The sequence below is a fragment of the Ranitomeya imitator genome, chromosome 5 (genome assembly GCF_032444005.1).
Source record: "Ranitomeya imitator isolate aRanImi1 chromosome 5, aRanImi1.pri, whole genome shotgun sequence".
Classification (NCBI taxonomy): domain Eukaryota; kingdom Metazoa; phylum Chordata; class Amphibia; order Anura; family Dendrobatidae; genus Ranitomeya; species Ranitomeya imitator.
Window position 1 is genome coordinate 496551085 of NC_091286.1, and position 71621 is coordinate 496622705.

The 71621-nt window shown below is 46.7% G+C and overlaps 2 protein-coding genes and 1 long non-coding RNA gene across 3 annotated transcripts; 1 reads left to right on the forward strand and 2 right to left on the reverse strand.

Moving 5' to 3' along the window:
- Positions 1–21196: 21196 nt before the first annotated feature.
- On the forward strand, positions 21197–25106 carry LOC138638256 (uncharacterized). The gene is made up of 3 exons (XM_069727427.1): positions 21197–21647; positions 23604–24023; positions 24498–25106. The coding sequence occupies exons 2-3, from the start codon at positions 23604–23606 to the stop codon at positions 25023–25025; spliced, it is 948 nt and encodes a 315-aa protein (XP_069583528.1). The 5' UTR covers positions 21197–21647; the 3' UTR covers positions 25026–25106.
- A 142-nt stretch (positions 25107–25248) lies between these two features.
- On the reverse strand, positions 25249–26158 carry LOC138638258 (uncharacterized). The gene is made up of 3 exons (XR_011312473.1): positions 25803–26158; positions 25591–25677; positions 25249–25401 (listed from the first exon to the last, which is right to left on the reverse strand). It is a non-coding gene; the product is annotated as an uncharacterized lncRNA (long non-coding RNA).
- A 4291-nt stretch (positions 26159–30449) lies between these two features.
- Positions 30450–33034, reverse strand: LOC138638259 (uncharacterized). The gene is made up of 2 exons (XM_069727428.1): positions 31861–33034; positions 30450–31378 (listed from the first exon to the last, which is right to left on the reverse strand). Exons 1-2 carry the CDS (start codon positions 32302–32304, stop codon positions 30578–30580), a joined length of 1245 nt encoding a protein of 414 aa, XP_069583529.1. The 5' UTR covers positions 32305–33034; the 3' UTR covers positions 30450–30577.
- Between the last annotated feature and the right edge of the window lie 38587 nt (positions 33035–71621).

The following is a 71621-nucleotide window of genomic DNA, read 5'->3' on the forward strand; positions in this document are numbered from 1 at the left end:
CTTGTCTGGTGCACTGGCTGGCAAGGATTTTAGCCTCACCACTGCAAATGGTATAAACACAGGGGGTAGTGACAAGCATGAGACAGACAAGGAAAGTAACAACAAAAACTTAACTCAAGCCTCTGCTGCAAAGCTCCACAGCAGAGGATTTGGAACCAGGACCACCAACTACACGAAAGCAGCTGATACACTGCTGGCACCAGAGAGGTCCCAACTCCTAGGCTGATCTTCAGAGACAAACTCTATTACCAACAGTCAGCTAATGTGTCATGTGACTATTTAAAGGATGGTGGGAGTGGTCACCACCCACATCAGCTGACCAGCAACACAGGAGCTGCCATCAAGGAAACTGAAATTAACCCTTGCTGGTCCAAAAGAAAAAACCATGTTTAAATTAAAGCAGAACCAGAGCTGTCACAACTCCGAAAATGAGTCACTTTAAGTCACTATGTACTGAGCAGTGACTCTGATTTAAAGCCCAAAGTTACTGGGAAGAATAAAGTTACTTTCCTCCCAGCTTAATCAACCAAGTGATCACTATTGTATCATCGTGTTTAATCTACAACACTCAAATCCAATTGAAGTCTCAGATTGCCACGAAGCGCCGCAGACCCCAATATACACAATGAACTATGATAAAAATCAGTAATGTTTATTAATAATTCAAATAACAAATAACAATGATAGTAAGCCAGAGAAAACCTCCAATGCTGTGGAGCGAACTATGCACATAACATCACAATAAAGCACACCTGAGCACACAATAGCAAAATGCCCTACTAAAAGTAAACAAGTCTGCCTATATCTCCAGAATCACACTAGCCGGGCGGTGACATCATCCTGCAGACAACGGCTCAGTGGAAGAAGGTAAAGCAACTCGTGGGGCTTAATTACTTTCTCACTGCCATACGGCATGTATTCAGTAGCGCTACCCACTGTAATGATGCTGCTTTGCAAAACGGAGATCTTGGGTATATAGAAGGGCAAGCTATTGATATACTTACATGGTGTGTGATGTCCGTGGGTCCGTTCCTTTACCCCGACGCGCATTTCGTAACACTTCCTCATTGGGGTCTGCGGCGCTTCGCGGCAATCTGAGACTTCAATTGGATTTGAGTTTCCTCCCAGCTGCCAGGTTTTCTGTGCGGGTGCAAAGCATCTTCAGAATGCTATTAACCTGCAGATTAACCCCATATCTGCAGATTAAGAGTTTTTTCACATCACACGTTCCCTTTAAGCCTAAATTAAGATGAGTGCTGAACTTATCTGATCAATCACATCCACAGATTACCGATGTTCAGCCTCAGCAGTGAATTCAGCTTTCCAGGGAGTTTAGTCCCTTTGTATGTAAAGCAGTTTATGCATTGTAGAGTCTGTATCTGAATCCTATCTAATTTAAATTGTTTGGTAACAGCATCATCTGCTGGTGATTTAATACATTTGCTCTAGTTTAGTTATGCATTATGGGAAAGCTCCTGTTGCATTGTGGTTTCAGAAGAGGCAGTGGCCATTTCTTTCCTCTTTACTTCTCATGGAGAAACCATCTTGTCACTTCTTTGTACCTTGGGCTATATGTAACAGCCTGCTCCCAGCATAGTCAGTAAGAGCACTATCTGTGTTACAATGCTGTGTTTCATAGTATGTTTGCTGTATTAGTTAGATAATCGTCAATTTGCATTATTACCTTATATTATAATATGTATTGCAGACTATCTGGATCTTATACACTGGACAGTTATATATTCTGAAATACTGCTGCTATTGCATCTTACAGTTTCACCTTTCCTGTCACAATCTATATCAATAAAAAGGTTACAACTTCACAGCTTTTTTTTAAGAAGACAGAGGGTTTAGCTACATGTCTCTAATTGCACACCATGCTAACATGCATGAGAATAGTATAGCGGACATGACTGGCTCTGACTGCAGCTGCCTATTGTTTATATGCACTAGTCTATAGAATAATGGAATCATAGTATGTTAGAGTTGGATGCGACCTCCAGGGTCATTGTGTCCAACTCCCTGCTCAGTGCAGGATTCACTAAACCATCTCAGACAGATGTCTGTCCAGCCTGTTTGAAGACTTCCATTGAAGGAGAACTCACCACCTCTCAATGATCACCCTCACTGTTAAAACTTTTTTCTAGTATCTAATCTGTATCTTCTCACTTTCAGTTTCAATCCATTGCTTCCCTTTGTTTCCATGTGCAAATGACAATAAGGATGATCCCGCTACACTGTGACATCCCTTCAGATATTTGTAGACAGCTATTAAGTCTCCTCTTTGCCTTCTTTTTTGCAAGCTAACCATTCTCAGATCCTTATCCGTTCCTCGTAGGACATACTTTGCAATCCGCTCACCATCCTGGTAGCTCTTCTATGAACTTGCTCCTGTTTTTCAATGTCTTTTTAAAATGTGGTACCCAGAACTGGACACAGGATTCCAGATGAGGCCTGACCAAACCAAGGCTTGCGGATGCTGCAATTTCTCTCACTTAGAGTTGAGGTCCATTGGAAAATTGTCCTTGTGCCATATTGCAAAGGATTTAAAAGTCTATTCGTGCAAACGCGATATCGAGAAGAAGGAGACCAAAGTCCTTTTTACAGCTTGCACAATTGAATCATTCTTCATAGAGATAAACGAGACTTTCGCAAACAAAAATTCGTGGAAGAGTTTATGAAGTTCTGTGAGCCAGTTTGCTTCGGTAAAAAGAATCGCAATTGTTGGAGAAGCCACACTGGTGCAAATATGTTATAACATTTAAAAATTTGAGTTGCAACTTCTATTTTTAAAAAACCTAGGTTGGGAATAGCTGGATTGGACTGACTTCCTGTCATTTATGTCAGAAGTTGCAGAAAGATTTCAGCTTGTGGCATATTGACAGCCCAAAGATGTCTGTCTGCATATCTCCCATAGTAGCAGTTCTGTATATCAGGCATTGAATTGATGAACAAAAAGGTACAAAATAATACAGCAATATGATAACTGCATCAGTGGCTGCCCTTTGATTTTGGATTGGATATTTGTTAAAGATGAAGAGATGGTTTAATGGCAAAAGTGTGTTAGAGAGGGCACGGAGCCTAATAATGAGATTTTAAAGCTTTACATATAAATCAAATGTTTAGTTTCCTAATATCATGAAAACAATGTTGTTATTTTTGCTTTGAGGATAAGTAATTTTAGGAACATCCGCAGGTTTAGATGAAAGGATTGGCTATTAGAAGAAATGTGATTACATGTAAGTGCTGTCATCACATATGAGTATATACAAGCACTGCCCTACATAAATCACAGCAATAAAACAGCCACACTAAGCCAGTTAAACTAAGATTTTATAGGCTCACATAAAGTAGCTGCCCCCACTTTCACATTAGCATGATTTCATTTTATTAGGCAATGGTTACTTTAAGGCCTTTAGAGCAATAGCAAATAAACCAAAAGGTTGCACTTCATGCCTAATATATGGCTGAAGAGTATTTATAGGCCAAACTGCATTTATACAGTGTTATAAAGACATCATGCCAAGGCAGAATCCGAAAAATATATTCCTTAAAAGAAAGAAGAATTACAGTAAATATACAGCGTAATAAAAGAAACAGCAATTATTTAAAATGTCAAAGTGATTGCATCAACCAGTAAATTACTTAATGTCTCTAGAAATGTATGACAAAGGTAAACAAATTCATTAACTGACACAGGCACTTATTAGCAGAGGAAATCTGGAAAACACAATCTGCATGTTCTGGGGTATTGTTGGCCTTTAATTTTATTTAAAAAATTCACGTTTGTGTTATAATTTGTGTAATTAAATCAATTTACAAGTATATGACAGATTTACACTACAAGTTTCTATTCTGTTTTGTTAGAAAATACGAGAGATTATTATTATCTTATTACAAATTGAAACATGCGGAAAAAAAACCCAAGACAACATCTAAACAAAAAAGCTGTGAACAATATGTATATTATATATGTGCATTATTTATTTTTCCGCAGGTGCTTCTATGGTTCAGCTTCATTTTCATAATTGTACAGTGGCTATTTTGTTACATTACAACCTGTGTTTAAATATTTTTGTAATCCGCTTTGTGTGGGATGCATCAGCACTAAATAGTCTAAGGTGGTGAAATAAAGTGAAAATATATGGGCATAAATAAATCTTATAGGATCAAATAACTAAAAATAGGCATTTTTGTGATGAAGCCTCCCAAAAAAATCTGATACCAGCAATAACCTTCATAAGTCACATGCTTAGTGAAAGGAAGTCCACATGTGTGCAATCTAAGTGTCACATTGTCTGTCAGTATATACACACCTTTTATGAAAGACCACAAAGGCTGCAAGACCATTAAGCAAGAGGCACCATTAGCCAAACTAGTCAGGGTTGGGTTATAAAAAAAAAAATCCCAATCTTTGATGATCCCCAGGAGCACCATAAAATCCATCATCATCAAATGGATTTCTAGTACCACAAAAAAAACCTGCCAAGAGAGGGCCGCCCACCAAAACTTTCAGCCAGGCAAGGAGGGCATTAGTCAGAGAGACCAAACAGAGACCAAAGGTAACCCTGAAGGGGCTGTAGAGTTCCAAAGCAGAGACATGAGTATCTGTCCATACAACCACAATAAGCCGTTCACTCCATAGAGGTGATCTTTATGGAAGAGTGGGCAGAAGAAAAAGCCTTTGCTTGCACACAAAAATTGTAATTCTCATTTTGAGTTTGCCAAAAAGACATGTGGAAGACTCCCCAAATGAATGCAGGAAGGTGCTGTGGCCAGATAAAAAAAAACTAAAAATTGAATATTTTAGCCAGTAAGTTAAATGTATGGCACTAAACCAACGCAGAACTCTAGAACACCATCCCCACAGTGAAACATGGTTGTGGCAGCCTCATGCTGTGGAGATGTTTTTCAGCAGTAGGGACAGGGAAAATTATCCGAGTAGAGAGGGAAAATGGATAGGGCAAAATACAGGGATAATCTTGAGCAAAACCTTTTTCAGTTTGACAGTGATTTGAGACTGGGATGGAGGGTCACCTTCCAACAAGACAATGACCCAAAGAATACTGCTAAAGCAACACTTGAGTGGTTTAAGGGGAAACTTGTAAATGTTTTGGAGTGGCCTAGTCAAAGCCCAGATCTTAATCCAAGTGAGAATCTGGGGTCAGAGTTGAAGATTGCTGTTCACCAGAGGAAACTCTTACTCTAGGGTATAGGAAAAAGCTTAGGCGCAAAAAGCGGAATTACTCACCCTTTAAATCTGTGTATTACACAACAAGGATCAAGCTTAGATTTGTCAGCTGCTGCAGTCCTACATGTTAAAAATAAGTTGAAATGCCAGAAGAGAAACAATAGGTGGGTCATCTGTGCTGCTAATAGAAATCTGAAAGAAATTTGGATGTGGTTTAATCCTGATGAATAAGTCTGAAGACTTCGAAACACTTTGATAATAATATAATGATCAATTATAGTTTTTATTCTGGATCATTCTTTTGGATTTCCATCAGCAGTGCAGATGACCCCTCTATTGTTTCTCTCCCGGCATCCTCCTTTTCTAGATACAGTTTTATGGCTTCTTCTAATGCAAAGAAAACTAATCACAAACCCAATCTTGGTCCATCGTCTAAAATTATGGGACTCTTTAAAATATTAGTTTATTATCTCCTCTCTCTTGCCCCTTGCCCTTACAGTGAAGTGAATAATTATTTGATCCCTTGATGATTTTGGAAGTTTAACCACTGACAAAGACATGAACAGTCTATAATTTTAAGGGTAGGTTAATTTTGACATTGAGAGATAAAATATCAAAATTTATATAAATTTATTCACATTTTGACGTTAGAAATAAGACATCAACATAATTTCTATCTGCTCCTCACGTGTAAACCTCTGCGACATGTCAATGGCTGTAAACAAAGGGAAACTTGCAAATAACTTATGAAAGAATAAAGTTAACACCATTGTTTCTCTTGTGAAATTCTCAATAAGTTTGATATATCACATGACCCTCTTCCCATTGAAAACAATAAAGTTGGATCCAAAATGGTCGACTTCAAAATGGCCACCATGGTCACCACCCATCTTGAAAAGTTTCCCCCTCCCATATACTAATGTGCCACAAACAGGAAGTTGATGTCACCAACCATTCCCGTTTTATAACATCAGAATGCCAGGAACCCACATAATGACTAAGTCCCGTGTAAATTACACAAGAAGATACCTCTCCAACGAGAGCCACATGTTAACCCACTCCATAAATACATGAAAATAGGAGGAAAACCGAGTATAACGGGTTAAAAACAAAATACTTTATTATAACATCTGTCACATAACAAACAGTACAAAAATCTATATATAAAACCAGAAAAGGATGTATGGACGATCCCTGGTGCCCCTAGCCCCCCATATCTGTAAGAAATAACTCAGTGGCAAAGCACCAACTCTCCATATAATATACAGATGCAGCGACCAAGTGGTTTACATAAACACAATATACTAGAGCAGCGCTTACCAGGAGAATATATAATGAAGTAACAGAGCTGGGTGGCTGGTGGGACCGGGTTGGATCTTGTAGACGCCCCAACATACGTTTCGCCTCTTTAGTACGTAGCTTTTTCAAGGGGATACCGCCATAGATCAAGAAGGACCTTTTATGAGTCATGTAGCATGACATGGGGCCAGTCACGTGTTGTGAAGCGGCCAATCCCATTTTATTTAGATGCATCCATATAAATGGCCCAACCTGTATTATAAACTTACATAATAAACTTTCTTTTCGGGACCAGCCCAGCAATAACCTTCCAGAATTTCTCCAAGTCTTTTGTTTACAAGAGATCAATGGTAACAAAAGTCAAGTGCCATACTACTGGCAACATACCTACCCTACATGTCACTGATATACTTTAACGGTCATACTTGCAAATGAATCATGATATCAAGGCTTTACCACAAGGGAAAGAATAGCAGATTATTGCTTAATCTGTCAATGTATAAGATTTGCATATGTCTTTAAAATATTTTTAGAAGTTGTATAATTGCTTTAAACTTTGTGGGTTGTATTGGCTTCTTCACTTTTGTTTACTTTAAATGAATTATTATTATGATAGGAGCATATAAGGATCTAGTACAACTTTTGTTAAAGGGCAGATGGAGCCTTGTTTTTAACTTCACGTACATCCTATCCGTCTACAGCAAAATGTGTGAAAACAGTGTGTTGTCATAGAAAAGAACACTGGTTGGAAATCTTTCAGATTTCTATAGAGATAAACGGTCAGCAGGTTTTCTACTCTATTGTTATTGCTTTTTTTGGAAGGCGCGGTGTGTCTTGTACAAGCTATTAATAAGAAAGAGTTTTTCTATAACCCTATGCTCTTAGAAACCTTTGCTTCTTGGAGGTCTGCAGACAATAGGTCTATGAGTAGAAAGAGGCATAAAGAACCTGTACTTTTTTCGTTTGTTAAGCACAAGCATTTATGACTCGGTAAGTAATAAATGAATTAAAGAAAACAGATGACAAGCTTAAAATTAGGTCATTTACTAATATATTAAAAGCAATGATAAAAATACAATAGTCAAATATCAGATTTAATTAATTCATCAGACAATAAATGCCCAGGTGTGTACAATAGAGATTTAGTTAGACAGCCTCTTACCACTGAATAAAAAAATAATTAAAAAGAAATTAACTATTTTGGAACAGTAAACAGTTTTGTAGTTATCAGAAAGGAAGGAGGACATTTGTAGATTGTAAGCTCTCACGAGCAGGGTCGTTTTATTTTGCTTTAATTATTGTATTGTTAACTTTGTTACTTATGTCTGTTGTGTTTGATACTGTTAAACTGTAAAGCGCTGCGGAATATGTTGGCGCTATATAAAGATTATTATTATCAGTCCATGATTCAGACCATGATTAAGACACTCCATCGAAACCCGTAGGTCTGTGCCCTCCTTTTTTGTTCTAATAGTCTACTGGTTCTTAAATTGAGCTTTTTATATGGCTTAATTAAGACCTTAGTGACAGAGCCAATTTGGTACTTAATGACCAGGCCAATTTTTGCAATTCTGACCACTGTCACTTTATGAGGTTATAACTCTGGAACGCTTCAACAGATCCCGCTGATTCTGAGATTGTTTTTTCGTGACATATTGTACTTCATGTTAGTGGTAACATTTCTTCGATATTACTTGCGATTATTTATGAAAAAAACGGAAATATGGCGAAAATTTTTAAAATTTTGCAATTTTCAAACTTTGTATTTTTATGCCCTTAAATCAGAGAGATATGTCATAAAAAATAGTTAATAAATAACATTTCCCACATGTCTACTTTACATCAGCACAATTTTGGAAACAAAATTTTTTTTTGTTAGGGAGTTATAAGGGTTAAAATTGACCAGCAATTTCTCATTTTTACAACACCATTTTTTTTTAGGGACCACATCACATTTGAAGTCATTTTGAGGGGTCTATATGATAGAAAATAATGAAGTGTGACACCATTCTAAAAACTACACCCCTCAAGGTTCTCAAAACCACATTCAAGAAGTTTATTAACCCTTTACGTGCTTCACAGGAACTGAAACAATGTGGAAGGAAAAAATGAACATTTAACTTTTTTTTGCAAACATCTTAATTCAGAACCATTTTTTTTATTTTCACAAGTGTAAAAACAGAAATGTAACCATAAATTTTGTTATGCAATTTCTCCTGAATACGCCAATACCCCATATGTGGGGGTAAACCACTGTTAGGGCGCACCGCAGAACTTAGAAGTGAAGGAGCGCCGTTTTACTTTTTCAATGTAGAATTGGCTGGAATTGAGATCGGACGCCATGTCGCGTTTGGAGAGCCCCTGATGTGCCTAAACAGTAGAAATCCCCCACAAGTGACCCCATTTTGGAAACTAGACCCCCCATGGAACTTATCTAGATGTGTGGTGAGAACCTTGAATGCCCAAGTGCTTCACAGAAGTTTATAATGCAGAGCTGTGAAAATAAAAAATATTTTTTTTTTTCCACAAAAAAGATTTTTTAGCCACCAAATTTTTATTTTCACAAGGGTAACAAGAGAAACTGGACCCCAAAAGTTGTTGTCCAATTTGTCCTGAGTATGCTGGTACCCCATATGTGGCGGTAAACCACTGTTTGGGCGCACGGCAGAGCTCGGAAGGAAGGAGCGCCGTTTTGGAATGCAGACTTTGATAGAATGGTCTGCGGGTATTATGTTGCGTTTGCAGAGCCCCTGATGTACCTAAACTGTAGTAACCCCCCACAAGTGACCCCATTTTGGAAACTAGACCCCCCAAGGAACTTATCTAGATGTGTGGTGAGAACTTTGAATGCCCAAGTGCTTCACAGAAGTTTAGAATGCAGAGTCGTGAAAATAAAAAATATTTTTTTTTCCACAAAAAAGATTTTGTAGCCCCCAAGTTTTTATTTTCACAAGGGTAACAGGAGAAATTGGACCCCAGAAGTTGTTGTCCAATTTATCCCGAGTACGCTGATGCCCCATATGTGGGGGTAACCCACTGTTTGGGCGCACGGCAGAGCTCAGAAGGGAGGGAGCACCATTTGACTTTTTGAGCGCAAAATTGGCTGTCGTGTTTGGAGACCCCCTGATGTACCTAAACAGTGGAAACCCCCCAATTCTAGCTCCAACCCTAACCCCAACACACCCCTAACCCTAATCCCAACCTCATCCATAATCCGGCGATCGCAAAACAGGGGTCGGTAATACCGACCCCGATCGTGCTCTTTGGGGTCTCGGCTACCCCCGGCAGCCGAGACCCCAAAGATTCTCCCGGTGCCGGCCGGCGGGCGCACTGCGCATGCGCCCGCCATTTTGAAGATGGCGGCGCCCATCGGGAGACACGAGGAGCATCGGGGGAGCTAGGTGAGTATTGGGGGGCCACCTGGGACCCCTTTTCTCTGTCCTCCGATGTGCGATCACATCGGAGGACAGAGAAATTAAAAAGAGATCGCTTTTTTTTTTTTTTTTGCGATCGCCGGTAAACGGTTAATTACCGGCGATCGCAAATGCGGGGTGGGTTAAAAACCCCCCGAATCATGTTCTCTGGGGTCTCGGCTACCCTCGGCAGCCGAGACCCCGGAGAAAATCGGCCTCTGGGGGGCGCTATGGACTTTTTCCACAGCGCCGTTAATTAACGGCGCTGTGGTTTAAGTACCCTTAGCGGCCGCCGTTAAAAGGCGTATCGGCGGTCGCTAAGGGGTTAAAAGCTAAGTTTTAAAAATATTTACAAGTTTCCTTGTTCAAATCCTCCTTCCTTTCTGATGTTTATGCTGCAGCTGCTCTGACTTTATTCATGTGAGGAACTCCATGCTCCACTTCCTGTCAGGTGACCTGACTAACCTTGGTGTTTTTTAGTTTTGTAGTTATGTTCATTACTGAGTTCCATGTGTTAATTTACTGTTATCAAACCCAGCAATGCAGATTTGCCATTTTGGTGCCAAAGCAGTTAGTAATGATTCCAGTGGATACCAATGCACTACAAGTGTAGACACTGCATCCAAAAAGGCCCTTCATGTGATGACTTTCACACAGGACAAGTTCTTTGATAAGCACCTAGACCAGATCATCAATGATGCAAGAATGCTACAGTGTACAAGAGTATTCTGCTTCCCCAGAGCTGTAAATGCTTTCAGTCATCTAGGCAATCGCTGAGTTTTCACTCCTTCCATGACTACTCATCCCACAAAGGGAAAAAATCCTCCTAACACTCCAACTCCAGGCAGACCTCTTTCAAAGAAGGAATATAAACCAGCTCATCCATGATGCATAAGCCGAGTTTTGGGAGCACGGACCCACTGTGTCCAGGCGTGCAGAATCCAAAAGAAGAAAATGTCCAACTTCACCAAATCCGTGAAAAGAAGTTTTCTTTATTCACAAACTTAAACATGGAGGATACAAACTTCAGCACAAACCATATGGGTAAGAACCTCAAAAAGATAATGATAAGTCACTCCCTGTGACTGTATAGCAAAAGACCTGTCAATCTAGCTGAGCGGGCAGGGAGAAGCCAGCATTTGTCTTTTGTGGCTCCAGTAAATTCAAATTAGAAAAATTTGGATTTTTGTCGTACTGTAAAATTATTTTCTTAAATATAATCGGGAACACAGGAATGTGGACATTTGCACTGCCATTAAGATCCTATACAGCTATATAGCTACTAGCTATTGAACCCGTTCTACGCCCGGGTGGCGAGCATTTATATTGGTATATGGTCTCCATCCTGGTATGTGCTGCTCCATCCTGCGCCCCCATCCTGTCATGTGCTGCTCCCATCCTGCGCCCCCGTTCTGTCATGTGCTGCTCCCATCCTGCGCCCCCGTTCTGTCATGTGCTGCTCCCATCCTGCGCCTCCATTCTGTCATTTGCTGCTCCCATCCTGTCATTTGCTGCTCCCATCCTGCGCCTGTTCTGTCATTTGCTGCTCCCATCCTGCGTCCCCGTTCTGTCATTTGCTGCTGCCATCCTGCGCCCGTTCTGTCATGTGCTGCTGCCATCCTGCGCCCGTTCTGTCATGTGCTGCTGCCATCCTGCGCCCGTTCTGTCATGTGCTGCTGCCATCCTGCGCCCGTTCTGTCATGTGCTGCTGCCATCCTGCGCCCGTTCTGTCATGTGCTGCTGCCATCCTGCGCCCGTTCTGTCATGTGCTGCTGCCATCCTGCGCCCGTTCTGTCATGTGCTGCTGCCATCCTGCGCCCATTCTGTCATGTGCTGCTCCCATCCTGCGCCCGTTCTGTCATGTGCTGCTGCCATCCTGCGCCCGTTCTGTCATGTGCTGCTGCCATCCTGCGCCCGTTCTGACATGTGCTGCTGCCATCCTGCGCCCGTTCTGTCATGTGCTGCTGCCATCCTGCGCCCGTTCTGTCATGTGCTGCGGCCATCCTGCGCCCGTTCTGACATGTGCTGCTGCCATCCTGCGCCCGTTCTGTCATGTGCTGTGGCCATCCTGCACCCGTTCTGTCTTGTGCTGCGGCTATCCTGCGCCCGTTCTGTCATGTGCTGCGGCCATCCTGCTCCCGTTCTGTCATGTGCTGCGGCCATCCTGCGGCCGTTCTGTCATGTGCTGCGGCCATCCTGAGCCCGTTCTGTCATGTGCTGCTGCCATCCTGCGCCCGTTCTGTCATGTGCTGCTGCCATCCTGCGCCCGTTCTGTCATGTGCTGCGGCCATCCTGCGCCCGTTCTGTCATGTGCTGCTGCCATCCTGCGCCCGTTCTGTCATGTGCTGCGGCCATCCTGCGCCCGTTCTGTCATGTGCTGCTGCCATCCTGCGCCCGTTCTGTCATGTGCTGCGGCCATCCTGCGCCCGTTCTGTCATGTGCTGCGGCCATCCTGCGCCCGTTCTGTCATGTGCTGCTGCCATCCTGCGCCCGTTCTGTCATGTGCTGCTCCCATCCTGCGCCACCATTGTATTATATGCCCCCCGCTCCAGTGTGTATGCCCCCGAATGCTGCTGCCATATAAAAAAAAAAAAAATACCATACTCACCTATCGTCCGGCTCCACTGCAGGTATGTCTTCAAGAAAATGGCGCCGGAAAGCGGGGACTGCGCAGGCGCCGATTCCGGCAGCAGGAATCGGCGCCTGCGCAGTCCGCGCCCTCCGGAGCCGGGAGCAGAGGAGCCGGGAGACGGAGCCGCAAGCAGCGCTGGAACCGGGAAAGGTGAGTATACTTACCCTCCCTCCTGGCGGTCCCTGACTCTCCGGTGGAGATCGCGGTATGCGTTCAGTGCTTACGCATACTGCGATCTCCCGGGAGCGTCGCTCTGTGAGGCCCAGACTGCGCCGGCGCTTGCGCTTGCGCAGTCTATAGAGGCTTCGGACAGAGTGACGCTCCCAGCGTTATATTATAGATACAGACAGGGGGGAACTGGTTAGGACAGTTACCTAGCTGTCTTATCCTCATTTGCATTTTCAAGAATGCTTTTATTGGAACACCACAATCACACATAGAGTTTTGTAATGGAGGAGCCAATCTATAATTCCTGCTGCCCAGGTTTCATACAATGTGGGGGTTCATTCCATGTAAAGGGGCTATGTTGGGGCTCATATTGTATGCACTGTGACAATGCTACTCACTTGGGTGCGGGATGAGTTTTTACAGGAACCGTTTCTATTTACAAGTCCGGCTGGTTTATTTCCCTCCACATAAACCACATCACTGGAAAACTTAAATGCAGCCCTTCCCAGCATAAAGGTACAAAACACAGGATATAATAAGTCTGCCTAGCTGCAGTTTCCCCTGCTTGGTTTGAGACCCTTCTCTGTACTTGTAAGTGTCTCCCTTGGAGGTGAAGCAACATCCACACACACATGTTAGGGCACACGGGATGCGTGTGTTCTCATCTTAGTTGTCTGCTGCCAAATTGGATGTGAGGTATTACGGCCGGAGAAATCAGGACACAAATGCAAGCAATTGTCTCTCAAAGACTTCTGGTTCTTTATTCGTGGGACCGCTCTTTTTATGGAAAAATTGGGCGGTCTCAGCACATTACATCATGGGTTTTCCCAACTTAACACTTATCAGAAAACTCTTTGATCTTACATGTTCTTATGTTATTATCTTTATTACTATAGTACCATAATTCTAATGATTATTACTTTTAGTCTATGTCTGTACCGCTATCGCCCTAATGGCGCCTTTGGGTCAAGCTGACATCTGTCTATGCACGCATTCTACTTATCTTTGGTTTATTGGGGATCAATTCACCTTCGTGCAGATACATTTACTCTCGATAAGACTAGGGGATTTACACGGATCTTGGTACATCCTGGTACAGAGAAATCAACAGAATTTAGTCTTGTGACAGTGAATCAGAGAACCTTAAAGCTACACAAGTCTAATGTTAAGCAAAGCGTCCATATTGGTTTGATTTAAGTATATCTTCATATGCCATACATTCTCCCCTTAACAGTCCCCCCTTTGGAGATATGCAAAATCAAAACTCTGATCTCGTCGAGCCTATCGATCTGCTCCATTGCGCCTAAATCTGACTAACTAATTTTCACCGTATAAACGAGACGGTCCATCTCTAGTAGATGGACCCCCTCCTAACGGACTTTGCACAGGAGGAGTCAGATCCTAGTCCCTCCCTCATCGGTGTGCTTCAGGCAGATGTATTCCAGGGGATGTGGATCCTCTCATGGTTTTCACAGCAGCTTCTTTCATCTAGGGGATCTTTGAAATCAGCATGTATGGTCATCATCACTTTGGTTTCCATGGTCCTCATCATCATTTTCTTAAGACATGTAGCTATGCAGGTAGAGAATTAAGGCTTAATATAGTTAAAACAGATAGAATAGCTATTGCAAACTTAATGGGTCAATAAGTGCCTTTATGGTATCCCTAGTGTATGTTATAAACCGTTGTTGATTATAGTATAGGTAGTTTATCCACTGTATGTTCTTATTTATGGGAATGATGGGGTTAAGCCCAACTGCTGTCTTGTTCCTGGCTTTGAATCTATCAGGTACCCCCGTGTGCCCCCACTGGTATCTATGCTTCTTAGCCAAAATTTACCTTTTGTGCATTGTGTGTTTAGCCAGATGTCAAACTGTGCCATGGGGCCTGGGCATTCTACTATGAGGCAGTAGTCAAATTGATATGTTACTCTTGGGGTGGAGATATTACACCAAAATGTCACTATACCCTCCTCATGAGTGACTACCCCTTGGTGACTGGCTACCCCTTGGACTAGGTGAAGGATAAGTGTCAGACGGATGAAGAGTGGCAGCCGCCACTGGATCCTGGGTCTGGCATCTCCTTGCAGTGGGAAGCGTGGACCCATGGACTGCTGTGGTAGTAGACAGGACTTGGAACGGGCTGTCATCTCTAGGTTTGAACCTCTTGGTGATGAGGAGTCAGTCATCGGGCAGGATCTGGTGGGCACCTTCTAGGTCCTCAGGATCTGGGATGGATGGAACTTGAGAACAAATTTAGTCACATGCCTTATTTAACAATAAACTTAGTCTGCATATAGACAACTGTAGTTAGAAAAGGTATAATCCTAAACTGGGAATATTAGTAGGGTCCTATAGTGCTGAGTTTGTAGGACCTGCTAGTGTGTGTGTGTGCACATGCGTATGTGAGACCTAAGGGAAAAACTAAAACTCCTTATGCTATAGCTCCACTGTTTCCTGTCTAGCATTTAAGTATGTAGGGTCATTTGTTCGAGGCCTTCAATTTCCCTTGTTCATCCTTAGGCGTGTTTCATCGGTGTGGCTCCATCTTGGTCCCTTTTCTTCTTCTCTTCTTTGGATGCTTGCTTCTGGAATGTTAGGACATCTTTTTCCAGGGATAGCCTTTTTTTCATCCATTTTTGGATCCATATTAGAGTACAGATGAGATGTTCCTGTGTCAAGTAGTATCATTGCTGCTTCTTTTGCTGTTGCTTCAGTTAGTCTGCTGCCCACTGCTTCCCTTGAGGTGTCTCCAGTGTGTGTGCGTCTTCACCTTTTACCACCGCAACTCTTCCTGGCATCAACAAGGACTCCATTCGTTCTTGTATGGCTTTGGCTGTCTCTGACCGGCGTTCCATTAGCCATGATGAAGTCTCTTTCCCTCCAGATTTGTCGTGGCTGTGTGTTGAATGGACCTGTTGCATGCTTCTATCAAGGCCCGCAGTCCTGCCTTTGGGTGGAGGCAGCGGTTTTGCTGGCAGCAGGTATCTTCTGTAACTACTGCCATACCAGTGTGCGAACAGCCTTCTTGGTCTGCATACCTTGGTCAAACCACAAAGAGCGTCAGGTCAGGATCTTCCAGAGGTCTTCTTGTCTCATGACAGCGAGACAATCGCGTTGAGCCATTTCAGAGTCGACTACCTCTTCCACTGATGTGTCAGAGATGTGATCTTCACCTTCTCCCCCCTTGGCAGAGGTAGGAGAGTAGCTGGGTTATGAACAGCACATCTGGAGACAGTGACGTTTGAGCAGAGTAGGGCATTGCAGATGTAGCAGGTGCTATGGCAAACAGGTGCTATGGGCCAGGATCTTCAACTGGTGACCCATAATGATGTCGGAAGCCTTGTCCAGTACAGGTGGGTTGCAACGTGGTTCTCATGCAGGTTGGGACTCCACGGGCCACTGGGTTAAGAGTAGTACCCAGGAGGGCGTTGTCTCCTTCCGGGAAGCTGTGTCAGGACTCCAGTTGCATGGCTTGCTTCTCCATGACAAAACAGGCAGAACAGTTTGTTATAGTCTGGCAGTCCTAGAGCAAGAGAGGATGTGAGTGCAGATTAGCATGTCAACCCCGTCGATGGCTTCCTTGGTTGAACTGAAGAGTGTCCTTGAGGCATCAAGGCTCCAGGGATGGCAGGAAACTAGTCCAATGAAGGACTGTAGCTGTGTTGGCTTGGCTGCCAGAGGTATGTGCTGGACAGCTCCTTTCCTGTCTTCAGTGGGATGTGTCATCTTCCAGGGCTTCAGTTATATTTCCAGTTGTTGTATAATGGTGGCAGATTACGAAATGGAAGGTGGGCATTGCAGTTTCCATGGCAGCAGGGCTCCTGACTCCAGTTCCATCTTCATAGGCTGGACTTTGAGCCTGCCAATTTCTTCCAGGCCTCGTGTCCACAGTTAGTCTGGGATCAATGCCATCAGTTCAATGTCCACATGATCTACAGGTGTGTCCTGTAAAGAGAAGAGACCATACACTTCTGCAGACTGCTCCTGTGAAAGTGACAGTTCGTCCTTATGAAACAGAATGCTGGCTTGGATTTTTGGTAGTAGATCTGATCCTAGTAAAACTGACAGGGTAGGTGGATGAGACAACCAATTGAGACAGCATACTCTGCAGGTTGTAGGCCTTTGTGTAGGGGTCTGATTCTTGGAGTGTACCGTGTGTTACCATCCACCCCCACAAAAGGCACTACTGCATCCGTGAGAAAGTCTGGGTCTGGTAAGTCAATGTTCCTGATTATGCTTCTCTCGGGTATTTTTGTGGACTGTAAGGGTATACGTACTTTCATAGATTGCGGATTCAGTATGCCAATACCCTATCAGGGTCTGGAGCTTGGTAGTGGTGGGTATCACAGTTCCTTTTAATTGATTAACTTGCATTTCAAATCTGAGATCCTGAAACTTTTGATTACATCGATGGAAGAAACTATCAACAGGTTCTCCTTTCCCCTGCATGACATCCTGGAGAGTGGGGGTCTGGGCTGGCAGGCGGTTCTTAACCCAGACGTAAAGCTTACGGAGGAAATATTCTCCGGATATAGGTGACTCAAGCCATTCTACATGGAGGTTGTCAGGCTCAAGGGCTAGTCGCATCCTTGGCCAAAGGGAACATCCTGCTGCAATTTGAGTGAGCCTTTCTAAATATGTCCATGAGGCAGAGTGTGCCTTTTGTATTTGATGCATCCTTTTATAAAATGGCATGGGATGTTGCACTGGGTCTGGCAAGCTGCTCACTAGGGTGTCTGTATCCTGGTATTTCCAGGGGTCCTTGTGTGGAGTAGGTAGTGTGCGAGAGTGTAAGCTTTGAGGTTTAGAAGATGATGATGATGTACTCCCACCATATAGTGGTGGATGCTGTGGATTATCAGTCTGAGCTGTTGATTCCTGTTTTTCCTCTTCTGCTTGATCATGTACCTCCATGTCATGTTCATCTTCTCCTTCATTATTCTTTTTATAGACTGCATTAATTAATGGAGCTATAGTGGATGCTGGACAGGATGTAGCATAAGGTATTCCGTCTACATATATAGTTGGATAGAAAGTAGGGCTATTTGGGTTGGTCATCTGACAAGTCAGAACAAGTCTCACGATATTCTGCATTCTGCGTTTGACAGCTGGTACATGTCCAGTCGTCGGGAATGTATATGGGCGCTATCAATGACTGTAATGCAGATGTTGCAACTGGCACATTTTCTGTAGGCGCCTGTTTGGCATAAAATTCAGTATCCTTGTCATATTCCTCTCTCCATGCCTGTCTTCTGACTTTCTTTACCATCTTATAAAATTCTTCAGGGTCCTGTAGGATTTCATAATATCTAAGCCTAGGACCCTGCTCTCTACTCAATAACACATTCTTCCATACCTTCTTATCTAATCCTCCCCCCTTTGGGGTCGGAGGGTTCTTCTTAGCATGCGTTTTCTTTCCTTGCTCCCCTATGGGTCGTGTCTGTCTTATGTGTGTTGACTGACTACTCCCTCCCATTCTATCATCTGAATTCTGAGTGCGTCTGAGGGACATGTGGGTCTATCTCTTGAGACAAAGGGTCTTCAGTGATATTGTGATGTCTAGTATTTTGAACACAGTGATATAGGAAGTTGGCTAACAATTACCGCCAGGGTATTTAACAATTCTTCTATGCCAAGAAAAATGCGTAGTCTAAAAATGCCAGATAAATTGCTAGAATATCCGCTTCCACAACACTTTCACTTTAACAAAAATCATTTCAAAAACCATTTCACAGAAAAATGCAGTGACGTTAGTCAAACATTAACTAAAGAGTAACAATGGACTTTGGATCTCACACTACCAGAGATATCTGTACAAGTAAAAGCAATTACCATTCAAGGAATTTTCTTCCTACATGAACACATTTAACAACTAACTTTACAATTCTAAAGTATGCAAAACAAAACCGGTTAACTAATTCTCTAATCTCACAACATATATATATATATATATATATATATATATATATATATATATATATATACAGAATGAATTCAAAACTTTAACCATATGTTAGTACGCCTCCTGCCGGCAAACCATATACCATACAAACAGACAAAAGACAGCTTAAACTAGCACTGATGTCAGATACTGTGAATCCCTGACAACAAAACACTTCACAATTTATCAATCTATATGCCAGCCTGATCTGTAGAGATAAAAAGTCTATACCTGGGCAGAACACAATTTAGGTAGACAGGGAGAGAGCAATCACTCAGTCACATCAATACGGTAATTGTAATTACCCTTCCACCCTTATAGAATAAAACCTATGAACTTACGCTGCAGCCAAAACATCATCACCATAGCCAGGTGATCTCCGGTGGGCATCCGCAAGAAGTCACCAACCACTTAGAGGTTGTAAAATCACTCAGAGTAATCAAGCCGTCACTCCCTCTTGCCCACTGGGACAGACACAGTTCAGACTTCTGCGACCATCGGTCAAGCTGAGAGCAGGACCGGAACCAGAGTGACAGTGAAATTGCTCAGTACATCTCCCTATCTTTGTCAGGCTGGCTGAGGTAGTACCACATATGCAAACCAACAAAACAGCAAAGCAGAGAGGCAAAAGCAAAAACAGATAAGGCAGACAATTAAGGAAATCGTGACCAGGGTGGGTTATTGGTGCTAGGACTTGTCAGATCGGTCACTATGTCCGAGTCTGACAGCCGACTGACCTTTATCTCGGCACGGAAACACTGGAGGGTTATAGGTAAGATGAATGATTTTCTTACCTAGTAGGAGGTGCACTTCTCCACCCTCAAGTGGTCCGGTCCAAGATTGGAGGTCGTCTTCGCGGCTGGTCAGGTTCGAACTTTCGTCCTAGCCCCACGTTGGGCGCCAAATGTTAGGGCACACGGGATGCGTGTGTTCTCATCTTAGTTGTCTGCTGCCAAATTGGATGTGAGGTATTACGGCCGGAGAAATCAGGACACAAATGCAAGCAATTGTCTCTCAAAGACTTCTGGTTCTTTATTCGTGGGACCGCTCTTTTTATGGAAAAATTGGGCGGTCTCAGCACATTACATCATGGGTTTTCCCAACTTAACACTTATCAGAAAACTCTTTGATCTTACATGTTCTTATGTTATTATCTTTATTACTATAGTACCATAATTCTAATGATTATTACTTTTAGTCTATGTCTGTACCGCTATCGCCCTAATGGCGCCTTTGGGTCAAGCTGACATCTGTCTATGCACGCATTCTACTTATCTTTGGTTTATTGGGGATCAATTCACCTTCGTGCAGATACATTTACTCTCGATAAGACTAGGGGATTTACACGGATCTTGGTACATCCTGGTACAGAGAAATCAACAGAATTTAGTCTTGTGACAGTGAATCAGAGAACCTTAAAGCTACACAAGTCTAATGTTAAGCAAAGCGTCCATATTGGTTTGATTTAAGTATATCTTCATATGCCATACATTCTCCCCTTAACACACAGACAATATGTGAGACAAACCAGTTCCATTTTACAACGTGAATCACATCCAGGGGTATGGTATGTGGGAAGCCAGACCCACCCATTTCTCCGGCAGCCTGTAAACCTGACCCAGATGCCCTAACAAACCTCTTAGTACTACGTGTACTAGAGCAATACTCCAGGTTTACATCACAGTGGACAACCACCTCTGTGATACATCAACTATGCATCCGGCAGCCACCTTTCAGTACCTTTATGGTACAGTTGGTTTTTACACTTGAGAAAGATGCCAGCATGGCTTTATAACGAATTGTGGAATAAAAATTGCTTTTTTATATTATTGGATCAATGATCTTCATTTCAGTTAGCATAGCCCAAAACCTTGAATTGTTTTTTTCCTTCAAGAAGAAAAAAAAGATTTCATGAGCAGTTTTTGATTTCAAGTGGAAAATCTATTCCCTATCATGTGCATAAATAACTTCCAGGAGATTGTAATCTTTTACTGAAAATTTACTTCAGCCACTAAAGGTACCGTCACATTTAGCGACGCTAAAGCTATATAGACAACGATCCGACCTAAACTAGATCGCTGGAGCGTCGCTGTTTAGGTCGCTGTAGAGATGTCAAACACAGCAACTCCAGAACGATGCAGGAGCAATCCAGTGATGTACTTATCGTTCTTGCTGGTTGTTGGCTCTGTGAAAAAACATTGCAGGCATCGTTGCTTTTGTTGTCAAACATGACGAATCACGCCGACCTGACGACCAAATAAATTTCTGGACTTTCAGCTACGACCAGCGATGTCACAGCGGGATCCTGATCGCTGCTGCGTGTCAAACACAACGAGATCGCTATCCAGGACGCTGCAACGTCACGGATCGTTGTCGTTCTCGTTGTAAAGTTACTCAGTGTGAAGGTACCTTAAGACTTACAACAGAATGACACTTCCTGTTCTGTAGAAATCACTTTCTAGTAGTCATCTCATTATCATCACAGGCAGAATTACAATTAAAAATATCACCTATATTAGGATTCTTCACTGACAGTCTTTCTAAAGGTACCGTCACACAGTGCAATTTAGATCGCTACGACGGCACGATTTGTGACGTTGCATCGTCGCTTAATTATCGTTTCAAACATCGTAGACTGCGGTCACACTACACGATGCACGACGCTGAAGCGATAAATTCATGACGTATTTGCGATGTAGAAGTCGTATGGGACAGTCGTACGGTCGTGTCACACACGACGATTCAGAGCAAATTTTGCATAATCTGTGCGTGACGTTGTTCACAAGGGGCGTGTTGTGCCACTAGTTAGTGTGGTGATAGGCCAAAGGTTCTGTGCACACAATTGGTTGGAAAATTTGTCACCTGAGCGCTATTGTTCCCAATGCCACTTCACTGCTTTCAAAATTTCCTTTCTTCACTTCGTACTTGGACACTTGGTGGACCTGGACATCGGAATTTTGTACCTCGCTGAATATACCACGCTTTGCACCGCTGCTTCGAGGTATGTAAACCGCTTGGGCGTGGTGGATGGAACGCTGTATGGACGGCATGAGTGCTTCGTTCCACCACTGAAGCGAAGTGGATGGTACACTGTTGTGACTGGAGGGCTACAATGTGGCAGATGGTACGCTGTTGTGCTTGGTTGTGACTGGTGGGCTACAGCGTGGTAGATGGAACTCAGTTTGTTCGGCATGACCGCTTCGTTCCACCGCTGAAGCGATGCGGATGGTACGCTGTTGTGACTGCTTATGACCGGTTGTGTCTGTTGCGCTACAGCGTGGCAGATGGTACAATGTATGGTCACCATGAGCGCTTTGTGTGGCTGCTGTAGGGAAGCGGGCGGTACACTGTTTTGGGTTATGGTGGACTATAGGCGCGGCAGATTGAAGAAGCGATGCGGATGGTACGCTGTTGTGACTGGTCGTGACTGGTCGTGACTGGTGGGCTACAGCGTGGTAGATGGAACTCAGTTTGTTCGGCATGACCGCTTCGTTCCACCGCTGAAGCGATGCGGATGGTACGCTGTTGTGACTGCTTATGACCGGTTGTGTCTGTTGCGCTACAGCGTGGCAGATGGTACAATGTATGGTCACCATGAGCGCTTTGTGTGGCTGCTGTAGGGAAGCGGGCGGTACACTGTTTTGGGTTATGGTGGACTATAGGCGCGGCAGATTGAAGAAGCGATGCGGATGGTACGCTGTTGTGACTGGTCGTGACTGGTCGTGACTGGTGGGCTACAGCGTGGTAGATGGAACTCAGTTTGTTCGGCATGACCGCTTCGTTCCACCGCTGAAGCGATGCGGATGGTACGCTGTTGTGACTGCTTATGACCGGTTGTGTCTGTTGCGCTACAGCGTGGCAGATGGTACAATGTATGGTCACCATGAGCGCTTTGTGTGGCTGCTGTAGGGAAGCGGGCGGTACACTGTTTTGGGTTATGGTGGACTATAGGCGCGGCAGATTGAAGAAGCGATGCGGATGGTACGCTGTTGTGACTGGTCGTGACTGGTCGTGACTGGTGGGCTACAGCGTGGTAGATGGAACTCAGTTTGTTCGGCATGACCGCTTCGTTCCACCGCTGAAGCGATGCGGGTGGTACGCTGTTGTGACTGCTTATGACCGGTTGTGTCTGTTGCGCTACAGCGTGGCAGATGGTACAATGTATGGTCACCATGAGCGCTTTGTGTGGCTGCTGTAGGGAAGCGGGCGGTACACTGTTTTGGGTTATGGTGGACTATAGGCGCGGCAGATTGAAGAAGCGATGCGGATGGTACGCTGTTGTGACTGGTCGTGACTGGTCGTGACTGGTGGGCTACAGCGTGGTAGATGGAACTCAGTTTGTTCGGCATGACCGCTTCGTTCCACCGCTGAAGCGATGCGGATGGTACGCTGTTGTGACTGCTTATGACCGGTTGTGTCTGTTGCGCTACAGCGTGGCAGATGGTACAATGTATGGTCACCATGAGCGCTTTGTGTGGCTGCTGTAGGGAAGCGGGCGGTACACTGTTTTGGGTTATGGTGGACTATAGGCGCGGCAGATTGAAGAAGCGATGCGGATGGTACGCTGTTGTGACTGGTCGTGACTGGTCGTGACTGGTGGGCTACAGCGTGGTAGATGGAACTCAGTTTGTTCGGCATGACCGCTTCGTTCCACCGCTGAAGCGATGCGGATGGTACGCTGTTGTGACTGCTTATGACCGGTTGTGTCTGTTGCGCTACAGCGTGGCAGATGGTACAATGTATGGTCACCATGAGCGCTTTGTGTGGCTGCTGTAGGGAAGCGGGCGGTACACTGTTTTGGGTTATGGTGGACTATAGGCGCGGCAGATGGAAGAAGCGATGGTAGGCATGAGCGCTTTGTGTGGCTGCTGTTGTTAAGCGTTTGGCACACTGGCAAAAGTATTGTTAATAGGACGCTTTGTCAACCATGTAATTTTTTTTTTTAATTACTTTTTAGATGTCAAATCGTGTGGAGTTCATCCGGGATTTCATCGAGATTTATCAGTCTTTTCCCTGCCTCTGGAAAATAAAATCTCCTGAGTATTGTAACAGGGAAAAGAGGAGGGAGGGTTACTTACAGCTCATTGAGCTTTACAATCGTCAGGCACCAGATGAGGAAGCTAACGAAGCAGTTATTAAAAAGAAAATCCAGGCGCTCCGCACGGTCTGGAGGAAGGAGCTGAACAAGGTTCTTCAGACTACAAGGTCCGGAGCTTCCACTGATGAAGTTTATGTGCCAAAACTGTGGTATTTTGAGCATCTTAATTTTCTGAGGGACCAAGAGGTGCCACGGGCTTCAACGTGTCTTCGATTGTTGGCACCTGTGGAACCAATAGTTTCGGAGAACCACGCCGAGCAGGAGTCACAAGGGCAACAAGTAAGTAGCTCTTTGGACGAAAGTTCACCAATGTGTCCTATAATTACATAATTTTTCTCTGCATTTTAGGTTTTATACTTCTGATTATCACATCAGTTTAAAGTTGTTACAAAAACATGTACACATAAGTAACCCTGTTGCAGTCAAGAATTATAAGGGGAACGTAATATGTATGAAATGGAGATATATGTAAACCATACCATCGAAGCAATATAGAAAATAGTATCGCGTCAAGCTGCCGATGTACTCTTGTTGAGACTATTTAGACTATTAAATATTGGTCAGGTTCCCATAGCAGTCAGAACAGTGTAGTTCAAAGTATTCAATAAAAGGGAGGGTTAAAGAATATTACTAAGCATCAAATATATTATAATCTTTTTGTTACCTACTACGAATATATAGTTTGGATGCGGTTATGGTGGTACTACTTTTTGTTGCCGGGTTCATAACTTTTTTTTTTTTTCCCCCCCCCAGGATGACAGTGCGCAGGAGAGTACACTTGACTGTTCACAGGACTGCACAACAACAGATCTAGTGGAGGCTGCACCTGCCAGGAGTCAATCGAGGCAAGTTCAAAGAAAACGGAAAGCCACCTCAGACGCCTCAAATGAACTATTGAGCCTGGCAAAGAAGGTGTTGACAAGAAATGTTAGCCCTGCGTTAGAGGGGTTTGGACACTATGTGGTTGACAAACTGGCAAAAATGGACGACAACCAAAGAATACTAGCAGAGCGTCTGATTCTGGAAGCAGTAAACAAGGGTACTGATGGCGATTTGGACAAGAACACTTGTTTGGTCTCTTCCCGGCCAATACAGCGGACAGAGCCATCAAATTTCAATGGTTGGTCACAGGGTCAGACATCGATGCGACACAATCCTCACGTTTCCCACTTCGGCCAGCCACCCCCTAATAACTCCTACACACCAATACCTTTTCATATGGCTTCGCCCATCAGGCACCAAAATTTTCAGCCGGAACAATCGTCGTATCATAATTTGTGATTTCCTAACTACTTTTACATCCCTTTTTTTTTTTTGTCTTGTTAAAATAATGTTTGAAATAAAAGCTTTTATTATACATTCTATCACTACTTTTTCATTGGTGTGTCTCAATCACAGCACTGTATGAGGGAACAAATTAACGTAACAAATTCATGTACAGTTAACTAAAAAAAAAAAATCGAATGAAAGTTTAACTAAATCTTTTAATTGGAACAACAAAAAATGGATTATTGGCCCGCCTACAACTGCTGGCACATGTCCCGCAGCTTCTGCAGCTCCTCCATTGCCACATTGTGCTGCTCCTGAATATGTGCCATAGTGTGGAGTAACTTGTCTATGCCGGCTTCAATATCCTCTTTGTTGACAGTGACGAGAGCTGTGGGTCAAAAAACATAACATTAATAACACTGTAGTCTCCCGATGTGTCTTTGCTTCTGTGACTGAAAAAAAATAAAAAAAATAAGCAAAGGGGGGGGGGGGGGGGGGTGGAGGGTGGTTGTTTGGGTTGGGGGTGAAAGAGTGGGCCTGCAACAAAATCCAAACAAACTAAATTGTGGGAACCTACTAGAATGTTGAGGCACGGAGGGCACTTCTGGATCTGAGTCGCTGTTGAATGCCTCGTGCTGTCGGCGGCGGCGCTGTCTCTTTGCCTCTGTGAAGGAAAAAAAAAAAACAAGGTCTGTCAGCATATATGGCAACAGTGGCTGCCGGGGGAGGGGGGGGTGTTAAGAGGGGACCTGCAACTTAATCCAAATCACATTAATTGTGGGAACCTACTAGGATCTGGAGGAGTTGACCCGGAGGGCTCCGGGACATTGGACCCTGAGGGCACAGAGCCAGAAGAGGCTGGGCGGGATGCCTCGTGGCGGCGGCGGTGCTGTGTCTTTGCCTCTGTGAAGAAAAAAAAAAAAAAAAAAATTTTTGAAAAAGGTCTGTTAGCATATATGGCCACACTGGCTGCCGGGGGGGGGAAGGGGACCAGAAACAAAATCCAAATAACATTTTTGTGGGAACCTACTAGGATCTGGAGGAGTTGACCCGGAGGGCTCCGGGACATTGGACCCTGAGGGCACAGAGCCAGAAGAGGCTGGGCGGGATGCCTCGTGGCGGCGGCGGTGCTGTGTCTTTGCCTCTGTGAAGAAAAAAAAAAAAAAAAATTTTTTGAAAAAGGTCTGTTAGCATATATGGCCACACTGGCTGCCGGGGGGGGGAAGGGGACCAGAAACAAAATCCAAATAACATTTTTGTGGGAACCTACTAGGATCTGGAGGAGTTGACCCGGAGGGCTCCGGGACATTGGACCCTGAGGGCACAGAGCCAGAAGAGGCTGGGCGGGATGCCTCGTGGCGGCGGCGGTGCTGTGTCTTTGCCTCTGTGAAGAAAAAAAAAAAAAAAAAATTTTTTGAAAAAGGTCTGTTAGCATATATGGCCACACTGGCTGCCGGGGGGGGGAAGGGGACCAGAAACAAAATCCAAATAACATTTTTGTGGGAACCTACTAGGATCTGGAGGAGTTGACCCGGAGGGCTCCGGGACATTGGACCCTGAGGGCACAGAGCCAGAAGAGGCTGGGCGGGATGCCTCGTGGCGGCGGCGGTGCTGTGTCTTTGCCTCTGTGAAGAAAAAAAAAAAAAAAAAATTTTTTGAAAAAGGTCTGTTAGCATATATGGCCACACTGGCTGCCGGGGGGGGGAAGGGGACCAGAAACAAAATCCAAATAACATTTTTGTGGGAACCTACTAGGATCTGGAGGAGTTGACCCGGAGGGCTCCGGGACATTGGACCCTGAGGGCACAGAGCCAGAAGAGGCTGGGCGGGATGCCTCGTGGCGGCGGCGGTGCTGTGTTTTTGCCTCTGTGAAGAAAAAAAAAAAAAAAAAAAAAATTTTTGAAAAAGGTCTGTTAGCATATATGGCCACACTGGCTGCCGGGGGGGGGAAGGGGACCAGAAACAAAATCCAAATAACATTTTTGTGGGAACCTACTAGGATCTGGAGGAGTTGACCCGGAGGGCACAGAGCCAGAAGAGGCTGGGCGGGATGCCTCGTGGCGGCGGTGGTGCTGTGTCTTTGCCTCTGTGAAGGAAAAAAAAAAAAAAAAAGGTCTGTCAGCATATATGGCAACACTGGCTGCCGGGGGGGGGGGGAGGAGGGGACCTGCAACCAAACCCAAATCACATTATTGTGGGAACCTACTAGGATCAGTTGTCTTTGACCCGGAGGGCTCTGGGACTTCAGAGGCGGTGTGTGATGCCTCGTGTCTACGGCGGCGCTGTCTCTTTGCCTCTGTGAAGGAAAAAAAAAGTTCGGTCAGCAGTTAGCTGTGCCACATAGTACTTTTCACCGTTCATACTGTCCCATAGCTGTGGCACATAGTGGCTCTGCAACATTCAAACTGTCCCATAGCAGTGGCACATAGTGGCTCTGCAACGTTCAAACTGTCCCATAGCAGTGGCACATAGTGGCTCTGCAACATTCAAACTGTCCCATAGCAGTGGCACATAGTGGCTCTGCAACATTCAAACTGTCCCATAGCAGTGGCACATAGTGGCTCTGCAACGTAGAAACTGTCCCATAGCTGTGTCACATAGTGGCTCTGCAACGTTCAAACTGTCCCATAGCAGTGGCACATAGTGGCTCTGCAACGTAGAAACTGTCCCATAGCTGTGTCACATAGTGGCTCTGCAACGTTCAAACTGTCCCATAGCAGTGGCACATAGTGGCTCTGCAACATTCAAACTGTCCCATAGCAGTGGCACATAGTGGCTCTGCAACGTAGAAACTGTCCCATAGCAGTGGCACATAGTGGCTCTGCAACGTAGAAACTGTCCCATAGCAGTGGCACATAGTGGCTCTGCAACATTCAAACTGTCCCATAGCAGTGGCACATAGTGGCTCTGCAACATTCCAACTGTCCCATAGCAGTGGCACATAGTGGCTCTGCAACATTCAAACTGTCCCATAGCTGTGGCACATAGTGGCTCTGCAACGTTCAAACTGTCCCATAGCAGTGGCACATAGTGGCTCTGCAACATTCAAATTGTCCCATAGCAGTGGCACATAGTGGCTCTGCAACGTAGAAACTGTCCCATAGCAGTGGCACATAGTGGCTCTGCAACGTAGAAACTGTCCCATAGCAGTGGCACATAGTGGCTCTGCAACATTCAAACTGTCCCATAGCAGTGGCACATAGTGGCTCTGCAACATTCCAACTGTCCCATAGCTGTGGCACATAGTGGCTCTGCAACATTCAAACTGTCCCATAGCTGTCCAACATACTTTTGGGTACCTGAGTACTAACCTCTGCTAATCTCCTGGCGAAGCTCCTGCAGGCGCTCTGGGCTTTTCGACTTGAGATCGCCCCATTTTTTAACAATCTGGGCCTTGGTCCGAGTTATCCCAAACCGCTTCCTGAGGCCCTCAGACACCACACGGACAACTTCCTCCTTGTGCTGGTTGCGGTGCAGCACCATCCCTGTGGTTTCATACTGCATCCTATCCATTGTTCCAATAAGGAACTTGAGCTCTGGGATGCCCATAGGTGGACCACGGCGACTGGCAGCCATTATCACGATGTCAGGGGACAAAAACAAGCTAGGGCAGGCACGCAGGAACGCTGTAACGTCATCACGCCGTCATAGACCACGAGCGTACTTAACGTGCCGCTCCGGCGTTATATAACGATACTTCGAACGGCATTTACTATGTGCGTTCCTTTCTTAACGCTCAGTCGTCACAAATGTGACGCTGTTCATAAACGGCAACGCTATTGCGATGCCAATGGCGCGGCAGGACGGCGGAGCGCAGCTCCTCCTCTGGGCGTTGCTCTTCAGGGTCATTCCATCTAAAATGGCGGCGAGAATGCGTTCTGCTCCTCTGGGGCAGCCAGAACTCCTTTTTTTTATTTCCCAGATGGATGCCATGGATTACGAGGGTCTGGAGAGCCGCCCTGCCCACCCACACATCCACAAGCGAGAAGTGCTTGGACAAATAACAAGAATGATGGAAAGGAGGTTTGGTGTCTGCCGCAGTCAGCTTCAGCTGCGTAAAAAATGGGCTGACCTCCGCTATAAAACGCCACAAATGTTTGCGGAGTTGCGTGCGGAGGCAAGGCGAGGCAAGTACTAGTACTAGCTTTGCTCTGCAGCACTCAACATTTGTGTGTAAACATTGTGATTCTTTACTTTAGGTGTAGAGAGACAGCGGCGGCAAGTCAGACACACCATTGCCACCAGTACCCCATCTTCAGGCACCAGTGGGAGCCCACAGTCCGGGACATCACGTAAGTTCACAATCATTTATTGCATTTTTTTTAACATCACACGGGACATAACAGGGTACCTGAAATATTTGAAGACATTACAGACGCAGTAATGACCCAGCGGCCTACCACACCTCCACCATCTGTTGCGACCATGCACCCTCGCACCCCTGTGAAGTGTGATATAAATTTTATGTTTCAGTATATTGTTAGCTTTGATCTGCAGCACTCTACATGTGTTTTTAAAGATTGCGTTTGTAAACTTTCTGTGTAGAGAGACAGCGGCAGCAACAGGTACCTGCCATTGCCAGCAGCACCACAGCATCCAGCACCAGCGGGAGCCCACAGTCCGTGACGTCACGTAAGTTAACAATCATAGATTACAATTTTTCAACTGCATACGGGACATAAGAGGGTAGCGGAAATATTTGAATACATTACAGACGCAGTAATGACCCAGCGGCCTACCACGCCACCACCAGAGAGCAGACGGCCTCGCACCCCTACACCACCCTCAACACCTCCCTTTCGACACTCCTCTTCCTCCCCCGGGTCGGCGGCATTCTCCCCAGAAGCTAACATACGTAAGTGACCAAAACTGCGAGCGCTTCCCAACGGCGTGTTCCATAGTTAACCAGATCTGTTATTATTTGCTTTTAGGTGCTGCAGCAGTGGCCAGATCGCTGGGATGGGACATTAGCAGCTCTGGTTCTGGCAATGAGGAACCGGCGTCCCTTCTCCGTAAGTATCAAGATAATGCGAGTGGTTTTCTGCTGGATGTCACCATAGACAACCAAAACTGTAAAATATATTAAAATTTACATCGCCCTGTGGTGCCAGACCAAATAGAAATTTACAACACAGAAAATTCGGTCCTGCCCCAGAGGTCGAGATGTATTTTCAGAGGAATCAACGTTGGTTCTCCAACATCTTCTATCCACAGAAACGGCCACCGTAAGAGAGCTCCTGGCGAGACAATTGCGACTGGAGCGGACAGCAGCGCTCCTGCAGCAGACAGCAGCGCTCCTCCAGAGTCAAGTGGAGCAGCAGGGCGTGACGCTGCGACACCTCTTGGGCAGGAGATAATATTTTTTTTGGTGGGGGGGTTATGTTATATTTTGTTGTAAAATAATTTAAAACCAAGAAGTGTTACAAAAAAAAACAAAAATCTTCGCATTCTTTCTTTAATGTTTACCAAGCTATAAGGGTTAACAGCAACATTGTATAGGCATCACATTTAAAGTTATTTAGCGAGGTTTATATGACAGCAAAGCAAAAAAACAAATTTTTATGTTATACGGCGCGATCCTGCCACGGTACAGCTCCAGAACCATTAAAGTACTGACAGTATTTTTCGCGACAGTCCCTTGCATCGTCTGCCTGTCTGCCAGATCCAAGAGCTTGAAGAGCTGTAAAATTTTCAGGTTGTGTACGCCATTCCCCGGGCACAATATCTCCGGTTCGTGCGTCCACTGCATCAATAAACGAAGGAGGAGAATAGGAGTTCGTATCATGACGTCTCAGGAAATTATGGAGCACACAGCATGCCAAAACCACAATGTCTATAGACGGCAGCTTCAAGTTGATAGCTGTGTGGAACACTCTAAACCGATTTGCCATTATCCCAAAGGCATTTTCAACCACACGACGGGCCCTCGACAACCGGTAATTAAAGATTCTGCGCTCCGGTGTGAGTGTTCTCTGTGCAAATGGCTTCAGCAAATGTGGATGAAGAGGGAAAGCTTCATCAGCGATGAAGACAAAATTTAGGTTTGCTTTTGTGTCTTCATTTACTGGCAACAGCAGTTCATTGTTCCTCAAGCTTTCCCCAAATGAAGTGTGTTCAAAAACACCACCGTCGGAGACTCGACCATTCATGCCAACATCCACATCGACAAACTCATAGTTTGCATTGACAAGGGCCATGAGGATCACACTGAAATATCCTTTGTAGTTGAAAAAAAATGATCCAGAGTTGGCTGGTTGCGTGATGCGCACATGCTTTCCATCTAATGCACCACCGCAGTTTGGAAACTGCCACAGCTCATCAAAATCGGAACCAATCCTCTTCCAGTCATCCGCCGTCTTGGGAAACTGCAAGATGAGAAGGAAACATGTACAAATTTGGTCAAATATATTATGCACATACACTCTCATGTGGACATCCTACAGCGATTGAGGCGCAGTATGGATTAGTATAACAAAGTCAACAACACAGAGTATGCAGGCAGCCATTTTTTTTTCAGATGGCTTCGGTCACTCAGAGGGGGTGCTAAACAATATATCTAAATAATAGAATCAATAAAATTACGTTGGGAGCAGCAAATAAAAAAGGGTGGCGCAGGGTTGGAGCAGCACATATCAGAATGGAGACGCAAAATGGTAGCAGCACATGTCAGAATGGAGGCGCAGGATCACAGCAGCACATGTCTGAATGGGGGCGCAGGATGGGAGCAGCACATGATAGGATGTAGAACATATACCTATAGAAATGCTCGCCATCAGGGCGTAGAACTGGTTCAATAGCTAGTATAATATATCGACATAACACAGCAGCCAAAAAAAAATTGTAGTACCTCCATATAATGCCTTAAGCTCTGCACAATGGCCTCGCATGTCTCCGGAATCACAACGCTCAGGAAAGGTCTGGAAACAGCTGCGGAAAACTGCAAATCCTGAAGAGACCTTCCTGTTGCCAGGAAGCGCAGTGTCACCGCCAACCTTTCCTCCACGGGCACGGCTGCACGCATCGGCGTATCACACCTTTGTATGAGTGGCGTAACAGCAGACAGTATTATTTTGAAGGATTCCTCGGACATCCGAAGGTAGTTTCGGAAATCTTGAGGGTTATTGTCACGTAACTCTCTTATGAGACCCATGTGTGACAATGTGGATCTTTTCTGCAGCCAGCTCCGGGTCCACATGCGACGTTTTCGTTTAGGACGTCTCTCCTCTTGGAGACGTGCTGCCTCAAACACCAGGGCAGCAGCAACAACAGAACTCTCATCGGAAGTGAGCATAGTTCCTAAAAAGAAAACAAACGTACAATAAATACACGTGCTTACAAAACAATGTTCTGACCATTGATCTAATAACTATATATGTTACTACTGGTATTAAATGGGGCAGTCAACCATCTCGATCTGTAAAAGGATTAATTAATTGGGCCACGCAACAGCTGTGTACCTGAGGTTCTCAGGCCTACCATACTCAAAGGAACAATCAACCACACTCCAGCGTTTATCCCCGTTGAAGCGCAACATATGCTACGCTGTAGCGTTATACATACCTTTTGCGGTAAAAGTCTAGTAGTTAAAAGTCCAGGGAATCCAGCGAATTTAGGAGTTCTGTTCACAGCACGTGCTACAGAGAGAAATGAATAGCGCGCTCGAGAGCTCCGGTTTTATCCGCTGGGAACAATAGTCCTTTGTCGAATGAGCGCACAGTATTGTACCGCCCAATCAGCACACGGGAGGTGGAGAATTCAGCGCTCCTACGTAGCCAGCTCCTCCGCCCTCCTCCGCCCTTTACATCGTATACAATATCGTGCACACCTTTGTCACACCATGCGATCATGCCGCCACAGCGGGACACTAGACGACGAAAGAAAGTTTCAAACGATGTGCTACGACGTACGATTCACAGCGGGGTCCCTGATCGCAGGAGCGTGTCACACGCTGCGATATCGTACCTATATCGCTCGAACGTCACAAATCGTGCCGTCGTAGCGATCTAAATTGCACTGTGTGACGGTACCCTAAGAGCAGTATTCTCTGCACATTATCAGATATATGGGTCCAGAGTCAATAACTCTCCACAGATTTATTTTCTATATTATCTGGCTTAACTAGGTTTCAGAACGAGATTTTTTGAGACTCGTTCTGATCACATCATGTTCTGAAATCCCATAAAACTGAGACTCCAAACACATACCTACATTATTAGTATGGAGAGAAGATATATCTACTATATAATTGTCTAAAGGTCACTTCCGTCTTTCTGTCCTTCTGTCTGTCACAGATATTCATTGGTCGCGGCCTCTGTCTGTCATGGAATCCAAGTCGCTGATTGGTCTCGCCAGCTGCCTGTCATGGCTGCCGCGACCAATCAGCGACGGCCACAGTCCGATTAGTCCCTCCCTACTCCCCTGCAGTCAGGTGCCCGGCGCCCGCTCCATACTCCCCGCAGTCACCGCTCACACAGGGTTAATGCCAGCGGTAACGGAACGCTCTATAAATGATCACCAAGGTGGCTAAAACATGAACAATTTCTAAATATTCGAAAGATCTCTCCTAAATGACTTACTGGATTCGATGCCGTGTCCCTCCACCCCGACGCGCGTTTCATACACACTTCTTCAGGGGGCATCGAATCCACACATCCAGTAAGTCATTTAGGAGAGATATTTCGAATATTTAGAAATTGTTCGTGTATTACCCATCTTGGTGATCATTTATAGAGGCATATTGGGCGTGATAGGAAGCAAGGACAGAAACTGACCAAGCTCATTCATATGTTGCTTTGATGCATAGCCTAACTATATAGCAAGGTTAATCTGCATATATTATCAGCTAAGGGGCTGTAGGGAATTCTTTGGTTTCATTTCTCCCATTGACTTTCTGTAATGCTATATAGCAATAGGGTACTTTATTGAATGTGCATAAAGGATTCTTTAGCCAGATGTTTCTCACATCTGAGGTATTGATTTGTATTTTAATCTTTGGATTTATTTCTAGAAATTTGTAATAAAAATATTATTTTAATTCTATTTGTGATGACATGTGCTTTTTCTGTTCACTTCCCATATTTTGAAGGAGGAGAGAGGTATGGAGTGGTTTGCTGTATATGTGTTTAGCACATGATATTGTTGGATTTACCAGTGATATAATTGCATCACACTTTTGAATCATGTTCAATCTGTGATCTATTAGTATACCCAAGTTTTTTTCACATGTGCTGTTGCTTAGCCCTATTCCTCCCATTCTGTATATGCTTTTTTCATTTTTATTGCCCAGATGTAGTACTTTGCATTTTCCCAGTTAAAAATCATTCTGTTAGTTGCTGCCCACTGCTCCAGTTTATTTATATCTTTTTGAATCCTCTCTCTATCTTCTCTAGTATTAGCTATCCCTCCTAGCTTTGTGACATCAGCAAATTTAATCAGTTTACCCTCAACTCCTTCATCTAAATCAGAGCCCTGTGGTACCCCACTTGAGACATTCTTCCAACTGGATGTGCAGCCATTTATGACCACTCTTTGGGACCTATCACTAAGCCAGTTATGAATCCCCCTAACAGTTGCCTTGTCCATTCCATACTTAGTCATTTTCTCAATAAGGATTGTGTGAGATACTTTGTCAAATGCTTTGCTGAAGTCAAGATATACTATATCTACAGCATTTCCCTGATCCACCCAGTGGATATGATGGATGTAAGATTTTGTTAAATGAAATTCTACTGCACAATCAGTAAACATTCAAAAAAGAAGGAAGAATTATAAGCATTTAAAGAGACCAGGATGGATGAACGCAGAACTTAAACACTAGTTAAAAGTAAAAAAAGAAATGTATATTAAATGGAAAAAGGGGGGGAGGCAGGGAAAGCGTTAGAAGAGATAAATCCAGTAATGAAGTGAGGCTTGCAAGGGTGACCGAAAGCAATAAAAAATAATCTGGGGGTAAGTCAAAAGCAAAAGAAAAGTCAAAGATGCTATAGGATTTTTACAGGATGAAAAGGGTGAAGTGATCAAAAATGAAGTTGAGAAGGCCGAACTGCTAAATTCCTATTTTGCATCTGTTTCCTATGAAAGCAAATGCAACATCAACTGATATTCACTGTACTATTGAATGAATAAAAGAATCTACACTATCTATAAACAGAGAGATGGTGAGGGAACGCTTAGCTAATTTATATGCATTTAAATCTCCTGGCCTGGATGAATTACATCCTAGGGTACTGAAAGAGTTAGCAGAGGAAATTGCAGAACTACTAGCCAGAATCTTTGAAAAATCCTGGAGAACAGTGGAAGTCTCAAAAGATTGTCAAAGGGCAAATGTTGTCCCAATCTTCAAAAAAGGAAAGAAGATGGAGCCAGGAAATTACAGGCCAGTGAGCCTTACTTCAAAACCAGGAAAAATCTTTGAACAAATAATTAGACAGCATATATGTAAGTACTTGGATAAGACTACAGTTGTTAACCAAAGCCAGCATGGGTTTATAGCAAACAAGTCATGCCAGACTAATCTAAGTTCCTTCTATGAAGGATTCACTGATTGGGTGAATCATGCAAATGCACTAGATATAGTATATCTCTACTTCAGCAAAGCATTTGATAAAGTATCTCACATTATCCTTATTGAAAAAATGACCAAGTATGGGACTGACAAGGCTACAGTTAGGTGGATTCATAACTAGATCAGTGATCGTACTCAAAGAGTGGTAATAAATGGTTGCACATCCAATTGGAAGAGTATTTAAAGTGGAATACCACAAGGCTCTGTCCTGGCCCCAGTGTTGCCCAACATTTTTATAAATTAGGTAGATAATGTTGCATAGTTTGGTCGCAGAAGAAACTTGTGAGAGTAGATCATATGGGGTAATTCAACTTTTATCTACACAGAACATGAGGTACATGCATCAGCTTCTTAATACAGAATAACAGGAAGTCTGAAGGACCTTTTACCAGAGAGAAAGTACAACAAACTAAGCATATAACAGTAGCAACATCACCATCTACCGTCAGAAAAGTATAAACTCCTCCTGCACAAAAATATGTCTGTATCTGTTGCATATCTGCCAACACCCTTTGTCAACAGTAAGGACTTATTCAGTTAAGCCTAATTACTTCATGAGTCTCTGATGCATTCAGTGCCTTTGTGAAAAAAATCTGCTGTCATATCTTCAGTTCTTTAAGTACTTTAAATTTAGGATTCCTTGTTCTTGGTGATCTCTCAAAAAGTGAAACTTAACATCAATGTGTTTTAGTTCTTGGATTAACTCTTTCCATCTGAGCAAGAACTAGATATCCTTGATTGTTTTCATACATCTTTGTTGGTCCCAGTTGTTGTTGTCCTAAGTCTATTAGCCGTTGTCTTCACCATAGAACTTCTTGACTGGCATGTGCTGCGGCGACACATTCTGCTTCTCTCAATGACAGTGTTACTATAGATTGTTTCTTACTAGTTCAACTAAAGAAAAGATAGCCACTGGTAGATTTCCTGTCAATTGGATTTCCAGCCCAGTCGGCATCAAGGTATGCACTTAAAATGCAGTTCTCATTTGCGGATAGTTTCAGTTTAACACTGCCAGTCCCTTTCAAATAATGGATTACTCTCTTCACTGCATTCCAGTCCATTCTGTTTGGCTTTGACACCTTCATGCTCAAAATTCCAACTGCTGCTGCAATGTTTGGCCTTGTAACAGTCGCAAGATATAATAATTTTCCCATTGCCTTTCTGGATTGTTCATTATTCGGTAACAGATTCTGTTCACTACTTATTTCCTTCAGATAGTTGGTTTCCATTGGAGACTTTACTGGTTTTGCACCTTTCAATCCAAATTTTTCGATTATGTGTTGATTCATGTGATTATGATTAAGAAGGAAACTCCCGTCTTCTCTTTCTATCTGTATTCCTAGGTACTGTCTCACATTTCCCAGATCTTTGATCTCAAACTATTGATCCAAATTTTTCACTATCTCCGCTTCATCTCTTTCTTTTTCAAAACAAACTAAAATATCGTCCACATATATCAGCACCTAGATCAATCTGTCTGTCAGTCTCTTTGTATATAGACAAGGATCCACTTTGCTTCTTTGAAAATGTTCATTTATGAGTACTTCTGTGATTTTATCATTCCATGCTTTAGCGGCTTGATTTAAAACATATATACTTTTCTGTAGCTTACAAATCATGTTTGGTGTTCTTTTATCCTTGAATCCTGGGGATTGTTCCATGTAAATGTCTTCTGTTAAGTCTCCATTCAGAAATGCTGCCTTTACATCCAGATGTTTCAACTGCATTTGTTTTGTTGCTGCAACTGCAAAGTTCTGATTGTGGTGTGTTTGACAACTGGAGCAAATGTCTCATCATAGTCTTCCCCATATTTCTGAGAATAGTCTTTAGCTACGAGTCTAGCTCGGTACCGATCAGCTGTGCCGTCTGCTTGGTATTTTACTATAAAAACCAATTTACATCCTATAGCCTTTTTTTGTTTTGGTAATTCTGTCAGTGTCTATGTCTTTAAATCATGCATGGATTTTATTTCTGTTTCTGCAGCCTCTATCCATTTGTTGGCCTCTTCTTTTGAAAGTTGAGATACGTCCTCCCAAGATGTAGATTCATAAATTTTATTCGTACTTGCCTGGTAGGAAAGCTGTTGAGGTGGTCTTCCTTTGTTTTCTCTTATTTATCGTCTTGGTTCTGTGTCTGTATGGAGCTGTATCTCTTGACTTTCAGTTTTTTTATTTTCATCAATTTTCACTTCTTTCTCATCACATGTTCCTGCAATTATATCTCTGTTCTTTCTTTCATTTTTCGTTTCCAGTGATGTCATTATGTCATCATTTAGATCTTCAATGAATGTTACTCTGTTAGTCACTGTGATTCTTTCTGTCTTGGGATCTAGGATTCTGTATCCTTTGCAATTATCACAATATCTGACAAATATCCCTTTAATGGCTCTGTTTTGAAGTTTGGAGCATTTTTCTTCTGGAATAAACATAAAAACATTGCAACCAAAATCTCTTAAATGATTCACTCTTGGTTTCTTACCTTGCCATAGTTCATATGGGGATTTTTTTTCCAGTTTTCTTGAAAAAAGTCTGTTTTGCAGATAAGTAGCTGTGATTGCTGCTTCACCCCAGTATTTTTCTGGTAGTTTGAAGTCTGTTAGCATACATCTTGTCATTTCAGTCAGAGTCCTGTTTTTCCTTTTTGCTATCCCGTTCTGTTTAGGTGTGCTGTTTATAGTGCTTATTGTATTGTTTGTTTTTTTTGTTTTTTTACTACCTGATGAAGGCTGCACTGTAAAAATAGCAGCCGAAACGCGTTGTACTGTTTTTTAAAAAAATTTACAAATATATTTTATTTTGAGAAAATAAATGAATTTTTTAACATTTTTCACTTGAAGTGGATGAATTCAAAAAATCCGTAGGTGCTTAGCGCCACATTTACTTGGAGTTTTTTTTTTTTTTTCTCTTTGTAGGTGTGTATGGAACAGTCTTTTGATGCTCTATTCCATTCTGTCTTAAGTAGTTTTCTATTTGGTGTCCTGTAAATTCACCTCCATTATCACTTCTGATGATGACTGGCTTCCTCTGAAACTTTTTATTTAACTTTATCACATAGTCTTCTAATTTTTCAAAAACTTCACTTTTGCTCTTTATCAAGTACGTGACTGTGTATCTTGAGTAGTCATCTATGATGGTCATCATATATCTATTACCTCCTGATGTGGTCACTTTCATGGGTCCACATACATCAGTGTGTATCAAGTCAAGTGGTCTTGTGCTTTTTGTATCACTCTCTTTAGGTATAGATATTGTCGCAGCTTAAAGGTACCTTCACACTGAGCAACTTTACAACGAGAACGACAACGATCCGTGACGTTGCAGCGACCTGGATAGCGATGTCGTTGTGTTTGACAAGCAGCAGCGATCAGGATCCTGCTGTGACATCGCTGGTCGTAGCTGAAAGTCCAGAACTTTATTTGGTCGTCAGGTCGGCGTGATTCGTCATGTTTGACAGCAAAAGCAACGATGCCTGCAATGTTTTTTCACGGAGCTAATAATCAGCGAGAACGATAAGTACGTCACTGGATTGCTCCTGCATCGTTCTGGAGTTGCTGTGTTTGACATCTCTACAGCGACCTAACAGCGACGCTCCAGCAATCTAGTTTAGGTCGGATCGTTGTCTATATCGCTGGAGCATCGCTAAATGTGACGGTACCTTTAGAAACAAGGAGGGATAGCTAAAGGTACCTCCACACTAAACGACGCTGCAGCGATTCAGACAACGATCCGGATCGCTGCAGCGTCGCTGTTTGGTCGCTGGAGAGCTGTCACACAGACCGCTCTCCAGCGACCAACGATGCCGGTAACCAGGGTAAACATCGGGTTACTAAGCGCAGGGCCGCGCTTAGTAACCCGATGTTTACCCTGGTTACCATCCTAAAAGTAAAAAAAACAAACGCTTCATACTTACCTTCCGCTGTCTGTCCCCGGCGCTGTGCTTCTCTGTACTGGCTGTGAGCACAGCGGCTGGAAAGCAGAGTGGTGACGTCACCGCTCTGCTTTCCAGCCACTGTGCTCACATTGGGTGCAGGAAAGCACAGCGCCGGAGGACAGACAGCGGAAGGTAAGTATGAAGTGTTTGGTTTTTTTACTTTTAGGATGGTAACCAGGGTAAACATCGGGTTACTAAGCGCGGCCCTGCGCTTAGTAACCCGATGTTTACCCTGGTTACCAGCGAAGACATCGCTGAATCGGCGTCACACACGCCGATTCAGCGATGTCAGCGGGAGTCCAGCGACGAAATAAAGTGCTGGCCTTCTAGCCCCGACCAACGACATCACAGCAGGATTCTGATCGCTGCTGCTGTCAAACTGAACGATATCGCTAGCCAGGACACTGCAACGTCACGGATCGCTAGCGATATCGTTTAGTGTGAAGGTACCTTAACAGTAGAGAAGACAGAAAAAGTTTTCAGTAGCACTCTATGATTCTATGAGTCTATGATCTTCTAGATTTCACCTAAATTTCAGACAGTTGGCATAAGGGAATGCAGCACAGCTCCCCTTGTTGGCAACCCTTTAGACCTAAAACAGGGTATTGATTGCTCATTGTGGCAGGCAACACGATTGCAATTTCGCATTACCTTGCAGGTCGACCGTAATCCCATGAACTGTGCTGCGATGCAGCTGAGTCAGAGTGATTTTTGTCTGTGCGACATGTTGCTACTAGTGTTGAGCATTCCGATACCGCAAGTATCGGGTATCGGCCGATATTTGCGGTATCGGAATTCCGATACCGAATTCCGATACTTCCCGCGTATCGGATATCGGAATCGGAAGTTCCCAGAATTCAAATTGAACGCAGCAGCCAATGAGGAATGAATGAAAGTGTGGGCACATCCTGTTTAGCATGGTGGGCATGTAAGTACTGGCAAGGCTGGGATTGGCTGCTGAAATGATGTCACTCTGCACTATAAAAAAGCGCTGCCGCCATTTTGCGCTCACTCTGCTGTGATTTCAGTTAGGGACAGGACGCTGTGTTCTAACTGAGGGCCAGTTGAGCTTGCTAATTGCTTTATTTTCCTTTCCAAAGGCTAATTTAGCAAAACGCTGTGTGTTCTTCACTGTTCACCTTGCTCTTGCCTTGCAGCGCTGTTTTAGCAGCGTTCTGCAAGGTCTCTGTGTGTGTGTGTGTGTGCATCTCACTCTGTAGTCTGTGTGCAGCCATATACCCGGTTGTATTCAGCTCAGGGGGGGTTCACACTGCCTCACACAGTTGTTCTTTTTTGCTCTTAGTGCAGCCTGCTGCACATTTTTTCTCAAATTTCCTATTAGTGTTTTTCCACCAGTCTCCAGCTCTATTGTGGAAAAACACTACATAGGATAACCTAGAGGGGGTTTTTAGGGCCTTGCAGCGCCGTTTACGGCTGTCTGCACGGTCTCCGTGTGAGCCCAGCTCGCCCTGCAGTCTGTGTGCAGCCATAGCCGGTTGGATTCAGCTCAGGGTTCGTTACTGGCTCATACCTTGAGAAAAATTTTACTTTTTTTCAAATAGTGCAGCCTGTTTAAAATTTGAAAAAAAAAATTCCTATTAGTGTCTTTCCACTCGTATCCAGCTAAATAGTGGAAAAACACTATATAGGATAACCTAGAGGAGGGTTTTTTGGCCTTGCAGAGCCGTTTACGGCTGTCTGCACGGTCTCCGTGTGAGCCCAGCTCGCCCTGTAGTCTGTGTGCAGCCATAGCCGGTTGGATTCAGCTCAGGGTTCGTTACTGGCTCATACCTTGCGAAAAATTTTCCTTTTTTTTCAAATAGTGCAGCCTGTTTAAAATTTGAAAAAAAAAAATCCTATAAGTGTCTTTCCACTCGTATCCAGCTAAATAGTGGAAAAACACTATATAGGATAACCTAGAGGAGGGTTTTTTGGCCTTGCAGCGCCGTTTACGGCTGTCTGCACGGTCTCCGTGTGAGCCCAGCTCGCCCTGTAGTCTGTGTGCAGCCATAGCCGGTTGGATTCAGCTCAGGGTTCGTTACTGGCTCATACCTTGAGAAAAATTTTCCTTTTTTTGAAATAGTGCAGCCTGTTTAAAATTTGAAAAAAAAAAAATTCCTATTAGTGTCTTTCCACCAGTCTCCAGCTCAATTGTGGAAAAACACTACATAGGATAACCTAGAGGGGTTTTTTTGGGCCTTGCAGCGCCGTTTACGGCTGTCTGCACGGTCTCTGTGTGAGCGCAGCTCGCCCTGTAGTCTGTGTGCAGCCATAGCCGGTTGGATTCAGCTCAGGGTGCGTTACTGCCTCATACCTTGAAAAACAATTTCCTTTTTTTCAAATAGTGCAGCCAGTTTAAAATTTGAAAAAAAAAATTCCTATTAGTGTCTTTCCACTTGTATCCAGCTAAATAGTGGAAAAACACTATATAGGATAACCTAGAGGAGGGTTTTTTGGCCTTGCAGCGCCGTTTACGGCTGTCTGCACGTTCTCCGTGTGATTTAAACTAGCTCTGTAGCCCGATCTGCACCAAAAAAAAAGTTAAGTTCACCAAACACAACTTAACACTTGTGTAGGCCACATTTGAAAAATAATAAAGTTTAGTCCACAATTTACAACATTAGTGTTTCTTACACCTGTTAGGAGGAGCATTACAGGAATAAGCCTTAGTACTTTTCTGCTTATCTTTATCTGTCAACCAAGATGAAGAGGGCAGGGAGTAAGGCACGTGGGCGTGGGCGCGGAGCAGGGAGAGGAGCAGGGAGAGGACGTGGTGATTCTGTGCCTGCTGCGGGCGCCGGTGACTCGTCGTCACTCAGTTTCAGCAGGGAACAGTCCTTCATGCGCAGCTTTGTCGGAGAGCGCCGTGCACCGCTGCTGCGTGAAGACCAAATTGAAGCCGTTGTCGGGTGGATGGCAGCTAACGCCTCGGCATCGACTTCAGTTAGTGCCACATCCTCTCAGGCACAGAGCACTGGAGAGCAGCCATCTGTCTCTTCACCACCTGCCAAATTGGCCAGGCAGTCAGAGAGCCCAGGACAGGAGCCGTCTCTACTTCTGTTCTCTGAATCTCTTGGCTTGGAAACAGGGGGCCAGCCAAGCAGCATTGGAGAAATGGAAGAAGAGGCAGTGTGCAGTGATGCCCAACACCTTTTTCTCTCTGACTCTGAAGAGGCAGGTGGGCCAGTGCCTCCGGTGACCACAGCGCAGTACGCATCTGATGATGAAACTCAGGTGCCGCTTTCTCGTGCGTACTGTGCTGCTGAGACTACCCAGGAGGAGCAGTTGGTGGCAGAGGGTAGTGGAGATGATGAGGTCCTTGACCCATCGTGGCGTGAGGAACAGGAAGGTGGTGGGAGCAGCTCAGAGGAAGAGCTTCCTCTTACGGGCCAAAGAGGGAGAGGGAGGGGGAAGACTGCGGAGCCTGTAGCCTCCACTTTGGCACCCGTTAGGAGCCTGTCTCTTTCCAAAGCCAAAAAGGGCGCTCCCAAGACTTGCAGTGCCTGGTCCTTTTTTGACACAGTTGCAGATGACATTTGTTTTGTCAAATGCAAGCTGTGTCATCATAAAGTAAAAAGAGGGAAAAATGTCAGCAACCTCAATACCACAAATATGTGGAAACATGTGCGGACCAGGCACGCGGTGGAGTTACAGAAACACACTGAAGATGTAGGCCAACCAACAGCGGCAGCTACCACCTCTTCAGCTCGTGTTGCCTCTTCCTCCAGCTCACGCACAGCTGGTTTGGCTTCCTCCCAGAGACCTTGTGTAATTCCACCCACAGCACCACCTTCCCAGTCATCCTCACACTCCCAGTCTACTCTACAGCCATCGGTAGTACAGGCATGGGAGAAAAGGCGGGCATTCTCGGCCAACCACCCCCGAGCACAGGCTCTGAATGCAGGCATTGCCAAACTGTTGTCCCTGGAAATGCTCTCGTTCAGGCTGGTGGAGACTGACAGCTTCCGTGACTTGAAGGCATTGGCAGTCCCATAGTACAAGGTGCCCAGCCGCTTTTACTTCAGCAGGCAGGCTGTCCCTGCCCTGCACAGGCATGTTGAGGCAAACATAAAACATGCGCTACTGAACGCCTTCAGTAGCAAGGTCCACCTCACCACCGATGCGTGGACCAGTCAGCATGGACAGGGGCGATATGTTTCCCTCACTGCCCATTGGGTTAATGTTGTTGAGCCAGGTACAGATCGTGCGAGTGGCGCAGGACGTGTCCTGCCCACTCCAAGGATTGCAGGAATCCAGTCTGTACGCATCGACTCCTCCTCTTACACCAGTTCCTCTGATTCCTCTCTGCAGGATCCGTCACAGTCCACCCCCACATGGACCCGTGAACGTTTACCTATGACCGACATGAGCACAGCCGTGGCCAAACGTCAGCAGGCCGTCTTGAAACTAGTTTCATTGGGGCATCGAAGCCACACAGCGCAGGAGCTCTGGAATGCCATAAAGCAGGAGAGCGATGTGTGGTTACTGCCAGCGAATCTCCAGCCAGGCATGGTAGTGTGTGACAATGGCCGAAATCTGGTGGCAGCTTTGGCCCTTGGCAACCTCACTCACATCCCATGTCTGGCACATGTGCTCAATTTGGTTGTGCAGAGTTTTCTGAGGGACTATCCGGATCTTGATGCCCTGCTGCACAAGGTCCGCCTAGAGTGTGCTCACTTGCGGCGTTCCAGCTTGGCCAGATCCCGCATTGCTGCTCTGCAGCGCCGATTCCGCCTTCCGGAACACCGCATCATATGTGACCTACCTACCCGGTGGAATTCCACGTTACATATGTTGGAGCGGTTGTGTGAGCAGCAGCAAGCAGTTATGGAGTACCAGCTGCATCAGGCGCAAAGAAGTCGCAGTCAGCGCCGATCAGACTTCACAACCACAGAGTGGGCCACTATGAAGGACGTCTGCCAGGTTTTGCATCCTTTTGATTATTCCACGCGGATGGCAAGTGCAGATGATGCACTAGTCAGCATGACTGTCCCCCTTATCTGCCTGCTTCAGCAAACTTTGCAAGGGTTAAGGGATGATGTGGTGGAAGAGGTGGAGGATGAGGAGTCACCTTTTCCATCAGCTTCTGGAGAGTCAGCGCCACGTGGTTCCTCACAAAGGGGTACGCAGGGGCCAATTTGTGAGGAGGATGAGGAGGAGTCAATGGAGGAGGAAGAGCTCCGTCCAGAGGAGGGAGCGACACAATTGTCCAGTGGTCAGTGTGTACAGCGAGGGTGGGGTGATGACGAGCGGGCAGAGATCATGTCTCAAGCAGGGGACAGCGCTTCTGGGCCAGTTGGCACTCTGCAGCACATGGTGGATTTCATGCTGCAGTGCCTGAGAAACGACCGCCGCATCGACCACATTCTCAACATGCCTGATTATTGGGTGTTCACCCTCCTTGATCCTCGCTACCGGGACAACGTCCAAAACCTCATCCCTGCGTTGACCCGGGAGCGTAAATTGCGGGAGTACCACGACACACTGGTGAATTCCATCATCTTCTCCTGTCCAACTGAGAGGAGTGCTGCTAGTGCTTTACAAAGCAGCTCAGTGCGTCGAGGCAGTGGGGGAGGCTCTGCCCAAAGAGGGAGCAGAAGCAGTGCCTCTGCCCAAGGCAAGCCCAGTATGGCACAACTCTGGCACACTTTTGTGTGCCCGCCCCAAATGTCTACACCATCACCGGCGGCTCCAGTCAGCAGGAGGCAACGGTTCCGTCAGATGGTGACAGACTACATGGCTTGCCCTCTTACTGTACTCCCAGACGGCTCTTCCCCGTTCAAGTTTTGGGTCTCTAAGCTGGATACATGGCCAGAGCTAAGCCAGTATGCATTGGAGGTGCTGGCTTGCCCTGCGGCTAGTGTCTTATCGGAACGTGTCTTTAGTGCCGCAGGTGGTGTACTAACAGACCGTCGCATGCGACTATCCTCCGATAACGTTGACCGGCTTACTTTCCTGAAAATGAACCAGGCCTGGATCTCGCAGGAATTTGCCACTCCTCTGCCTGATTAAGTAATTGGGTGTCATCCAGGTCTCCTGCTGTGTTCATCTTTCTACCACCTGAACTGCTATTCCTGGGCTCCAACACCGCCAGTTGCGGCTCAGAAGTGCAGGCTGCACAGTAAAAACATACGACCCAGTGTTATTGGGTTTCAGTAACGTCAGCTGATCCCCAGCTGTGTAGCCGGCAATGTGTCCTGCGACCGCCACGCTGGCACGACAACCTAAATGTAAGGGAACCTGTCCCCCCCCCCCCGTCGTTTGTTACTGAAAGAGCCATCTTGTGCAGCAGTAATGCTGCACAAGGAAAAGGTAGCTCTTTTTTTTTAGCTCTTTGCACACGCAGAACTTAACACTTATAAAATGTGTTCACTGATACCGTTATACCGTCCCGGAGCTGGGACTTTCCTTCGTAATGTGACGCAGCACAGCCGTCATTCCTACCCCCTTGGTGCCATGCGCTGCCTCCTCAGCGTTGTTTTAAGCTGTCACGGAGCCTGCGCTGTTCTGTTATCCCTTGGGCATGCCCTATTTGCGCTGCCTGTCTTCTGACATAATTTGGTGTCAGGCTGGCTGCGCCTGTGCGGCCGCGGTGCCCGAGATCCCGCCTCGCAGTGTCTTCTGATTGAGTCACACTGCGGGCCTGGGATCCATGGGCATGCGCAGTGCATATCTTCCCCTCGGGCTCTCGCTCATTTCCCTCCGCCTTCTTTAGACTGTGCGCCGTCAGCTGATCCCTAGCATGCCACGGCCGTGACACCGCACAGTCTGAAGAAGAGGGAAGGAGGGGAGTGAGAGTCGAGGTTATGCACTGTGCATGCCCATGGTTCCAAGGCCCGCAGTGGGATTACGTTAGATGAGACTGCGAGGTGGGATCTGGAGCAGCGTGGACGCACAGGCACTGACAGCCTGACACCAAATTATGTCAGAAGACAGGCAGCGCTAATTGGGCATGGCCAAGGGCTAACAGAACAGCGCAGGCTCCGTGACAGCTTAAAACAACGCTGAGGAGGCAGCGCACGGCATCAAGGGGATAGGAATGACAGCTGTGCTGTGTCCCATTACGAAGGAAATTCGCACCTCCGGAACGGTTTAACGGTATAAAGGGACACATTTTTAGTGTTTACTTCGGTGTTTGCAAGGAGCATAATTAAAAGAGCAACCTTTTCCTTTTGCATCCTTAGTGCTGCACAAGATGGCTCTTTCAGCTACAAACGTCTTGGGGGGGGGGGTTAAAGGTTTCCTTTCAACTTGCTCCAATCAGGCTTCGGCCTACACTCTGTTCCTCTGCTCCTCCTGCTGTCCCTGGGCTCTAACACCGCCAGTTGGTGCCTGGAAGTGCTGTGTGCACAGTCAACAGTCGCTCCTCTGTTATTGGGGTTCAGTAACGTCAGCTGATCCCCAGCTGTGTGTGCGGCAATACCTCCAATCTGCTCCTCCTGCTGTCCCTGGGCTCTAACACCGCCAGTTGGTGCCTGGAAGTGCTGTGTGCACAGTCAACAGTCGCTCCTCTGTTATTGGGGTTCAGTAACGTCAGCTGATCCCCAGCTGTGTGTGCGGCAATACCTCCAATCTGCTCCTCCTGCTGTCCCTGGGCTCTAACACCACCAGTTGGTGCCTGGAAGTGCTGTGTGCACAGTCAACAGTCGCTCCTCTGTTATTGGGGTTCAGTAACGTCAGCTGATCCCCAGCTGTGTGTGCGGCAATACCTCCAATCTGCTCCTCCTGCTGTCCCTGGGCTCTAACACCGCCAGTTGGTGCCTGGAAGTGCTGTGTGCACAGTCAACAGTCGCTCCTCTGTTATTGGGGTTCAGTAACGTCAGCTGATCCCCAGCTGTGTGTGCGGCAATACCTCCAATCTGCTCCTCCTGCTGTCCCTGGGCTCTAACACCGCCAGTTGGTGCCTGGAAGTGCTGTGTGCACAGTCAACAGTCGCTCCTCTGTTATTGGGGTTCAGTAACGTCAGCTGATCCCCAGCTGTGTGTGTGGCAATACCTCCAATCTGCTCCTCCTGCTGTCCCTGGGCTCTAACACCGCCAGTTGGTGCCTGGAAGTGCTGTGTGCACAGTCAACAGTCGCTCCTCTGTTATTGGGGTTCAGTAACGTCAGCTGATCCCCAGCTGTGTATCCGGCAATGTGTCATGCGACCGCCACGCTGGCACAACTAAAATGTAAGGGGACCTGTCCCCCCCCCCTAGGAGTTTGTTACTGAAAGAGCCACCATGTGCAGCACTAATACTGCACAAGGGAAAGGTCGCTCTTGAAATTATGCTCCTTGCAAACGCTGAACTACACACTCATGTAATGTGTCCCCTCACACCGTCCAACCGTCCCGGAGGTGGGACTTTCCTTTGTAATGTGACGCAGCACAGCCGTCATTGCTACCCCCTTGGCACCGTGCGCTGCCTCCTTAGCGTTGTTTGATTCCGTCATGGACCCTGCGCTGTTATGTTATCCCTTGGCCATGCACAGTTTGCGCTGTCCGTCCTCTGACATCATTTGTTGTCGTCCTGGCTGCGCCTGTGCGTCCACGCTGCCCGAAATCACACCTCGCAGTGTCGTCTAATGTGATCCCACAGTGGGCCTGGTATCCATGGCCATGCGCAGTGCATATACTAGCCTCTCACTCCCCTTCTTCACGCTTCTTCAGACTAGGCGGCGTCAGCTGATCCCTAATAGCATGCCACGGCCGTGACGCCGCACAGTCTGAAGAAGCAGGAAGGAGGTGAGTGAGAGGCGATGATATGCACTGCGCATGCCCATGGATCCCTGGCCCGCAGTGGGACTACATTAGATGACACTGCAAGGTTGGATCTCGGGCAGCTTGGACGCACAGGCACTGCCAGCCTGACACCTACATGATGTCAGAAGACGGGCACCGCTAACTGTGCATGGCCAAGGGATAACATTACAGCACGGGCTCCGTGACAGAACCAAACAACGTTGAGGAGGTGGCGCCCGGCACCAAGGGGGTTGGAATGACGGCTGTGCTGTGTCACATTACAAAGGAAAGTCCCACTTCCGGGATGGTTTGACGGTGTGAGGGGACACATTATATGAGTGTGTACTTCAGCGTTTGCAAGGAGCATAATTTTCGGAGCCACCATTTTCCATGTGCAGTATTACTGCTGTACAAGATGGCTCTTTCAGCAACAAATGCCTGGGGGGGGGGGTTAAAGGTTCCATTTCAACTTGCTCCACTGCAGGCTTCGGCCTACACTCTGCTCCTCTTTGATTCCCTGGGTTTCAACACTGTCAGTTGCCACCTGGAAGTGTTGTCTACACAGAAAAAACACTAGGTGATGTGTCAGTGGGGTTCAGCACCGCCAGCTGTTCCCCTGCTGTGTAGTCGGCAACGTGTCCAGCACAAGCCATGCTGGCACAACAGAACAAAAGCTGCCACCAGTGCAGGCTTCGGCCTACACTCTGCTCCTCTCCTCCTCCTGCTGACCCTGGGCTCAAACACCGCTAGTTTTTGCCGGGAAGTGCTAGCTGCACAGAGAAAAACACCAGCCAATGTGTTAGTGGGGTTCAGCAACGCCAGCTGTTCCCCTGCTGTGTAGCCGGCAACGTGACCTGCAAACGCCATGCAGGCACAGGAACTGAAATTAAAGGGAACCTGGCCCCACCCCCCCAGGTGTTTCTATGTATAACAGCCACCTAGTACAGCAGTACTGCTGCATTTGTACAAGGTGGCTGACTTTTTCTCCTTGCCCACGTGGAACTCAACACGTACAAAATGTGTCTCATTGAGACCATTCCACTGTCCCTGAGGTGTGACTTTCCTTTCTAATGATACGCAGCACCCCCCTTGGTAGCGTTTCCCGTCTTTTGTCATCATGGTTAGCTGGCTGCGCCTGTGCATCCGCCCTGCTAGAAACAACGCCCCTCGTTGTCATATTTATTTTGTCAGCGAGGGTGTGGTTTATGGGCACGAGCAGTGCATATGTTCGCCTGTCTTAACTCATCTCCTTCCGCCTTCTTCAGACTGTGCGGCCTCCTGGCCGTGGTAGGCGATAAGGGATCAGCTGAGGCCGCCCAGTCTGGAGCAGGTGTAAGGACATGTGTAAGCGGCAAACCTATTTACTGCACAAGGCCACGAATCCCAGCCACGCAGTGTGATTTTTTGAAAACACACTGTGGGTCTGGGATTCATGTCCATCGCTAACCGCAACGGCCGACATGAAATGAGGTCAGAAGACAGGAAGCGCTCACAGCGCATGGCCAAGGGATCACAATAGCGCAGACTCCTGTACAGCAAATAACAACGCTCAGGAATCTGCGCCCAGTACCTAGGTGCAAATTTTGACACCTGTGCTGCGTCTCCTTAAAAAGACAAGTCACGCCTCCACAACTGTTTGACAGTATAATGGGCGAAATAGGGTACGTGTTTTCGTCAGCGTGTGCAAGGAGCAAAACAAATAGAGCAACCTTTTACTTGTGCAGCATTAATGCTGCACAAGGTGTGGCTCTTGTACCTTGCAACACCTGAGGGGGGGTTAAAGGTAACCGTTGAAATTGGTTCAACTAGGCTTCGGCCTACACTCTGCTCCTCTCCTGCTGACCCTGGGCTCAAACACCGCCAGTTTCTGCCCGGACATGCTAGCTGCACAGAGAAAAACACCAGCCAATGTGTTAGTGGGGTTCAGCACCGCCAGCTGTTCCCCTGCTGTGTAGCTGGCAACGTGTCCTGCAAACGCCACGCAGGCACATGAACTGAAATTGAAGGGAGCCTGCCCCCCACCCCCCAGGTGTTTCTATGTATAACAGCCACCTTGTACAGCAGTACTGCTGTATTTGTACAAGGTGGCTGACTTTTTCTCCTTGCACACGTGGAACTCAACAAGTACAAAATGTGTCTCATTACAGACCATTACAATGTCCCTGAGGTGTGACTTTCCTTTTTAATGACACGCAGCACCCCCATTGTTAGCGCTGCCCGTCTCCTGACATCATTGGTTGGCTGGCTGTGCCTGTGCGTCCCCCCTGCCCGACACAACGCCCCCCGTTGTCTCATATATTTTGACTGCGAGGGTGTGATTGATGGGCACGAGCAGTGCATATGTTCCCCTGTCTTCACTCCCCTCCTTCCGCCTTCTTCTGACTGTGCGGCCTCATGGCCGCGGCATGCGATAAGGGATCAGCTGAGGCCGCCCAGTCTGAAGCAGGTGTAAGGACATGTGTGAGCGGCGAACATATTTACTGCACAAGGCCACGAATCCCAGCACCGCAGTGTGACTTTAGGAAAAGCCACTGTGGGTCTGGGATTTATGGCCATCGTTAACCGCACCGGCCAACATGAAATGAGGTCATGAGACGGCCTGCACTAACAGGGTATTGCCAAGGGATAACACAAGAGCGCAGTTTCCTGTACTGCAAATAACAACGGTAAGGAATCTGCGCACAGCACCTAGGTGTAAATTTGTACACCTGTGCTGCGTCACCTTAAAAAGACTAGTAGTCACGCCTCCACTACTGTTTGACAGTATAATGGGCTAAATAGTGTACGTGTTTAATTCAGCGTGTGCAAGGAGCAAAATTAAATAGAGCAACCTTTGACTTGTGCATCATTAATGCTGTTCAAGGTGTGGCTCTTGTACCTTGCAACACCTGAGGGGGGGGTTAAAGGTAACCTTTGAAATTGGTTCAACTAGGCTTCGGCCTACACTCTGCTCCTCTACTCCTCCTGCTGACCCTGGGCTCAAACACCGCTAGTTTTTGCCCGGAACTGCTAGCTGCACAGAGAAAAACACCAGCCAATGTGTTAGTGGGGTTCAGCAACGCCAGCTGTTCCCCTGCTGTGTAGTCGGCAACGTGTCCAGCACAAGCCACGCTGGCACAACAGAACAAAAGCTGCCACCAGTGCAGGCTTCGGCCTACACTTTGCTCCTCTCCTCCTCCTGCTGACCCTGGGCTTAAACAACGCCAGTTTCTGCCCGGACATGCTAGCTGCACAGAGAAAAACACCAGCCAATGTGTTAGTGGGGTTCAGCACCGCCAGCTGTTCCCCTGCTGTGTAGCTTGCAACGTGACCTGCAAACGCCACGCAGGCACATGAACTGAAATTGAAGGGAGCCTGCCCCCCACCCACAGGTGTTTCTATGTATAACAGCCACCTTGTACAGCAGTACTGCTGCATTTGTACAAGGTGGCTGATGTTTTCTCCTTGCCCACGTGGAACTCAACACGTACAAAATGTGTCTCATTAGAGACCAATGCTAATGTCACTGAGGTGTGACTTTCCTTTTTAATGACACGCAGCACCCCCATTGTTAGCGCTGCCCGTCTTCTGACATCATTGGTTGGCTGCCTGTGCCTGTGCGTCCGCCCTGCCCGACACAACGCCCCTCGTTGTCTCATATTTTGGATGCGAGGGTGTTATTGATGGGCATGTGCAGTGCATATGTTCGCCTGTTTTAAGTCACCTCCTTCCGCCTTCTTCAGACTGGGTGTCCTCATGGCCGCGGCATGCGATAAGGGATCAGATGAGGCCGCCCAGTCTGAAGCAGGTGTAAGGACATGTGTGAGCGGCAAACATATTTAGTGCACCAGGGCACGAATCCCAGCACCGCAGTGTGATTTTTTAAAAACACACTGTGGGTCTGGGATTCATGTCCATCGCTAACCGCAACGGCCAACATGAAATGAGGTCATAAGACAGGAAGCGCTCACAGCGCATGGCCAAAGGATCACAAGAGCGCAGACTCCTGTACAGCAACTAACAACGCTCAGGAAGCTGCGCCCATGCAAAAAGGTGTTGTTTTCGACACCTGTGCTGCTTTTCTTTAAAAAGACAAGTCACGCCTCCACTACTGTTTAACAGTATAATGGGCTAAATAGTGTACGTGTTGCATTCAGCTTGTGCAAGTAGACAAATTAATAGAGCAACCTTTTACTTGTGCAGCATTAATGCTGCAGAAGGAGTGGCTCTTGTACTTTGTAACACCTGAGGGGGGGTTAAAGGTAACCTTTGAAATTGGTTCAACTAGGCTTCGGCCTACACTCTGCTCCTCTCCTCCTCCTGCTGACCCTGGGCTCTAACAACGCTAGTTTTTGCCCGGAAATGCTAGCTGCACAGAGAAAAACACCAGCCAATGTGTTAGTGGGGTTCAGCACCGCCAGCTGTTCCCCCGCTGTGTAGCCGGCATCGTGTCCAGCAAAAGCCACGCTGGCACAACCGACCAAAAGCTGCCACCAGTGCAGGCTTCGGCCTACACTTTGCTCCTCTCCTCCTCCTGCTGACCCTGGGCTCAAACACCGCTAGTTTTTGCCCGGAAATGCTAGCTGCACAGAGAAAAACACCAGCCAATGTGTTAGTGGGGTTCAGCACCGCCAGCTGTTCCCCCGCTGTGTAGCCGGCATCGTGTCCAGCACAAGCCACGCTGGCACAACCGACCAAAAGCTGCCACCAGTGCAGGCTTCGGCCTACACTTTGCTCCTCTCCTCCTCCTGCTGACCCTGGGCTCAAACACCGCTAGTTTTTGCCCGGAAATGCTAGCTGCACAGAGAAAAACACCAGCCAATGTGTTAGTGGGGTTCAGCACCGCCAGCTGTTCCCCCGCTGTGTAGCCGGCATCGTGTCCAGCACAAGCCACGCTGGCACAACCGACCAAAAGCTGCCACCAGTGCAGGCTTCGGCCTACACTTTGCTCCTCTCCTCCTCCTGCTGACCCTGGGCTCAAACACCGCCAGTTTTTGCCCGGACATGCGATCTGCACAGAGAAAAACACCAGCCAATGTGTTAGTGGGGTTCAGCAACGCCAGCTGTTCCCCTGCTGTGAAGCTTGCAACGTGACCTGCAAACGCCACGCAGGCACATGAACTGAAATTGAAGGGAGCCTGGCCCCCACCCCCAGGTGTTTCTATGTATAACAGCCACCTTGTACAGCAGTACTGCTGCATTTGTACAAGGTGGCTGATGTTTTCTCCTTGCCCACGTGGAACTCAACACGTACAAAATGTGTCTCTTTGAGACCATTCCACTGTCCCTGAGGTGTGACTTTCCTTTCTAATGATACGCAGCACCCCCCTTGGTAGCGCTTCCCGTCTTCTGACATCATTGGTTGGCTACTTGCGCCTGTTCGTCCGCCCTGCCTGAATAAAATGCTCCTCGTTGTCTTAATTATTTTGACTGCGAGGGTGTGATTGATGGGCACGAGCAGTGCATATCTTCGCCTGTCTTAACTCATCTCCTTCCGCCTTCTTCAGACTGTGCAGCCTCATGGCCGCGGCATGCGAGAAGGGATCAGCAGAGGCCGCCCAGTCTGAAGCAGGTGTAAGGACGTGTGTGAGCGGCCAAAATATTTACTGCTCAAGGCCACGAATCCCAGCACCGCAGTGTGGCTTTATGAAAAGACACTGTGGGTCTGGGATTTATGGCCATCGTTAACCGCACCGGCCAACATGAAATGATGTCATAAGATGGGCAGCGCTAACAGGGCATTGCCAAGGGATAACACAAGAGCGCAGACTCCTGTACAGCAAATAACAACGCTCAGGAAGCTGCGCCAAGCACCAAGGCGTTATTTTGGACACCTGTGCTGCGTCTCATCAAAAAACCAAGTCACGCATCCACTACAGTTTGACTGTAGAATGGGGTAAATTGTGTATGTCTTTCATTCAGCGTGTGCAAGTAGACAAATTAATAGAGCAACCTTTCACTTGTGCAGCATTAATACTGCACAAGGTGTGTCTCTTGTACTTTGTAACACCTGAGGGGGGGGGTTAAAGGTTTCCTTTGAAATTGGTTCAACTAGGCTTCGGCCTACACTCTGCTCCTCTCCTCCTCCTCCTGCTTCAACACGGGCTCTAACATCGCTAGTTTTTGCCCGCAAGTGCTAGCTGCACAGAGAAAAACACACGCCATTGTGTTAGTGGGGTTCAGCAACGCCAGCTGTTCCCCCAGTGTGTAGCCGGCAAAGTGTCCTGCAAACGCAACGCAGACACAAAGCTGCCTCCAGTGCAGGCTTCGGCCTACACTCATCTCCCCCTGCTTACCCTTTGCTCCAACACCGCTAGTTGGGGCTCTAGGAAGACAATCTTTAATAGGCAAGGCAACGCATCTGGGTTCCAGCACCGCCAGCTGGTTCTCGGCAGTGTTCTTGTCACAGGTACTCCCTCGTGCCAAGCCTGGTTTCAGCACCGTCAGCTGTTTCCGGGTTGTGTCAACTTCACTGAGACGCCTATGCTTGCCCCGTCGTGGTGCGGTCGAGTTAGCCAACTCCAGGGTGCCTCCAGTTTAGGAGCTTCCTATGTGGGCTGCGTGAACTGGTAGTCAAGGCTGGTTCTGTAGTGCCAGTAGGCCCAGCTCCCCCTGTAGGACTGTTGGGGTTCGGTAACTGCGGCTGCCTCGCGGCCTAGCTGTTCTCTCCTCTCCTGTGGACCTTCGGGTCCACCACCTGGTTCCAGCACCGTCAGCTGGTTCCGGGCCGAGCCTTTGGCTTAGGTGCCTCCTCCTGGGTATCCGAGTTCCGCCAACGCCAGGCGGTCCTTGGTAGTGCTTTTAAGCGCGGGCACCTACAGCTTAGTAACCGGGTTCCAGCACCGTCAGCTGGTCCTCGGTCGTGCCATTGGCTCTTGCACACTGGGGCAACGCATCTGGGTTCCAGCACCGCCAGCTGGTTCTCGGCAGTGTTCTTGTCACAGGTACTCCCTCGTGCCAAGCCTGGTTTCAGCACCGTCAGCTGTTTCCGGGTTGTGTCAACTTCACTGAGACGCCTATGCTTGCCCCGTCGTGGTGCGGTCGAGTTAGCCAACTCCAGGGTGCCTCCAGTTTAGGAGCTTCCTATGTGGGCTGCGTGAACTGGTAGTCAAGGCTGGTTCTGTAGTGCCAGTAGGCCCAGCTCCCCCTGTAGGACTGTTGGGGTTCGGTAACTGCGGCTGCCTCGCGGCCTAGCTGTTATCTCCTCTCCTGTGGACCTTCGGGTCCACCACCTGGTTCCAGCACCGTCAGCTGGTTCCGGGCCGAGCCTTTGGCTTAGGTGCCTCCTCCTGGGTATCCGAGTTCCGCCAACGCCAGGCGGTCCTTGGTAGTGCTTTTAAGCGCGGGCACCTACAGCTTAGTAACCGGGTTCCAGCACCGTCAGCTGGTCCTCGGTCGTGCCATTGGCTCTTGCACACTGGGGCAACGCATCCGGGTTCCAGCACCGCCAGCTGGTTCTCGGCAGTGTTCTTGTCACAGGTACTCCCTCGTGCCAAGCCTGGTTTCAGCACCGTCAGCTGTTTCCGGGTTGTGTCAGCTTCACTGAGACGCCTATGCTTGCCCCGTCGTGGTGCGGTCGAGTTAGCCAACTCCAGGGTGCCTCCAGTTTAGGAGCTTCCTATGTGGGCTGCGTGAACTGGTAGTCAAGGCTGGTTCTGTAGTGCCAGTAGGCCCAGCTCCCCCTGTAGGACTGTTGGGGTTCGGTAACTGCGGCTGCCTCGCGGCCTAGCTGTTCTCTCCTCTCCTGTGGACCTTCGGGTCCACCACCTGGTTCCAGCACCGTCAGCTGGTTCCGGGCCGAGCCTTTGGCTTAGGTGCCTCCTCCTGGGTATCCGAGTTCCGCCAACGCCAGGCGGTCCTTGGTAGTGCTTTTAAGCGCGGGCACCTACAGCTTAGTAACCGGGTTCCAGCACCGTCAGCTGGTCCTCGGTCGTGCCATTGGCTCTTGCACACTGGGGCAACGCATCCGGGTTCCAGCACCGCCAGCTGGTTCTCGGCAGTGTTCTTGTCACAGGTACTCCCTCGTGCCAAGCCTGGTTTCAGCACCGTCAGCTGTTTCCGGGTTGTGTCAACTTCACTGAGACACCTATGCTTGCCCCGTCGTGGTGCGGTCGAGTTAGCCAACTCCAGGGTGCCTCCAGTTTAAGAGCTTCCTATGTGGGCTGCGTGAACTGGTAGTCAAGGCTGGTTCTGTAGTGCCAGTAGGCCCAGCTCCCCCTGTAGGACTGTTGGGGTTCGGTAACTGCGGCTGCCTCGCGGCCTAGCTGTTCTCTCCTCTCCTGTGGACCTTCGGGTCCACCACCTGGTTCCAGCACCGTCAGCTGGTTCCGGGCCGAGCCTTTGGCTTAGGTGCCTCCTCCTGGGTATCCGAGTTCCGCCAACGCCAGGCGGTCCTTGGTAGTGCTTTTAAGCGCGGGCACCTACAGCTTAGTAACCGGGTTCCAGCACCGTCAGCTGGTCCTCGGTCGTGCCATTGGCTCTTGCACACTGGGGCAACGCATCCGGGTTCCAGCACCGCCAGCTGGTTCTCGGCAGTGTTCTTGTCACAGGTACTCCCTCGTGCCAAGCCTGGTTTCAGCACCGTCAGCTGTTTCCGGGTTGTGTCAGCTTCACTGAGACGCCTATGCTTGCCCCGTCGTGGTGCGGTCGAGTTAGCCAACTCCAGGGTGCCTCCAGTTTAGGAGCTTCCTATGTGGGCTGCGTGAACTGGTAGTCAAGGCTGGTTCTGTAGTGCCAGTAGGCCCAGCTCCCCCTGTAGGACTGTTGGGGTTCGGTAACTGCGGCTGCCTCGCGGCCTAGCTGTTCTCTCCTCTCCTGTGGACCTTCGGGTCCACCACCTGGTTCCAGCACCGTCAGCTGGTTCCGGGCCGAGCCTTTGGCTTAGGTGCCTCCTCCTGGGTATCCGAGTTCCGCCAACGCCAGGCGGTCCTTGGTAGTGCTTTTAAGCGCGGGCACCTACAGCTTAGTAACCGGGTTCCAGCACCGTCAGCTGGTCCTCGGTCGTGCCATTGGCTCTTGCACACTGGGGCAACGCATCCGGGTTCCAGCACCGCCAGCTGGTTCTCGGCAGTGTTCTTGTCACAGGTACTCCCTCGTGCCAAGCCTGGTTTCAGCACCGTCAGCTGTTTCCGGGTTGTGTCAACTTCACTGAGACGCCTATGCTTGCCCCGTCGTGGTGCGGTCGAGTTAGCCAACTCCAGGGTGCCTCCAGTTTAGGAGCTTCCTATGTGGGCTGCGTGAACTGGTAGTCAAGGCTGGTTCTGTAGTGCCAGTAGGCCCAGCTCCCCCTGTAGGACTGTTGGGGTTCGGTAACTGCGGCTGCCTCGCAGCCTAGCTGTTCTCTCCTCTCCTGTGGACCTTCGGGTCCACCACCTGGTTCCAGCACCGTCAGCTGGTTCCGGGCCGAGCCTTTGGCTTAGGTGCCTCCTCCTGGGTATCCGAGTTCCGCCAACGCCAGGCGGTCCTTGGTAGTGCTTTTAAGCGCGGGCACCTACAGCTTAGTAACCGGGTTCCAGCACCGTCAGCTGGTCCTCGGTCGTGCCATTGGCTCTTGCACACTGGGGCAACGCATCCGGGTTCCAGCACCGCCAGCTGGTTCTCGGCAGTGTTCTTGTCACAGGTACTCCCTCGTGCCAAGCCTGGTTTCAGCACCGTCAGCTGTTTCCGGGTTGTGTCAACTTCACTGAGACGCCTATGCTTGCCCCGTCGTGGTGCGGTCGAGTTAGCCAACTCCAGGGTGCCTCCAGTTTAAGAGCTTCCTATGTGGGCTGCGTGAACTGGTAGTCAAGGCTGGTTCTGTAGTGCCAGTAGGCCCAGCTCCCCCTGTAGGACTGTTGGGGTTCGGTAACTGCGGCTGCCTCGCGGCCTAGCTGTTCTCTCCTCTCCTGTGGACCTTCGGGTCCACCACCTGGTTCCAGCACCGTCAGCTGGTTCCGGGCCGAGCCTTTGGCTTAGGTGCCTCCTCCTGGGTATCCGAGTTCCGCCAACGCCAGGCGGTCCTTGGTAGTGCTTTTAAGCGCGGGCACCTACAGCTTAGTAACCGGGTTCCAGCACCGTCAGCTGGTCCTCGGTCGTGCCATTGGCTCTTGCACACTGGGGCAACGCATCTGGGTTCCAGCACCGCCAGCTGGTTCTCGGCAGTGTTCTTGTCACAGGTACTCCCTCGTGCCAAGCCTGGTTTCAGCACCGTCAGCTGTTTCCGGGTTGTGTCAACTTCACTGAGACGCCTATGCTTGCCCCGTCATGGTGCGGTCGAGTTAGCCAACTCCAGGGTGCCTCCAGTTTAGGAGCTTCCTATGTGGGCTGCGTGAACTCGTAGTCAAGGCTGGTTCTGTAGTGCCAGTAGGCCCAGCTCCCCCTGTAGGACTGTTGGGGTTCGGTAACTGCGGCTGCCTCGCGGCCTAGCTGTTCTCTCCTCTCCTGTGGACCTTCGGGTCCACCACCTGGTTCCAGCACCGTCAGCTGGTTCCGGGCCGAGCCTTTGGCTTAGGTGCCTCCTCCTGGGTAACCGAGTTCCGCCAACGCCAGGCGGTCCTTGGTAGTGCTTTTAAGCGCGGGCACCTACAGCTTAGTAACCGGGTTCCAGCACCGTCAGCTGGTCCTCGGTCGTGCCATTGGCTCTTGCACACTGGGGCAACGCATCCGGATTCCAGCACCGCCAGCTGGTTCTCGGCAGTGTTCTTGTCACAGGTACTCCCTCGTGCCAAGCCTGGTTTCAGCACCGTCAGCTGTTTCCGGGTTGTGTCAACTTCACTGAGACGCCTATGCTTGCCCCGTCGTGGTGCGGTCGAGTTAGCCAACTCCAGGGTGCCTCCAGTTTAGGAGCTTCCTATGTGGGCTGCGTGAACTGGTAGTCAAGGCTGGTTCTGTAGTGCCAGTAGGCCCAGCTCCGCCTGTAGGACTGTTGGGGTTCGGTAACTGCGGCTGCCTCGCGGCCTAGCTGTTCTCTCCTCTCCTGTGGGCCTTCGGGTCCACCACCTGGTTCCAGCACCGTCAGCTGGTTCTAGGCAGTGTCTTTTGCTCTTGTACCTTCTGCTCCCCATCCTGATTCCAGTAACGTCAGCTGGTTCCGGGCAGAGCCTTTGGCTTAGGTGCCTCCTTCTGGGTATCCAAGTTCCACCAACGTCAGGTGGTCCTTGGTAGTGCTTTCAGGCACGGGTACCTCCTGCTTAGTAACCGGGTTCCAGTAACGTCAGCTGGTCCTCGGTAGTTCCATTGGCTCTTGGACCTTCGGCTACCCATCCGGGTTCCAGTACCGTCAGCTGGTTCTCGGCAGTGTCTTTTGCTCTTGTACCTTCTGCTCCCCATCCTGGTTCCAGTAACGTCAGCTGGTTCCGGGCAGAGCCTTTGGCTTAGGTGCCTCCTTCTGGGTATCCGAGTTCCGCCAACGTCAGGCGGTCCTTGGTAGTGCTTTTTAGCACGGGTACCTCCTGCTTAGTAACCGGGTTCCAGTAACATCAGCTGGTCCTCGGTAGTTCCATAGGCTCTTGAACCTTCGGGTAGCCATCCGAGTTCCAGTTCCATCAGCTGGTTCTTGGCATTTTCTCAGCCTTCTTGTACCTTCTGCTACATTTCCAAGTTGAAGACCCTAAAGTCGACGACCCGGAAGACCACCCCGATGACGACGACGACCCGGAAGACCACCCCGATGACGACGACGACGACGGCGGAGACGACGACGGAGATGACGACGGCGGAGACGACGACGGCGGAGATGACGACACTGAAGACGACGACCCTGGAGACGACGACATGGAAGACCGAGAAGCAGAAGAACAAGAGGCTGCAGAACAAAGAGCAGAAGAACATTAAGCATAACACTTAATATCAGAGCAAAAGATATTATCTAAATTATATGCAGAAGAAGACTAAGCAGTGTATGGGGGTGAGTCCGTTCCTCCTCGTGGTGCCCCTGGATAAAGCCTGATGCTGCAGGCCAAACTGAACGCGGACAAATGTAACTTTTGTGACTGGCAGAACGGAAGGTGTAATCTTCCAACTTTTATAGATAACAACTACGGGAATGCCTGTCACAAATGAGAATATGATGAAGAAGTAGAATAGGAAGAATAATAACAGTGGAATAAAAAGAATATGTAGAATAGGAAGAATAATAATAGTTGAAGAAAATGAATATGAAGAATGTAATAAAAAAAAAAAATAGGTAGAAGATGAAGAAGAAGATGAATAAGGTGAAGAAGTTGATGTCAAAGATGCTGATGATGATGAAGATGAAAGTGTGGGAAAGGGAAAAAAAAGAAGGGGAAGGTCGTGGAATAGTGAAACATCAATATCTGACAAAATAAAAAAAAATTTACATAGTCAATATCTTTTTCAATCCGAACGTCTTTAAAAAAAAAAAAAATCATGCTATTCTATTTGATTGGACTAATCCTCATTGCCTTTAATGTCTCCGCCACCTCCCCCATACATCCTACATTATTCTTAGTTGTTTTCCTTCATGTAGAATGAACCTACAAGGAAAGAAAGGGTTTATTTTAATTCCGATATTTTGGTCCCATTGACTTGCATTAGGATCGGGTATCGGTATCGGCGATATCCGATATTTTTTGAATATCGGCCGATCCAAACCGATACCGATACTTTCCGATATCGGAAGGTATCGCTCAACACTAGTTGCTACCAAAGTCTTCTTGTAGCTCAGGCCTTAAGAAAGTCAGGATAAATACTGTACAGCAGCTGCATAGATGTATAGATCAGAGTAGTAGTGAATCACAGTGGTAGATATGTTGAAAAAGACATCAAAATGTGCTTCAGATACTTGTTTATTCCTATTATATGCCCTGGTTGTAGAAAAAAAATCACGGAAGTGAAATTGTTGGTGTCAAGGTAGCAGATGCCACTGAAATTAGCTCTAGACTTGCAGTAACATTTTAGCCTTCCATTAGATACACTCTAATATATGAGAAGAATCATTTTTATTTGAACTCAGTCATCAAAATTATTCTTCAGCCATGCAAGAAAGTTTTATGCTCTGCAAGAAAAATACATAAAACGTCCTATTTGCATAACACATTTGTATATTAATAAGACCGAGGTCCGGACTGTATTCACACGGCCATATAAACAGTTTGTATGACAAATGTAATTTACTTATCAAAAACAAGAGCAGGTCCCATAAAAAGAAAGCATCTAAAGCAAAGCAAAGTATTTACATTTACTTAGTCCCTTCCAGACAAATGCCATTCCATAATACGAAACATATTTCAGTAGTTATATGTACAAAAATAATTTGTTAGTTTCAATTTTCCAGTAAAGTTACGTATACTGTATGGCCAAAATTATGTGTACAACTGACTATTACACCTATGAGCTTGTAGGACATTCAAGCCTTTTTTTTGTGGCCACACAAGCCTCTACTTTTCCGTGAAACTTTTTTTCTATAAGATTGGGGAATGAGTCTGTGGGAATTTTGCTTGTTCAATGAGGTTGAGGTCAGGCTCTGTGCACTCTAGAAGAGTTTCTCCACACCCGGACCTCACGGACATTGGCATTTCTCAAGCTGTTGTCACAAAGTCGGAGGTATTTAACTGTCTTTTAGTAAGCATTATCATTATCATCTTTTACTTAATATAAGGGCCGAAAACGTGAAAAAACAGGTCTTATACTATTATCCAATATAAGCGAAATCCTTAGAACAGAATACATAATAATGATCCGTCAGACCCTATACCTAGTGGTGGAGGGGGCAAAAGTAGCACAGGACACTCCCATATTTAATGAAAACACAAAGAGCCTATAGAGTTAATGCTCCCACAGATGTGCATGTCTCCGTGAAGAAACAATCACTACATGCCTCATATGCAAATAAATAAAGTAGTACAAAGAAGATAAGTGGTATTAAGAGACACAAGTGAGGAACCAACAATGGAGAATTGTATTTTCACTACCAGAAATGATCAGATGGGTGTCTTCCCATCCAGTAAATTCTTTTGCTTTACACCTGTTTCTAAACTATCCACTTTCTCTGCAATTTGATTATTGTTACTTTTTTCTGTGTTAAAATATGTTTTTTGAATAAACTTTGTTACCTTTTATCTGGGAGAATTTTGCTCTATTTTTCTTTGTGTTTTCCTTGTACTATTATCCCTCTGCAAGAGACAACCTACACCACTCAGCCAAAACTGAGGTTATTTCATTCTTAGTGCAGGTTTACATCTTTCAACTTGCAAAGGTAAACCACCAACAATCGGCTACTTGTTTGCTGATTGGCAATCGTTAGATAGCCTGTTTTTAGAAAGGCCAACCTTAGATCATTTTATAGGCTTATAGATTATTCTAGGCTGCCAATGTTCTTGGCAGCACACATCCTATTTCGGCAGGACGATGTGCTGTCGTGATTAGTGTTGAGCATTCCGATACTGCAAGTATCGGGTATCGGCCGATATTTGTTGTATCAGAATTCCGATACCGAGTTCCGATATTTTTGTGATATCGGAAATCGGAATCGGAAGTTCCTATAAGTTCCCAGTCATCTTCGGCGTGTGTGGTGCGTATGGTTCCCAGGGTATGGAGGAGAGGAGACTCTCCTTCAGGCCCTGGGATCCATATTCATGTAAAAAATAAAGAATAAAAAATATGGATATACTCACCTGTTGTGAATTCTGTGATCGAACTCCCTCCTGTGGTCATGAATGGTACTTCGGCGAGTTCTGTCCATGGACTCCCTCTGGTGGCTGTGAGTGGAGCTGCTGCTTCTGAGATTCCTTCCACAGGTGACGTAGTTTATTCTTTGGCTGGCTGCTCTATTTAACTCCACTCAGATCGTTACTCCATGCCAGCTGTCAATGTTCTTGTACTGGTTCAGTTGCTCTTGGATCTTTCAGGTGACCTGTCTACTCCAGCAGAAGCTAAGTCCCTGCTAGTTAATTATTTGTTCATTGTTTCCTTGTCCAGCTTGCTATCATGATTTTGCCTTGCTAGCTGGAAGCTCTGGGATGCAGAGTGGCACCTCTGCACCGTGAGTCGGTACGGAGGTCTTTTTGCACACTCTGCGTGGTCTTTTTGTAGTTTTTTGTGCTGACCGCAAAGATACCTTTCCTATCCTCAGTCTGTTTAGTAAGTCTGGCCTCCCTTTGCTGAAACCTGTTTCATTTCTGTGTTTGTGACTTTCATCTTAACTCACAGTCAATATATGTGGGGGCTGCCTTTTCCTTTGGGGAATTTCTCTGAGGCAAGGTAGGCTTTATTTTCTATCTTTAGGGCTAGTTAGCTCTTCGGCTGTGAAGAGGCGTCTAGGCAGTGTTAGGTACGCCTTACGGCTATTTCTAGTTGTGTGATAGGATTAGGGGTTGCGGTCAGCAGAGCTCCCACTTTCTAGAGCTTGTCCTGTGTGAGTTTAACCATCAGGTCGTTCCGGGTGCTCCTAACTACCAGGTCCATAACAGTACAGCTGGCCCAAAGTATTAATGCATCTCAATAGAGGGATAAGAGAAGTTCTGAGACCTTTTTTTTTTCTCTGCAGTGTGTTTTGTCTTTCTTTTCCCCTTAACCTCTGGGTGGTTCAGGACACAGGTGTAGATATGGACATCCAAGGTCTGTCCTCGTGTGTGGATCATCTCACTGCAAGGGTACAAAACATTCAAGATTTTGTGGTTCAGAATCCGATGTTAGAGCCTAGAATTCCAATTCCTGATTTGTTTTCTGGGGATAGATCTAAGTTCCTGAATTTCAAAAATAATTGTAAACTGTTTCTAGCTTTGAAACCCCGCTCCTCTGGTGACCCCGTTCAACAAGTAAAAATCATTATTTCTTTGTTGCGTGGTGACTCTCAAGACTGGGCATTTTCCCTTGCGCCAGGAGATCCTGCATTGCGTGATGTAGATGCGTTTTTTCTGGCGCTTGGATTGCTTTATGATGAACCAAATTCAGTGGATCAGGCAGAGAAAATCTTGCTGGCTTTGTGTCAGGGTCAGGATGAAGCGGAGGTGTATTGTCAGAAGTTTAGAAAGTGGTCTGTGCTTACTCAGTGGAATGAGTGTGCCCTGGCGGCAATTTTCAGAAAGGGTCTTTCTGAAGCCCTTAAGGATGTCATGGTGGGATTTCCCACGCCTGCTGGTCTGAATGAGTCTATGTCCTTGGCCATTCAGATCGATCGGCGCTTGCGTGAGCGCAAAGCTGTGCACCATTTGGCGGTATTCTCTGAGCATAGGCCTGAGCCTATGCAATGTGATAGGACTTTGACCAGAGCTGAACGGCAAGAACACAGACGTCGGAATGGGCTGTGTTTTTACTGTGGTGATTCCACTCATGCTATCTCCGATTGTACTAAGCGCACTAAGCGGTTCGCTAGATCTGCCACCATTGGTACGGTACAGTCTAAATTTCTTTTGTCCGTTACTCTGATTTGCTCTTTGTCGTCCTATTCTGTTATGGCATTTGTGGATTCAGGCGCTGCCCTGAATTTGATGGACTTGGAGTTTGCTGTTATGAAAGGCAATTCAGTACTACAATGGACATAGCGGTCAGAGCACATACAGTGATCTGACAATAACCCAAAATCATAGAACGAGCTCTGAGACGTGGGAACTCTGCAGACCGCAATCCCTAATCCTCTCCAAACAACACTAGAGGCAGCCGTGGATTGCGCCTAACTCTGCCTAGGCAACTCGGCACAGCCTGAGAAACTAACTAGCCTGAAGATAGAAAATAAGCCTACCTTGCCTCAGAGTAATACCCCAAAGGAAAAGGCAGCCCCCCACATATAATGACTGTGAGTTAAGATGAAAAGACAAACGTAGAGATGAAATAGATTCAGCAAAGTGAGGCCCGACTTTCTTAACAGATCGAGGATAGAAAAGGTAACTTTGCGGTCTACACAAAACCCTAAAGAAAACCACGCAAAGGGGGCAAAAAGACCCTCCGTACTGAACTAACGGCACGGAGGTACACCCTTTGCGTCCCAGAGCTTCCAGCAACAAATTAGACAAGCTGGACAGAAAAAATAGCAAACAAATAGCAAAGAAGAACTTAGCTATGCAGAGCAGCAGGCCACAGGAATGATCCAGGGAAAAGCAAGTCCAACACTGGAACATTGACAGGAAGCCAGGATCAAAGCATTAGGTGGAGTTAAGTAGAGAAGCACCTAACGACCTCACCAGATCACCTGAGGGAGGAAACTCAGAAGCCGCAGTACCACTTCCCTCCACCAACAGAAGCTCACAGAGAGAATCAGCCGAAGTACCACTTGTGACCACAGGAGGGAGCTCTGCCACAGAATTCACAACAGTTTGCCAGGCGCTGTGGTTTTTTCTTGGAGCCCTTGCAGTATCCTATTCCATTGAGAGGAATTGATGCTACGCCTTTGGCCAAGAATAAGCCTCAGTACTGGACTCAATTGACCATGTGCATGGCTCCTGCACATCAGGAGGATATTCGCTTTTTGGTGTTGCCATGGCTACAGGTCCATAATCCAGTATTGGATTGGAAATCTATGTCTGTGTCCGGCTGGGGTTGTCAGGGGGTACATGGTGATGTTCCATTGCTGTCAATTTCGCCTTCCACTCCTTCTGAAGTCCCTGAGTTTTTGTCAGATTACCGGGATGTATTTGATGAGCCCAAATCCAGTGCCCTACCTCCTCATAGGGATTGCGATTGTGCTATTAATTTGATTCCTGGTAGTAAGTTTCCTAAGGGCCGACTGTTTAATTTATCTGTGCCAGAGCATGCCGCTATGCGGAGTTATATAAAGGAATCCTTGGAGAAAGGTCATATTCGCCCGTCGTCATCACCGTTGGGAGCAGGGTTCTTTTTTGTGGCCAAGAAGGATGGTTCTTTGAGACCTTGTATTGATTACCGCCTTTCAGTACCCTTTGCCGCTGCTGTCTGATTTGTTTGCTCGGATTAAGGGGGCTAGTTGGTTCACCAAGATAGATCTTCGAGGGGCGTATAATCTTGTGCGAATTAAACAGGGCGATGAATGGAAAACAGCATTTAATGCGCCCGAGGGCCATTTTGAGTACCTGGTTATGCCATTCGGGCTTTCTAATGCTCCATCTGTGTTTCAGTCCTTTATGCATGACATCTTCCGAGAGTACCTGGATAGATTCATGATTGTATATTTGAATGATATTTTGGTCTTTTCGGATGATTGGGAGTCTCATGTGAAGCAGGTCAGAATGGTGTTCCAGGTCCTTCGTGCGAATTCCTTGTTTGTGAAGGGGTCAAAATTTCTCTTTGGAGTTCAGAAGGTTTCATTTTTGGGTTTCATTTTTTCCCCTTCTACTATCGAGATGGACCCTGTTAAAGTCCAGGCCATTTATGATTGGACTCAGCCGACATCTGTGAAGAGCCTGCAGAAGTTCCTGGGCTTTGCTAATTTTTACCGTCGCTTCATCGCTAATTTTTCTAGTGTTGCTAAACCGTTGACTGATTTGACCAAGAAAGGTGCTGATGTGGTCAATTGGTCCTCTGCGGCTGTAGAGGATTTTCAAGAGTTGAAGCGTCGTTTTTCTTCTGCCCCTGTGTTGTGCCAGACAGATGTTTCGCTCTCGTTTCAGGTCGAGGTTGATGCTTCTGAGATTGGAGCAGGGGCTGTTTTGTCGCAAAGAAGTTCTGATGGCTCGGTGATGAAACCATGTGCCTTCTTTTCTAGAAAATTCTCGCCTGCTGAGCGCAATTATGATGTTGGCAATCAAGAGTTGTTGGCCATGAAGTGGGCATTTGAGGAGTGGCGACATTGGCTTGAAGGAGCCAAGCATCGCGTGGTGGTCTTGACGGATCACAAGAATTTGACTTATCACGAGTCTGCCAAACAGTTGAATCCTAGACAGGCTCGATGGTCGCTGTTTTTCTCCCATTTTGATTTTCTGGTTTCGTACCTTCCGGGCTCTAAGAATGCGAAGGCTGATGCCCTGTCAAGGAGTTTTGTGCCTGACTCTCCGGGTGTTCCTGAGCCGGCGTGTATTCTCAAAGAGGGGGTAATTTTGTCTGCCATCTCCCCTGATTTGCGGCGGGTGCTGCAGAAGTTTCAGGCTGATAGACCTGACCGTTGTCCAGCGGAGAAATTGTTTGTCCCTGATAGATGGACTAGTAGAGTTATCTCTGAGGTTCATTGTTCCGTGTTGGCTGGTCATCCTGGAAGCTTTGGTACCAGAGATTTGGTGGCTAGATCCTTTTGGTGGCCTTCTTTTTCACGGGATGTGCGTTCTTTTGTGCAGTCCTGTGGGACTTGTGCTCGGGCTAAGCCCTGCTGTTCTCGTGCCAGTGGGTTGCTTTTGCCCTTGCCGGTCCCGAAGAGGCCCTGGACGCATATTTCCATGGATTTTATTTCAGATCTCCCTGTCTCTCAAAGGATGTCGGTCATTTGGGTGGTTTGTGATCGCTTCTCTAAGATGGTCCATTTGGTACCCTTGTCTAAATTGCCTTCCTCCTCTGATTTGGTGCCATTGTTCTTCCAGCATGTGGTTCGTTTGCATGGCATTCGGGAGAACATCGTCTCGGACAGAGGTTCCCAGTTTGTTTCGAGGTTTTGGCGGTCCTTTTGTGCTAAGATGGGCATTGATTTGTCATTTTCTTCGGCTTTCCATCCTCAGACAAATGGCCAAACCGAACGAACTAATCAGACTTTGGAAACATATCTGAGATGCTTTGTTTCTGCTGATCAGGATGATTGGGTGTCCTTCTTGCCTTTGGCTGAGTTCGCCCTTAATAATCGGGCCAGCTCGGCTACTTTGGTTTCGCCTTTTTTCTGTAATTCTGGTTTCCATCCTCGTTTCTCTTCAGGGCAGGTTGAGCCTTCGGACTGTCCTGGTGTGGATACTGTGGTGGACAGGTTGCAGCAGATTTGGACTCATGTGGTGGACAATTTGACATTGTCCCAGGAGAAGGCTCAACGTTTCGCTAACCGCCGGCGCTGTGTTGGTCCCCGACTTCGTGTTGGGGATTTGTTTTGGTTGTCGTCTCGTTATGTTCCTATGAAGGTTTCCTCTCCTAAGTTTAAGCCTCATTTCATTGGTCCGTATAAGATTTCGGAAGTTCTCAATCCGGTGTCATTTCATTTGGCCCTTCCAGCTTCTTTTGCCATCCATAATGTGTTCCATAGGTCGTTATTGCGGAGATACGTGGTGCCTATGGTTCCCTCCGTTGATCCTCCTGCCCCGGTGTTGGTCGAGGGGGAGTTGGAGTATGTGGTGGAGAAGATTTTGGATTCTCGTATTTCGAGACGGAAACTCCAGTACCTGGTCAAGTGGAAGGGTTATGGTCAGGAAGATAATTCCTGGGTTTTTGCCTCTGATGTTCATGCTGCCGATCTAGTTCGTGCCTTTCATTTGGCACATCCTGATCGGCCTGGGGGCTCTGGTGAGGGTTCGGTGACCCCTCCTCAAGGGGGGGGTACTGTTGTGAATTCTGTGATCGAACTCCCTCCTGTGGTCTTGAATGGTACTTCGGCGAGTTCTGTCCATGGACTCCCTCTGGTGGCTGTGAGTGGAGCTGCTGCTTCTGAGATTCCTTCCACAGGTGACGTAGTTTATTCTTTGGCTGGCTGCTCTATTTAACTCCACTCAGATTGTTACTCCATGCCAGCTGTCAATGTTCTTGTACTGGTTCAGTTGCTCTTGGATCTTTCTGGTGACCTGTCTACTCCAGCAGAAGCTAAGTCCCTGCTAGTTAATTATTTGTTCATTGTTTCCTTGTCCAGCTTGCTATCATGATTTTGCCTTGCTAGCTGGAAGCTCTGGGATGCAGAGTGGCACCTCTGCACCGTGAGTCGGTACGGAGGTCATTTTGCACACTCTGCGTGGTCTTTTTGTAGTTTTTTGTGCTGACCGCAAAGATATCTTTCCTATCCTCAGTCTGTTTAGTAAGTCTGGCCTCCCTTTGCTGAAACCTGTTTCATTTCTGTGTTTGTGACTTTCATCTTAACTCACAGTCAATATATGTGGGGGCTGCCTTTTCCTTTGGGGAATTTCTCTGAGGCAAGGTAGGCTTTATTTTCTATCTTTAGGGCTAGTTAGCTCTTAGGCTGTGAAGAGGCGTCTAGGCAGTGTTAGGTACGCTCCACGGCTATTTCTAGCTGTGTGATAGGATTAGGGGTTGCGGTCAGCAGAGCTCCCACTTCCCAGAGCTTGTCCTGTGTGAGTTTAACCATCAGGTCGTTCCGGGTGCTCCTAACCACCAGGTCCATAACACTCACCCCTCCGGCGAACCCTGGCTGTCACCGCTGCAAGCGTCTGCCTCCGTTCCTGAGAATGCAGAGAGTGAAGGACCTTCGATGACGTCGCGGTCACGTGAACGGTCAGGTGACCGGTCACCTGACCGCAACGTCATCGAAGGTCCTTCACTCTCTGCAATTCTCAGGAATGGAGGCAGACGCTTGCAGTGGTGACAGCCAGGATTCGCCGGAGGGGTGAGTATATCCATATTTTTTATTTTTATTCTTTATTTTTTACATGAATATGGATCCCAGGGCCTGAAGGAGAGTTTCCTCTCCTTCAGACCCTGGGAACCATCCAGGATACATTCTGATATTTGTGTCCCATTGACTTGCATTGGTATTGGGTATCGGTATCGGCGATATCCGATATTTTTGGGATATCGGCCAATACCATCCGATACCGATACTTTCAAATATCGGAAGGTATCGCTCAACACTAGTCGTGATGTTTTGTAAAATTCAACCCTTGACCAAGTACTTTTGCTCATTTATAGGATTATTGGCAGCCGGTTTATACTTCGTGATTATCAAAAAGTGAGCATCCTTTGTAATGCTCTTATACAATAATTGTTCGGTATAAAATAAATCCAGCTTTAGTGTTTGTCGAATTCAGAGGTCTAAACGATATCACATCACTTTATTTATTGGTTTGAAAAAACGAATTAAGTAGATGTATCAATATATTACAATCTTTCCTCTCATCTTTCATATATAACGGAATATATTCTTTCTTGGAGCCCATTCGAAGGCATCTTTTCAGACACTTTTCAGAAAAGTATGACTGGTCCAATTTTCAACATTCAAGCATTTTTTCAGACAAAAACCGCCAGCACTATACACTTTTACAGTTACGCTAACATTTTCAGCATTACCATTTTCTCTAATGGGAACAAGATGAGCAAAATGATAAACTGCAGGTATATAAAGGAGTCTTTCAGAAAAAGTAATAGGGAAGCAAGTTGGAAATCCATAATTGTTCAGTGAAAATACATCATATGGCTTGCTGAATATGTATGAGCAGTTAATCATTATGGAGGATTACTATCCATCCTCTGCAGCTACATATCTACCAAATTAGGTGTGATCCATTTACTAGTCCTGTCACATTTGCCTCTCGGTCTGCTGTCACAGTCCTGCTCGTCTTCCCTGGAACATGTTAATGACATTCTGCATTGTCAGTCTGCAGTGATCATTAAGAATGAGCTATATTAGCTGATAAATTATGTAATGACTTATCTTTTAATAATGTGCGCTTGCTACACTTGGCAAAAATATTAACAACATTAGCAGAGCTTTAATACATAATAGAGGGTAAGTTAACTATATCGTCTAATATAATCCACTGCTCAGACGAGCCATCAGAGATACTACAAATGCCAAATACAACCAAAATGGTCGGAAATGGTCTTAAAAGAATCCTTAAGTTACTAGCACCTAAATATTACATTCTTAATTTTTTATGCATTACTCCACTTTTACATTCATGCCGTATTGACATAAAAAATTAATCTTTCACTTAGGATCCCAATCGGTAAGCCAAAATGGAGAGCCACTCCTGATCTGGCAGACTCCAACCATCCTTGTAGTACTCAGACACCAATTCATCTGAATGGCCACCGTGTAATAACACATTTTTTTCAGCAGTTCCTGCAATGAAATTACCCAACAGGCAGTCAAAATCAGCTGCTTGTAAGGGCTTTCATAACAAGGACTGTGGGCGAACAACTGACCTGCCAAGAGGCTGCAATAAAGCGCACGGAAATTACTTGATAAAAAATATATACTTTTTTAAAATGATGTAACGCAGACATATGGTAAAAGTTATTTTTGCCTATTTTTTCTATTTTTTGTGCAATGACTGTTTTAAGTACATAAGAATTAAAAAAAATCTAAATTTGTGCCATATTTCAACTATTTTTAGAAATAAACATAAATCATATCGGACTAAAGTTACCACTATTATAATGTAAAAAAATGTCACTAAACAACATTCTCAGAATCACTGGGATATGTTGAAACATCCCAAAGTTATTAACAGATAAAATGACACGTCAGAGTTTAAATTGTTTCTGGGTTAAGAAGGTGAAAACTGGCTATAACAGATTATAACGGGTTCTCTATGGTAGTGGCAATTTTTTTTCCAAAATGCTGGAAATGAGTTTTAAAAAAAAATTGCCAAACTCACCTCATTGATATCTGGATGCTTACATTATGACACAGTCCGGTCCAGTGTTAGTC

What these genes read in the sequence shown, in the direction of transcription:
- LOC138638259 (XM_069727428.1), bottom strand. Translation starts at nt 32,304, where the DNA reads ATGCTCACTTCCGATGAGAGTTCTGTTGTTGCTGCTGCCCTGGTGTTT. An exon ending in GCTTAAGGCATTATATGGAG is followed by an intron (nt 31,379 to 31,860) that starts GTACTACAATTT and finishes CTCATCTTGCAG; the next exon opens with TTTCCCAAGACGGCGGATGA.
- LOC138638256 (XM_069727427.1), top strand. Translation starts at nt 23,604, where the DNA reads ATGTCAAATCGTGTGGAGTTCATCCGGGATTTCATCGAGATTTATCAG. An exon ending in AGGAGTCACAAGGGCAACAA is followed by an intron (nt 24,024 to 24,497) that starts GTAAGTAGCTCT and finishes TCCCCCCCCCAG; the next exon opens with GATGACAGTGCGCAGGAGAG.